Here is a 65,688-nt window from a genome sequence, read left to right on the forward strand (position 1 = left end):
TGTGGGAGCAGAGTGGGATTCCCTCACATGCCAGAATGGGATTTGTACAGGCTATTTGAATTCTTCTGAATGTTGTCTAAGCAGTAGAAAAAAAAATAAAAATCTAATTTTGAAGCAAGTGAGAACAGTTCCTCTCTTTGAAACCTGAACAACTGGATGTCAAACATGCACACACACGGGTGGCTTATATTTGGGGTTTCTGCAGACAAAGCAGGAAGGAAATTGGTTGGTGTGGGCTAACAAGACATCCTGATTCATCACTTTTTGTCACACTTAGGAATGAGAATAGAAGGTATGAAATATGAGACTAGGTGAAATGGCAAACAGATCCTTCCCTCCCTTTAACAAAAAAAAAAAAAAAAAAAGGCAAAATACTGCAGGGAATGGGGTTTAGTCAATACAATTTTTTAATTGATCAGCTCTTACTCTCAGAGTAAGACAATTTATGAACGATTATTATTTTGATAGCCTTAGTGAACTGAGTTGCAGCTTATTCATTCAGCACACTGAATATTATTGGTGAAAAAAAGTTTAAACCCTCTTGCATACAGAAAGGACAAAGATCTTACAGAGGCAGAAAATGACTTACATTTTGGCTGGTAGAAAATGATCCTACAGATGTTTGAAATATTTAAAGGGTATTGTAGAAGAAAGCTTGCATGAGTGGGAGGCAAAGGACTTCAGTCTTCAGGACTGGAAACCCATTTTTTTTCATCAGCACTAATGTCACCTTATACGAAGATAAAAATTAAAACACACTCCCTTCTTCAGTATGGCATTTAATGAGCTTTTTGGCACAGCAGCGGTGTCAAACTCTCACTAGGGCCCTCTGCTGCTCACAGAGTGAAAAACTCCAAACTTGTTTGGGACTCCTAGAAAAGGCTTAGAATGCTTAAAACAAGCAAAACGCCAATAATCTTGCAAGGGACGTAAAACTTAAGTCCTCAAGGATCAGGACTACATTAGTCTTTACCGATGTGAGCTAAGAATAGGCTTTTTAATGAGCAGGTATTTTCAAACTCCTTGCTGCAGGATATCTTGCATTCATGCTGGCTGCTGGCAGGGGCACAGTATGCAAGGCTGCAGCTTATCTGGGTTGATAGTTGTTAATTAAAAACTTCTGATATTCAAGGGACTTTTCTGAGAGAGAAAACATATTTATTTCATTAATTTTTCTCCTCTTATTATTGCTAAAAATATTTTTTATCAGGGATATAATTTTCCTCTGGTATTATCCACATAGTGTCTGATTTTGTAAGATCACTTGGCTGCTGTGGCACTCAGTACCTTACCAGCAGCAAAAGGAATTTTAGGAAGAAAACAAACTCCAAAAGCAGAATGAATATGAGAAACCAAAAGTTCCTATTTTTCACAAATACATCTCTGAGAACAGAAGAGAAAAAGGACAGTAAGAAAGCAGCCCAACTGGGCATATAGTGACACGATCTCCATTATGATATTGTTATTTTCCTTTTGCAGAATCCCAGAACCTGAACATTTTTAGGCATGTGACACAATTTCATGGCTAGGAGATGCTCAGCTTTCTGGATGGACCAATACAGCTTTAGTATGTACCCCAATATGCCTCTAAATGTGCTACAGCAAGTGATTTTTATGATACAATAGGCATCACAGAAACATGGTGGGATGGCTCCTATGACTGGAGTGTTGGAATGGAAGGTTACAGGCTCTTTAGAAAAGACAGGCCAGGAGGACGGGGAGGGGGAGTTGTTGTTTATTTTAGTGATTGGCTGGAGAAGTATGGTGTGAACTCGGTGTGCTGGGGACAGGTGAGCAGTTAATAGAGAGTTTGTGGGTCGGGGTTAAAGGGAGAACAGCGATGGGAGACATTACTGTTGGGATCTGTTACAGAGTGCCTGATCAAGAGGAATCGGAGGATGAAGCACTCTACAGACAGATAGGAAAAGCCTCATGCTCACAGGCCCTTGTTCTCATGGGGGACTTCAGCCACCCTGTTATCTGTTGGAGGGATGGTACTGCCCGGCACAAGCAATCCAGAAGGTTCCTTGATTGTGTGGAAGACAACTTCCTTCTGCAAGTATAGAGGAGCCGACAAGGAGAGGTGCCATGCTTGACCTCGTGCTCACCAACAGGGAAGGGGTCGTCGGAAATGTGGCACTCCAGGGCAGCCTTGGATGCAGCGATCATGAGATGGTCAAATTCGAGATCCTCAGGATAGTGAGAAGAGCGTGCAGCAAGCTCACTGCCCTGGACTTCAAGAGAGCAGACTTTGGCCTCTTCAGGAACCTGCTTAGTAAGGTTCCATGGGATATAGCCCTAGAGGGCAGGGGGGGCCAAGACTGCAGTGCCCCGGGCAGCAGCAGCATCAGCGGTGCCCCGGGCAGCAGCAGCAGCATCAGCGGTGCCCCGGGCAGCAGCAGCAGCATCAGCGGTGCCCCGGGCAGCAGCAGCAGCATCAGCGGTGCCCCGGGCAGCAGCAGCAGCAGCAGGAGCGGTGCCCCGGGCAGCAGCAGCAGCAGCAGCAGCAGCGGTGCCCCGGGCAGCAGCAGCAGCAGCAGCAGCGGTGCCCCGGGCAGCAGCAGCAGCAGCAGCATCAGCGGTGCCCCGGGCAGCAGCAGCAGCATCAGCGGTGCCCCGGGCAGCAGCAGCAGCATCAGCGGTGGCCCGGGCTGGCAGCACAGCAGCAGCAGCAGCGGTGCCCCGGGCAGCAGCAGCAGCAGCAGCATCAGCGGTGCCCCGGGCAGCAGCAGCAGCAGCATCAGCGGTGCCCCGGGCAGCAGCAGCAGCAGCATCAGCGGTGCCCCGGGCAGCAGCAGCAGCATCAGCGGTGCCCCGGGCAGCAGCAGCAGCAGCAGCAGCAGCGGTGCCCCGGGCAGCAGCAGCAGCAGCAGCATCAGCGGTGCCCCGGGCAGCAGCAGCAGCATCAGCATCAGCGGTGCCCCGGGCAGCAGCAGCAGCACCGGTGGGAGCGGTGCCCCGGGCAGCAGCAGCAGCAGCAGCAGCGGTGGGAGCGGTGCCCCGGGCAGCAGCATCAGCATCAGCGGTGCCCCGGGCAGCAGCATCAGCATCAGCGGTGCCCCGGGCAGCAGCAGCAGCATCAGCGGTGCCCCGGGCAGCAGCAGCAGCAGCAGCGGTGCCCCGGGCAGCAGCAGCAGCATCAGCGGTGCCCCGGGCAGCAGCAGCAGCAGCAGCAGCGGTGCCCCGGGCAGCAGCAGCAGCAGCAGCAGCGGTGCCCCGGGCAGCAGCAGCAGCAGCAGCAGCAGCAGCGGTGCCCGGGCAGCAGCAGCAGCAGCAGCAGCAGCGGTGCCCCGGGCAGCAGCAGCAGCAGCAGCAGCGGTGCCCCGGGCAGCAGCAGCAGCAGCAGCATCAGCGGTGCCCCGGGCAGCAGCAGCAGCAGCATCAGCGGTGCCCCAGGCAGCAGCAGCAGCAGCATCAGCGGTGCCCCGGGCAGCAGCAGCAGCATCAGCGGTGCCCCGGGCAGCAGCAGCAGCATCAGCGGTGCCCCGGGCAGCGCAGCAGCAGCGGTGCCCGGGGCAGCAGCAGCAGCAGCAGCGGTGCCCCGGGCAGCAGCAGCAGCAGCAGCATCAGCGGTGCCCCGGGCAGCAGCAGCAGCAGCAGCGGTGCCCCGGGCAGCAGCAGCAGCAGCAGCGGTGCCCCGGGCAGCAGCAGCAGCAGCAGCAGCATCAGCGGTGCCCCGGGCAGCAGCAGCAGCAGCAGCAGCGGTGCCCCGGGCAGCAGCAGCAGCAGCAGCAGCAGCAGCGGGAGCGGTGCCCCGGGCAGCAGCAGCGGGAGCGGTGCCCCAGGCAGCAGCAGCAGCAGCAGCAGCATCAGCGGTGCCCCGGGCAGCAGCAGCAGCATCAGCAGCAGCTGTGCCCCTTGCAGCAGCAGCAGCAGCAGCAGCGGTGCCCCGGGCAGCAGCAGCAGCAGCAGCAGCGGTGCCCCGGGCAGCAGCAGCAGCAGCAGGAGCGGTGCCCCGGGCAGCAGCAGCAGCAGCAGCAGCGGTGCCCCGGGCAGCAGCAGCAGCAGCATCAGCGGTGCCCCGGGCAGCAGCAGCAGCGGGAGCGGTGCCCCGGGCAGCAGCAGCATCAGCAGTGCCCCGGGCAGCAGCAGCAGCATCAGCGGTGCCCCGGGCAGCAGCAGCAGCGGGAGCGGTGCCCCGGGCAGCAGCATCAGCATCAGCGGTGCCCCGGGCAGCAGCAGCAGCATCAGCGGTGCCCCAGGCAGCAGCAGCAGCAGCGGGAGCGGTGCCCCGGGCAGCAGCAGCAGCAGCAGCAGCAGCGGTGCCCCGGGCAGCAGCAGCAGCAGCAGCAGCGGTGCCCCGGGCAGCAGCAGCAGCAGCATCAGCAGTGCCCCAGGCAGCAGCAGCAGCAGCATCAGCGGTGCCCCGGGCAGCAGCAGCAGCAGCAGCAGCAGCGGTGCCCCGGGCGGCAGCAGCAGCAGCAGCGGGAGCGGTGCCCCGGGCGCGCACTGGCAGAGGCAGGGACGGGCAGGGGAGCTCCTGCTCCGTGCCCTGGAGGACCTCTCCCAGCCGGACTTCAAGCGGTTCCGGGATGCGCTGGCGCACGCGGGGCTGCGCGGCTGCAGCCCCGTTCCCTGGGGCCGGCTGCAGGGCGCCGACTGCGTGGACACCAAGAACCTCATGGTGGAGTCCTACGGCGCGGAGGCCGCCCTGGACGTGGCCATAACGGTCCTGGAGCACATCCAGCGCCGCAACGGTGCTGCCCTGCTGCGGGAGAGCAGGGAGAGAGGTGGGAATGCTGAGAGCTCCACTGCAGGGGTTGTGTGTGTGGGTGCAGGAGCCCTGCGGGGGGACAGGAGGCTGCTATGGGTGCGGGTCCCTGCAGCCGGGCACGGGCAAGCGGAGGGGTTTGGGGTGCTGGAGCTCAGTGATGGTTCCTACTAACACCCCTTTTCCCCAGACCTGGGGCCTGCTCCTCTGCTGGGGTCAGCACCATCAGGTAGGTGCCAATGGGGGAAAGCGCGGGGCCTCCTGTGCTGCTGCCCCTGCTCTGCTGCTGCCCGAGGGGGTCTCCTTCCAGACCACCGCAGCGGGTACAAGAGGGCCGTGCGCCAGGCCTTCGGCCGCATGAAGGACCCGAACGCGCGGGTGGGCGACAGCGCGAGCCTCAGCGCTCGGTACGCGCGGCTGGTGATGGTCACCGAGCACCGCGACGAGCGGCAGCGGCAGCGCGAGATCGCGGCCGTGGGGCGCGGGCACACGGAGCTCATGAAGGAGCGCGCCGGCTCCGCCATCGCCGTCGCCGACCTCTTCAAGCCCGACGAGGAGGGCTGGAGCCCCAAGGAGGTGGTGCTGCTGGGCGCCGCGGGCATGGGCAAGACCATGACGGCCAGGAAGATCATGCTGGACTGGGCGAGCGGCCGCGTGTTCGAGGAGTTTGACTTCGTGTTCTACATCCACTGCCGCGAGGGGAGCCTCCTGGCCGGGGAGGCCAGCATGGGCGACCTCCTGGCGCGGTGCTGCCCCGGCAGCGCCCTGCCGCTGGACGCGGTGCTGCAGCAGCCGCACAAGCTCCTGTTCGTCATCGACGGCTTCGACGAGCTCCGCTTCTCGGTGGAGCGGCCGTGGGCGGAGCTGTGCGCGGAGCCCGGCGAGCGGCGCCCGGTGGACGTCGTCCTGGGCAGCCTGCTCCGCAGGAGGCTCCTGCCCCACAGCTCCCTGCTCATCACCACCCGGCCCGCGGCGCTGCAGAGCCTGCGGCGGCTCCTGCAGCACGAGCGCTGCGCCGAGATCCTGGGCTTCTCGGAGCCGGCCCGCAGGGATTACTTCCAGCGCTTCTTCGGCAGCGCGGAGCAGGCGGCGGCCGCCTTCCGCTTGGTGCGCGGCCACGAGCTGCTCTTCACCATGTGCCTGGTGCCCGTGGTCTGCTGGATCGTCTGCACCGTGCTGAGGCAGCAGCTGGGCCGCGCCGGGGGCCTGGCCCGTGGCCCCCGCACCACCACCGGCATCTACGTGCTCTACCTGTCGGCGCTGCTGCGCTCCCTGCAGGGGCGGCAGCGGCAGGACGTGCCCGCCGTGCTCCGGCGGCTCTGCTGCCTGGCGGCCGGGGGCGTCCGCGGGCAGAGGGTGCTCTTCGAGGAGAAGGAGGTGCAGGGGCTGGCGCTGGGCGCGCAGGAAGCCCTCCCGCTGCTCCTCAACGAGCACCTCTTCCAGCAGGACATTTCCTGCGTCAGCTCCTACAGCTTCACCCACCTCAGCTTCCAGGAGTTCTTCGCGGCGCTCTTCTACCTGCTGGAGGAGGACGGGGAGGCGCAGGCGCCCCCCGCGGGTCCCAGCAGGGACGTGAGGGAGCTGCTGCGGAGCTACGGCAGCTCCAGGAACTACTTCATCCTGACCGTGCGGTTCCTCTTCGGACTCTTAAACGAGGACCGCAGGAGGGAGCTGGAGCAGGAGACGGGCTGCAGAATCTCTGCCAGGATTACACAGGATTTGCTGGAGTGGCTTCAGGACAGGCAGAAAACAGCCCTGGCTCTGGTGCTGGGGGAGACGGGGCTGGTCCGCGACCTGGAGCTCTGCCACTGCCTCTACGAGCTGCAGGACGAGCGGCTGGTGGCGGCCGCCCTGCGCCCCTTCACGGGGCTGCGCCTCCATGGGCTCAACCTCAACCGCTTCGACCAGGTCGTCCTCGCCTTCAGCCTGAGCAGGTTCCCTGGGCTGCAGGTGCTGGAGCTGGGGCACTGCTGCTTCCTGTGGGATGAGCCCGAGGACACCGCAGAGCCACAGCCGGGCAAGAAGCCGCATCTGTGAGTGGGGTCCTGGGGGCCTGGGGATGGAGCCGTGTGGTGATGGGGTCCCGGGGGCTTGGTGATGGAGCCGTGTGGTGATGGGGTCCTGGAGGCTTGGTGATGGAGCCGTGTGGTGATGGGGTCCTGGAGGCTTGGTGATGGAGCCGTGTGGTGATGGGGTCCTGGGGGCTTGGTGATGGAGCCGTGTGGTGATGGGGTCCTGGGGCTTGGTGATGGAGCCGTGTGGTGATGGGGTCCTGGGGGCTTGGTGATGGAGCCGTGTGGTGATGGGGTCCTGGGGGCTTGGTGATGGAGCCGTGTGGTGATGGGGTCCCTGGGGCTTGGTGATGGAGCCGTGTGGTGATGGGGTCCTGGGGGCTTGGTGATGGAGCCGTGTGGTGATGGGGTCCTGGGGGCTTGGTGATGGAGCCGTGTGGTGATGGGGTCCTGGGGCTTGGTGATGGAGCCGTGTGGTGATGGGGTCCCGGGGGCTTGGTGATGGAGCCGTGTGGTGATGGGGTCCTGGGGGCTTGGTGATGGAGCCGTGTGGTGATGGGGTCCTGGGGGCTTGGTGATGGAGCCGTGTGGAGATGGGGTCCTGGGGGCTTGGTGATGGGCTCTGCATGGGCAGAGCTGTGACCTTGAGTCACAGCCGGTGGGCAGGGAGCAGTGCTGGGAGAGGGAGAGAAGGAGGAACAGGAACAGGAACGGATAGGTTAGGATAGCATAGGATAGGATAGGATAGGATAGGATAGGATAGGATAGGATAGGATAGGGTAGAGTAGGATAGGATATGACAGGCTACAATAGGATACAATAGGGCATGATATGGGTAGGGTTAGGGATAGGGGTGGGATAAGAATAGGACTAGGAAAGCAATAAGACAGAAATAGTATAGGAACAGGATACAAATGGGAATAGGATAGGAATGGGAATAGGAGTGGAACAGGAATAGACTGGGATATGACAGAATCCCAGACTGGTCTGGGCTGGATGGGACAGCCTGTGCTGGGATAGCGTGCTGCTGCTGCTGCACTGGCCAGGGCCAGGGACCCTCCTCCTCAGGCAGGCTCATGGCTGTGAATCCAACAGCCCCAGCCCTGTGCTCTCAGCAGGAGCCCCAGAGCGAGCCCTCGGCTCTTCTTTGTGCTTGTGCGGGGGGAAACTGGACAGGGATGAGCTCGGGCACAGCTTCCTCACTGAGCTTTTGGGGCAGCTGCAGCTCCTCTGGGCAGGCTCTGCCAGTGACTCAACCCTTGCCGTTTAAAGCCATTTCCCCTCATCCCGGCCCTCGGGCAAGGGCCCTCTCCACTCATGTGATGAGCATCATCTCATTGCAGGGAAGCCCAGGAGGAGGAGGGGACGCTCTCACCCATCCCCATGCTCTGTCAAGCCCTGGAGGCATCGGGCTGTAGGCTGAGGACGCTGAGGTACGCGGCTGCTGAGGCAGGGGCCGTGGCGCAGAGCCCCAGCGGGGCACCGGGGGCAGCACCGGCGGTGACCGCGTCCTGTGCGGTGGGACCGGGACCGGCCCCGTGTGAGGCCATCACCAGCGCGGCCCCGGCCCCTCTGCACCCCTCTGCAGGCTGGAGCGGTGCGAGCTCAGCAGCGCCTGCGGCGCGGCCCTGGGCTCCGTCCTCGGCACCAGCCCGGCCCTGACCGAGCTGGGTCTGGCTGGGAACAAGGATCTGGGGGACGAAGGCGTGAGGCTGCTGTGCGAGGGGCTGCGGCGAGGAGCTGGGTCCCTGCGGGAGCTGCGGTGAGGGACGGGGACACTGACACCGACACCGGGGGGTGACACGGACACTGTGAGGGGCAGCGGGGAGGGATGGGGACACTGACACCGGGGGGTGACACGGACACTGTGAGGGACAGCTGGGAGGGAGGCGGGGACACTGACACCGGGGGGTGACACGGACACTGTGAGGGACAGCGGGGAGGGATGGGGACACGGACACTGTGAGGGACAGCGGGGAGGGACGGGGACACTGACACCGGGGGGTGACACGGACACTGTGAGGGGCAGCGGGGAGGGATGGGGACACTGACACCGGGGGATGACACGGACACTGTGAGGGACAGAGGGGAGGGATGGGGACACTGACACCGGGGGGTGACACGGACACTGTGAGGGACAGCGGGGAGGGATGGGGACACTGACACCGGGGGGTGACACGGACACTGTGAGGGACAGCGGAGAGGGATGGGGACACTGACACCGACACCGGGGGGTGACACGGACACTGTGAGGGACAGCAGGGAGGGATGGGGACACTGACACCGGGGGTGACACGGACACTGTGAGGGGCAGCGGGGAGGGACGGGGACACTGACACTGGGGGGTGACACGGACACTGTGCGAGGGACAGCGGGGAGGGACGGGGACACTGACACGGGGGAGAGACACGGACATTGGCACTGTGTGAGGGAAACCAGGAAGGGGTACTGGGGGGTACATGGGCACTGTGTGGGGGACACTGCTGGCACTGCAGTGGGAGATGCTGTGTGGGGGCACTGGCTCTGCAGTGGGAGATGCTGTGTGGGGGCACTGGCACTGCAGTGGGAGATGCTGTGGGGGGGCACTGGCTCTGCAGTGGGAGATGCTGTGTGGGGGCACTGGCTCTGCAGTGGGAGATGCTGTGTGGGGGCACTGGCACTGCAGTGGGAGATGCTGTGGGGGGGCACTGGCACTGCAGTGGGAGATGCTGTGGCACTGGCTCTGCAGTGGGAGAGTGCTGCAGTGGCTGGGGGCACTGGCACTGCAGTGGGAGATGCTGTGTGGGGGCACTGGCTCTGCAGTGGGAGATGCTGTGTGTGGGCACTGGCACTGCAGTGGGAGATGCTGTGTGGGGGCACTGGCACTGCAGTGGGAGATGCTGGGGGGGGCACTGGCTCTGCAGTGGGAGATGCTGTGTGGGGGGCACTGGCTCTGCAGTGGGATCCCGGCAGGTTAAAGCCGTGACCACGGTGTCCGCAGCGCTGCTGCAGGAGCCACCTCCAAAGCTGGGTGTAGTCGGGGGACCCCGGCACGGCCGCCTCACTCTGCCCCCCGCAGGTTGGGCGGCTGCAGCCTCACGGCCGCGGGCTGCAGGGCCCTGGCACCGGTGCTGGCGGCCGCGCCCGGGCTGGCGCTGCTGGACCTCAGCGACAACGCGGTGGGGGACGGCGGCGTGCGGGAGCTGTGCGCGGCGCTGCGCGGACCCGGCCGCGGGCTTCGGAAGCTCGAGTACGGCCCCGTCCCGCTCTGAGCCGGGGGCGCTGCCGGGGGGGACTGGGGCGGGTGCGCAGGATGCGGTCACGGCGCTGCCCGGGGATGCGCTGAAGCAGCCCGGTCACAGCCCGGGGCTCAGGGGCGCTGTTATAGAACCCCAGCCTGGTTCGGGTTGGAGGGACCCTAAAGCTCCTCCAGCTCCAACCCTGCCAGGGCAGGGACCCCTTCCACTGGAGCAGCTTGCTCCAAGCCCCTGTGTCCAACCTGGCCTTGAGCACTGCAGGGATGGGGCAGGAAGCAGCGGGTGGCCGGGGCTCGGTGCGTCCTGGCTCAGGCTCCTCTCCCCGCAGGCTGTGGCAGTGCGGGCTCACGGAGCTGGGCTGTGAGGCCCTGGCCGCGGTGCTCCCCGACAGCCCCAGCCTGGCCGAGCTGCACCTGGGGGGCAACGCTGTGGGGGACGGCGGCGTGAGGCGGCTGAGCCCGGGGCTGCGGGACCCCCGCTGCCGGCTGCGCAGCCTCAGGTGGGTGACACGGGGTGGGGCTGAGCGGGGGCTCCGGGAGCTGCTGCGCGGCAGGAACAGGGATCTCAGTGCTCCAGGGCCAGTGGCAGGGCACTGGCGGCCCCCCCAGTCCCCCAGGGCTCCACCACGGCCACCGCTGGTGAGCCAGAGCTGGCTTCTCCATCTGCTTCTAAAGAAGCTTTCCACCCGCTCTTCCCCTGGTGCTACCAGCGAGCCCATCCCAGTGAGCCGGGAGCAGGAAGCCAGGCAGGACTCGGCTGCAGAGGGGCTGTGGGACAGGAGTGGGGAAACAGCATCAGTCACATCTGTGAGGGCAACAGGGCTGGGCTGGTGGAGGCACAGAGCAGGGCAGGTACCGGGGTGAGAAGTCACAGAGCCATGGGATCAGCCGGGTTGGAAAAGCCCTTCAAGCTCATCCAGTCCAACCATTGCCCAGCACTGCCCAGGCCACCACTGACCCATGGCACTGAGGCCTCGTCTATAGGGTTTGTGAGCACTCGCAGGGCCGGTGCCTGCAGCCCTGCCCTGGGCAGCCTGTTCCAATGCCTGAGCACCCTCTGGGGCAGGAATTGTTCCTCAGCTCCATCTAACCCTGCCCTGGTGCAGCTTGAGGCCGGTTCCTCTTGTCCCATCCCTTGTTCCTTGGGAGCAGAGCCCAGCCCCTCCTGGCTCCATCCTCCTGTCAGGCAGTTGGAGGCAGCCATCAGGTCCCCCCTGAGCCTTCTCCACACGGAACCCCCCAGGTCCCTCGGGGCACCTTTGCTTTGCAGGGATGGAGAGGGGGATGCGCTGGGCCTGTCCCGCAGCGGTTGGGAGGGCTCCGTGGTGATGCTGAGCCGAGGGCAGGGCCGCAGTGCCCCTGGGGACAGAGGTGACTCTGCTGGGGGGTGGTGGCCTGGAGGACGGGAGAGCCCCGTGGCCAGGCCCCGCTCCCCGCTCCCTGCTCCCCGCAGGCTGTGGCAGTGCGGGCTCACGGAGCGGGGCTGTGAGGCCCTGGCCGCGGTGCTCCCCGACAGCCCCAGCCTGGCCGAGCTGCACCTGGGGGGCAACGCTGTGGGGGACGGCGGCGTGAGGCGGCTGAGCCCGGGGCTGCGGGACCCCCGCTGCCGGCTGCGCAGCCTCAGGTGGGTGACACGGGGTGGGGCTGAGCGGGGGGTCCGGGTGCGGGAGCCCCCCCTGGGTGCCTCGGGGCCACCGGAGCCGCAGGGGCCCGCAGCTGGAAATGGGAAGTGATTGGGTCACAGTGGGTTAATGGTTCATGAGCACCCACATGAGCTGACTTAAAGCGGCGTTCAGAGCTCTCCCAGGCGGAGCCGCAGCGCGCTCCCTGCCCCAGCTGCAGGCATTGCACCCCCCGCACGTTCCAGGTGCATGGGCACAGATTTTGCTCCATAAGGATCACCCCAACCCTATTTTGCCCCACAAAGACCAAATCCTATTCTGGGGTTGCAAGAAGTGACTGGGGTAATCCGGTCAAGAGGAAGCCCGGTCCTGCCTGTGCCCATCCGAAGGGATGCTCCCCATCCAGCACCAGGACCTCACAAGCAAGGCTCTGGAGCAAGCCCTCCCTGGAAGCTGTTTCCAGGCGCGCAGAGGCCAGGCTGGGGTCCCGGCTGTGCATGGGGTGTCCCCACGGGTCCCCTCCCCGTCCCCGCAGCCTGTGGCAGTGCGGCCTCTCGGGAGCCTGCTCTGAGGACGTGTGCTCCGTGCTCCGCGCTGGGTGCGCCCTGGAGACCCTGGACCTGAGCGAGAACAGCCTGGACACAGGGAGCGTGCGGGCGCTGTGCGGGGCGCTGGGGCAGCACCCGGGATCCCTGCAGAGGCTGTGGTAAGGGACAGGGGTCCTGGCGTCACCGGGGTGCCTGCAGGAGCTGTGATAAGGGACAAGTGCAAGGTCCCGCACCTGGGTCGGAGCAATCCCAGGCACAGCTCCAGGCTGGGCAGAGAAGAGATTCAGAGCAGCCCAAGGAGAAGGACTTGGGGGTGCTGGTCCATGAGAAAATGAACATGAGCCGGCTTCAGTGTGCGCTTGAGCCCAGAAACCAACCGTATCCTGGGCTGCATCCAAAGGAGCGTGACCAGCAGGTCCAAGGAGCTGATCCTGCCCCTCTGCTCTGCTCTCGTGAGACCTCCCCTGGAGCATTGTGTGCAGTTCTGGTGTCCTCAGCATAAAAAGGACATGGAACTGTTGGAACAAGTCCAGAGGAGGCCACGAGGATGCTCAGGGGCTGGAGCAGCTCCTGTATGGAGATAGGCTGAGAAAGTTGGGGCTGTTCAGCCTGGAGAAGAGAAGCTGCGTGGAGACCTCAGAGCAGCTTCCAGTGTCTGAAGGGGGCCTATAGGGATGCTGGGGAGGGACTCTTCATTAGGGACTGCAGTGACAGGACAAGGGGTAATGGGTTCAAACTGAAACAGGGGAAGTTTAGATTGGATCTAAGGAGGAAATTCTTTCCTGTGAGGGTGCTGAGGCACTGGAATGGGTGCCCAGGGAGGTTGTGAATGCTCCATCCCTGGCAGTGTTCAAGGCCAGGTTGGACAGAGCCTTGGGTGCCATGGGTTAGTGTGAGGTGTCCCTGCCCATGGCAGGGGGTTGGAACTGGATGATCTTAAGCTCCTTTCCAACCCTGACTGTTCTATGATTCTATGATTCTAAGGGGTCCCAACCTCCATCTAAACTTCCCCTGATGCAGCTTGAGGCCGTTTCCTCTTATCCCATCCCTTGTCCCTTGGGGGCAGAGCCTGACCCCTTTCGCTGCATCCTCCTGCCCGGCAGCTGCAGAGAGCAATAGGCTGTATAGCAGCAGGAAGCCCACAGAGGCAGGGTCCCCCTGGCATCAGGACCCCCCCCGGCCCCCTCTGCCCTCTCTGGCTGCAGTGCCATGGTCCGCGGGCAGCTCGGGGGGGCATTGACCTCTTCCTCCTCCTCCCCAAAGGCTGCCGAGCTCGGGGCTGGATGAGGAGACCCTGCAGGAGGCGGCGGCGCTTGTCCAAGTCAGACTGGTGTGAGGGCTGGACCGGCGGCGCGAGGGGCTGGGACCGGGCCTGCCCGTGGGCCATGGATGGGGCCGGGGAGGTTTCCTCTTGAGGCGTCCTTTCAGTCCCGCTGGGCTCTGCTGAGCCCCTGCAGCTGAGACCTGTCTGAGCATCGCGGGTCCAATGGGACCTGCCCCGGGGTCCTGGGAGGGTGGGAGGCTGAAGGGAGTGGGGATGAGGCACTGGGGGGTCTGAACTGTTCCTGTTTGATTCCTGGTGCTGGCGGTGCCCAGACACAGCAGAGCTGCATAGACCCCTATTCACTCCCTGGGGATGTTCACTGTGGTTCCAATGGGGTCTGTGTAGTCCCCAGGGAGGGCTCCCTCTGCTCCTGGCCATGGATTTACTGTGAGGAACACTCGTGTTGCAGCCTTGTGCAATAAAGCTCCTCGCAGAAACCTCTCCACGCTGCAGTGGTTCCCATCAGCAACCATGCCCTTGAACGCTGTGCAGCTCCATGGGCCGCTCCTCTCCCACTGCCAGGAGCACTGGAACACAGCTGAGCAGAGCTGGGCACTGGGCTGGAGCTCAGGACCTGGCCCATCCAGGCAGGGCTCTGCAGCTTCTCATCCCAACCAGTTCCAGGTTCTGAGCGCAGCCAATCCCACATCCTCCAGAACGGCTCCGTGCCATTTCCTGCTCCCTGTCCTGACTGGAGGTGCTGTGATTGCAGCAGGGGCCCTCCTGGGAGCTTCAGGCTCATGGTAAGGGCACCAAACACCGGCCATGGTCTGATGGGTGGCGCTGGTGTGGGGCTGGAGCAAAACGCATTCACCCACAGGCACGATGGGACCCACGTCCGTGCTCCTGGCTGCAGCGAACCCTGGTCCCTGGCACGATGGGACCCACGTCCGTGCTCCTGGCTGCAGCCAACCCTGGTCCCTGGCACGATGGGACCCACATCTGTGCTCCTGGCTGCAGCGAACCCTGGTCCCCAGCACGATGGGACCCACATCTGTGCTCCTGGCTGCAGCCAACCCTGGTCCCCAGCACGATGGGACCCACATCCGTGCTCCTGGCTGCAGCGAACCCTGGTCCCTGGCACGATGGGACCCACGTCCGTGCTCCTGGCTGCAGCGAACCCTGGTCCCCAGCACGATGGGACCCACATCTGTGCTCCTGGCTGCAGCGAACCCTGGTCCCCGGCACGATGGGACCCACGTCCGTGCTCCTGGCTGCAGCCAACCCTGGTCCCCAGCACGATGGGACCGACGTCCGTGCTCCTGGCTGCAGCGAACCCTGGTCCCCGGCACGATGGGACCCACATCTGTGCTCCTGGCTGCAGCGAACCCTGGTCCCTGGCACGATGGGACCCACATCTGTGCTCCTGGCTGCAGCGAACCCTGGTCCCCAGCACGATGGGACCCACATCTGTGCTCCTGGCTGCAGCGAACCCTGGTCCCCAGCACGATGGGACCCACATCTGTGCTCCTGGCTGCAGCGAACCCTGGTCCCCAGCACGATGGGACCCACATCTGTGCTCCTGGCTGCAGCGAACCCTGGTCCCCAGCACGATGGGACCCACGTCCGTGCTCCTGGCTGCAGCGAACCCTGGTCCCCGGCACGATGGGACCCACGTCCGTGCTCCTGGCTGCAGCGAACCCTGGTCCCCAGCACGATGGGACCCACGTCTGTGCTCCTGGCTGCAGCGAACCCTGGTCCCCAGCACGATGGGACCCACATCTGTGCTCCTGGCTGCAGCGAACCCTGGTCCCCAGCACGATGGGACCCACATCTGTGCTCCTGGCTGCAGCGAACCCTGGTCCCCGGCACGATGGGACCCACGTCCGTGCTCCTGGCTGCAGCGAACCCTGGTCCCCAGCACGATGGGACCCACATCTGTGCTCCTGGCTGCAGCGAACCCTGGTCCCCAGCACGATGGGACCCACATCTGTGCTCTTGGCTAGCGAACCCTGGTCCCTGGCACGATGGGACCCACGTCCGTGCTCCTGGCTGCAGCGAACCCTGGTCCCCGGCACGATGGGACCCACGTCTGTGCTCCTGGCTGCAGCGAACCCTGGTCCCCAGCACGATGGGACCCACATCTGTGCTCCTGGCTGCAGCGAACCCTGGTCCCCAGCACGATGGGACCCACATCTGTGCTCCTGGCTGCAGCGAACCCTGGTCCCCGGCACGATGGGACCCACATCTGTGCTCCTGGCTGCAGCGAACCCTGGTCCCCAGCACGATGGGACCCACATCCGTGCTCCTGGCTGCAGCGAGCCCTGGTCCCCAGCACGATGGGACCCACGTCCGTGCTCCTGGCTGCAGCGAACCCTGGTCCCCAGCACGATGGGACCCACGTCCGTGCTCCTGGCTGCAGCCAACTCTGGTCTGAGGAGATCTTAACCCTGGTCCCCATCCTGTGCCTGCTCCTCAGGTGCCTGAGGGGGTGATGTGAGGGTCATCAAGGGAACAGGAGCTGCTGGTGAGGAGCAGTCGGAGCCTGGGAACGGGCGGCGCATCCCAGACCGGCTGCGGAGGTTCAGGAAGCTTGGAGATGCTGCAGCCCCTTGGAGGCATCTGGGAAAGGCACTGGGGAGAGGGACCAGGGCCAAAGAGCCCCGATGAGTCCAAGTGAACCCCAGAGAGCCAAAGGGAGCCCCAGAGAGAGAGCCACAAAGATCTGAGCCAGAGGATCCCAGCGCACCCGGAGCACGCAGCAGGACCCAGGAGGGAACAGAAAGGACCAAGCCCGGGTGTTGCTGTGGAGCCTGAACCCGGCGCTGCCACAGCCCGCATGGGAGGGAGCCGTGGTGCAGCCGAGCCGAGGGGAAGGCACGGGGGTGGCACCCGACAGGCTCGGCCCCTCCCCGCTGTCTCAGGTCTGTTCTGCCCTGGGATGTGCCCCTTGGGTACCAGAGCGGCTGCAGGAGCTGAAGGACCCTGAAATCCTGGAGGGACTCGGGAGCGCCCCAAGGATGCTGAGAGAACCCCAAAGGGCTCGGGGGGACCCAAGAGGGAGCAGATGGAAGAGCAGAGCACAGCAAACACCGCATCCCAGCTGCCTGCCTGAGCATGGGCAGGGAGCCCAGCATCGACTGCCAAAGCATCGTCCCAGCCCGCACACAGAGCAGAGACACAGGGGGATATTGCAACAGAACTTTATTTAATAACTTAACCTTTGTACAAAAATGGGTTAAAATTGCACAGAGGGGGCAGCGAGACCCAGCCCGAGGCTGCGGGTGAGCATCAGACCCAGCCTGAGGCTGCGGGTGAGCATCAGAGCCAGCCTGAGGCTGCGGGTGAGCATCAGACCCAGCCTGAGGCTGCGGGTGAGCATCAGACCCAGCCTGAGGCTGCGGGTGAGCATCAGACCCAGCCTGAGGCTGCGGGTGAGCATCAGAGCCAGCCTGAGGCTGCGGGTGAGCATCAGACCCAGCCTGAGGCTGAGGCTGCGGGTGAGCATCAGACCCAGCCTGAGGCTGTGGGTGAGCATCAGAGCCAGCCCTGCCCCTCTCCTCCCTTGCTGAGGCTGCAGGAGGGGCCCGAGGCGGATCGGGGCCGGGGTGGGGAATGCCAAACAGCCGAGCTCGTGCGCTTGAAGTACCGGGGCTTGCTCTTGCCAAAGATCTCCTCCAGCCTGAGGCCTGAGATGAGCCCGAAGAGCTGGTCCGTGTTCACCGGGTGGTAGTACTGGTGCATGATGCCCTGCGTGAGCCGAGGGCCTGCGGAAACGGCCACATGGAGGCGGTCAGGATACACATCAGAGCAGGCTGAGAGAGATCCAGTGCCTAAGGGGCTACAAGAAACCTGGAGAGGGGCTTTGGACAAGGGCCCCGAGCACTGTTCTCATCCTCGGGTCCCACCACACACAGGGAAGGCTCTGCTTTAGCTCCCAGAGCACCGGCAGGAGCACGGCTCCAGCCCCACATGGAGCCAGCAGCTCCCAGCACTGGGTCAGGTCCCACACAGGGCTCTGGGGAAGCTGGGATAGTACAGAGTCACCTGGAGAACTCCAGCTTCCAGCTGAGGGGAGAAAGGAACCAACCCCAGCACCTACCGTCAGCCCAGGCGGGGACCGGCTTCCGAGGGTCGTTCTCATCGTCTGTGGCATCGTCGCTGTTCTGGTCCATGCCGTAGTTGTCCTCGCTCACCTCTGGGTGCCTGCTCGGCTCCGGGCCCTGCAGGGGCTTCAAGTGCGGTGCGGAGATGGATTTCTGAAACCAGAGGCAGCAGCGGCTGGAGCAGGAGGTGGCCAAGGGGGGCCCTGCCCTGCACCCCCAGCACCGGATCACACCCCAGCAGCACAGGACCCAGCACCAGAGGGACCTGGAGCTGCTGGAGCGAGGCCAGAGGAGGCCATGGAGCTGCTGCGAGGGCTGGAGCAGCTCTGCTCTGGAGCCAGGCTGAGAGAGCTGGGCTGGGGCAGCCTGGAGAAGAGAAGGCTCCTGAAGGGGAGACCTGAGAGCAGCTCCAGTGCCTAAAGGGGCTGCAGGGAACCTGGAGAGGGGCTTGGGACAAGGGCCTGTAGGGCCAGGCCAAGGGGAATGGCTTGAACCTGCCCGAGGGGAGACTGAGCTGAGCTCTTAGGCAGAAGCTCTTCCCTGTGAGGGTGCTGAGGCGCTGGCACAGGGTGCCCAGAGAAGCTGTGGCTGCCCCATCCCTGGCAGTGCTCAAGGCCAGGTTGGACACAGGGGCTTGGAGCAAGCTGCTCCAGTGGAAGGGGTCCCTGCCCGCGGCAGGGGTTGGAGCTGGAGGAGCTTCAAGGTCCCTTCCAACACAAAGAGCTCCATGATCCCATGACCTGTACTGGCACAGGGGCTGCAGACTGCAGTGAAACAGCCCCTTCCCACCCTGCAGCTCCAGAGCTGCCAAGAGGAACCTGCTGGTGCCTGGACAGGGAGAAGCCAGGGCCCCATTTCCCACTGAAGCTGCAGATCAGAACAGCACAAGGCAAAGCCTGGATACAGCTCCTGGCTTTGTGGAGAGGAAGGGGATGAGCGGGACACCCGGCAGTCCCATGCAGCACAGGAGCGCTTGGAGATGCCAACTGGAGAACGAACTGGGAGGGCTCTGTACTGCAGGAGCACAGCAGCATCCACCCCTCTGCTCAGCCACTCGGGAGCAGCTTTCAGCCCCTTTCCCTCCTGGTGCCACCTCCAGCACCCTTCATCCATCCGGTGCCACCTCCGGCACCCTTCATCCATCCGGTGCCACCTCCGGCACCCTTCATCCATCCGGTGCCACCTCCGGCACCCTTCATCCATCCGGTGCCACCTCCGGCACCCTTCATCCATCCGGTGCCACCTCCGGCACCCTTCATCCATCCGGTGCCACCTCCGGCACCCTTCATCCATCCGGTGCCACCTCCGGCACCCTTCATCCATCCGGTGCCACCTCCGGCACCCTTCATCCATCCGGTGCCACCTCCGGCACCCTTCATCCATCCGGTGCCCACCTCCAGCACCGGCTCCATCCCGGCTCCAACCCCGCTCCAACCCCGCTCCAACCCCGCTCCAACCCGGCCCCATCCCTGCTCCATCCCGGCCCCATCCCTGCCCCATCCCTGCTCCATCCCCGCTCCATCCCGGCTCCATCCCCGGCTCCATCCCAGCTCCATCCCGGCTCCATCCCGGCTCCACCCCGGCTCCATCCCTGCCCCCGGGCTGGCTCCCAGCCACGGGGCCGCCCGGACACCAGAGCCTCCCTGTGCCCGAGGGCTCCGCTGCAGCCAGGACTCACCTTGAGCGTTTTGCTCAGCCCTGCACCAGCGGCAGCGCTCGGTGCCTCTGCCTGCCTGAGCTGCCTCTCCCCCGGGCGCTGCGGACCAGGCTCCTCCTGCTAGGACAGAGAGTGGAGTCATTCCTCATTCATGCGCACCCAAGCAAAGCAGCCAGGCTGGCTCCGGAACTGAGCCATCCTCGGGCCCTGCAAGAGAATCCTCAGCTCCTCTGTGCCTTTTCTGCAGGAAAAAACCCAAACCCCCAGAACAACCAAACCCAACCCAACCCAACCCAACCCAGCACTCGGAGATAACGTAACCCCACGTCTTTGCTCAGGTCCACATCAGCAAGCTCTCTAGAGCCCACACTCCCCTTTACTGCTTTCAGCCAGGCTTTGAAGCCACAGCCATGGGTTCTGGTTGCCTGGCTCTCTTCTCCTGCCCCACCAGCTCCTCTGGGCTCTCTTCTCCTGCCCCACCGGCTCCTCTGGGCTCTCTTCTCCTGCCCCACCAGCTCCATTGGGCTCTCTTCTCCTGCCCCACCAGCTCCATTGGGCTCTCTTCTCCTGCCCCACCAGCTCCTCTGGGCTCTCTTCTCCTGCCCCACCAGCTCCTCTGGGCTCTCTTCTCCTGCCCCACCAGCTCCTCTGGGCTCTCTTCTCCTGCCCCACCAGCTCCTCTGGGCTCTCTTCTCCTGCCCCACCAGCTCCTCTGGGCTCTCTTCTCCTGCCCCACCAGCTCCTCTGGTCTCTCTCCTGCCCCACCAGCTCCTCTGGGCCTCCTGCCCCACCAGCTCCTCTGGGCTCTCTTCTGCCCCACCAGCTCCTCTGGGCTCTCTTCTCCTGCCCCACCAGCTCCTCTGGGCTCTCTTCTCTGCCCCACCAGCTCCTCTGGGCTCTCTCCTGCCCCACCAGCTCCTCTGGGCTCTCTTCTCCTGCCCCACCAGCTCCTCTGGGCTCTCTTCTCCTGCCCCACCAGCTCCTCTGGGCTCTCTTCTGCCCCACCAGCTCCTCTGGGCTCTCTCCTGCCCCACCAGCTCCTCTGGGCTCTCTCCTGCCCCACCAGCTCCTCTGGGCTCTCTTCTCCTGCCCCACCAGCTCCTCTGGGCTCTCTTCTCCTGCCCCACCAGCTCCTCTGGGCTCTCTTCTCCTGCCCCACCAGCTCCTCTGGGCTCTCTTCTCCTGCCCCACCAGCTCCTCTGGGCTCTCTTCTCCTGCCCCACCAGCTCCTCTGGGCTCTCTTCTCCTGCCCCACCAGCCCCTCTGGGCTCTCTTCCCCCTCCTAAAGGGGAAAAGTTTCCCCTGCTTGAGCTCCTTTCCAAGCCAGACCCAAAGCACCCCCCAGGAGTTCCTTGTCCCCCATTCCTCAGCAGGGAAGGGCAAGGTGAGGGCACGAGCTGCAGGCACCTGCAATTAGAGTCAGCTCCCTCTCATCTGGAGGGGCTCTGCTTAGAGCTTCATTAATATTCTATAGCATCACCAGTTTGAATGCCACGGGCCCAGTGAGAGCAAGCAGAGATGGAGGAACTCATCCTTAAGGGTAGCAGCATGGGGGGCTTTGATTCTTTGCTAATGAAGGCAGAAGAGCAGAGCCATGTCGAGAGGGTGAAGAAAACGCTGTGATGCTTTGAGGAAACCAGCCTTGGCTTTAAGCCACAACATTCCCTGTGGAAGGGCAGAGGAAGCCACAGGAAGCCATCCGGTACCTGTGTTATGGGATCACATCCTCCAAAAGCAGGGAGGGAATGGGGTACTACCCCCCTGCCCTTACCGGTTTCCATATCCATTGAAGCATCAGTGAATGGCACTGGGGGTGTCCTTCGAAGGGATGTGCTGTGGCTGTCACCAGCTCGTGGTGGGGATGGGGAGCTCACCTGGTAGCAAGGCAACGCCAGCTGCACCCCCAGAGCTGGCTGCTCCTGCCCCAGCCCCAGCTCCCTGCAGGGACACGCTGGCCCTGTCACCAGTTTGACCGTGTTTGCCTCTCAATAAGGCAACAGAGAGCACGGAAGCCCTGGACAGGAACACAGCGCTCACAGCACCTCTGTGCCTCCCATGCTCCCAGCACAGGAGCTGTTCCAGGACCACTTCAACTCCCACCTTCCTGTGCTTCGCAGGGAGCGCCGCTGCCGCTGCCCCCGGCTGTGGATGGGGAGGCTTCTCCTTCCCTGCGTGCCTGCGGTCCCTGGGGAGAAACCTGCGCTGTAGGAACAGGGCAGAGCTTGGCTGTGCCCCCAGCAGCCCCACAGCCTCCTGCTCCCACACCCGGGGCCAGCCCGAGCCCTCGGCAGGCTCCCACCTTCAGCGAGGCTGCTCCTGTTCCCTGCCGCACCCTGCCCGTTGCCCAGTGCCCCGAGGGCAGAGCCAAGGCAATACCTCTCCCTCCCGTGTTCCGCCTGCTGCTGCTCCAGAAGGCGCCTCAGTTCCCAGACTTTCTTTCCTTTCCCCTTCGCTTCATCCTCCCTCCTCGTGTGCAGCGGCTCCGCCTGCTCCAGTTCATCCTCCTGAGGAAAGAAGCAGCCCCTGTAACCACCCAGCTCAAGGTGGGAAAGGTGGGAGGACATCAAGCGCATGCTTTGAGACAACCCAGCCCGTGCTCTCCTTTCCTCCATGGCAGGCCTGCCCCTTGGGTCCCCACGGGTACCCCTGTGCTCCAGAGGCAGGAGCCTCCCCTCCCCATCCCACCAGCCAGAGCAGGGCACAGGTCCCCAGGGCTCCTCCTCTACCCGCAGGAGGGAGCCAGAGCTGCTCTTACCCCCTTCAGTGCTCTCTGCTTCCGTGCCTCAGCATCCCCAGGCTTCTTGGACAGCTTCTTCCTGCCCCGCTCCTCCGCCTTCTCCTCCCTGTCCCGCACCTGGGAGAGCCGCACCTGGGGGAAGCCGCACGCTCTGCTCCAGCACCCCCCAGTGACACCCCCAGTGTGTGCCCAGGGCGCTGCTGCTGGGGTCCGAGGGGGTCCGGGTCCCACTGAGAGCCCAGCGCCCAGTGCGTGCGCACTGGATCTACACCGGCCCTGTGCAGCGCGGCCATGGGATGAGGCACCCATGGCTTGGGGCACAGGCACCCCAGGACACGTCCCCACCTTGACAGTGGCTCCCTGCAGGATGAGGGGGTCAGCACCTGGGTTCTGCCTTGCCTCCAGTGCTGCCATCACCCACTGGGGGTGTGAGAGCCGGCCCCGGGGCCCTCACCCAAGCTGTGTCCCAGTGAAGCACTGACACTGCAGGAGCACACCAGGGCTGGGGGTGCTTTGGGCCGCTCAGGTTTTGGGGCAGCAGAAAGCAGCACAATTGCTCTGTTTTCAGAGGTTGCCCCTTCCCAGAGGCACTTCAGGCCATGCCCCAGGATGAGCAGCTCTCCTCCCCAAGGCTGCGGCTGCGAGGGCTTGGGTCACTCAGGAACAGCCTCCCTCAGCCCCACACAACCTGTACAGAAACAGCAACACCAACACCCTGCACCAGCCACCAGCAGCCCACTCCTCATCCCCTTGTCCTCAGCTGAGGGCCAGGCAAGGCGGTAGAAACCAAGCATGATGCAAATACACAGCGAGCCGAGTCTGAGCCAGGAGCATCCCTCGTGTGCTCAGTGCTCTTCCCCACAGCATCTCTGCACCCCCACAAGCACTGAGGCTTTGCTGCCTGTAATGCAGTGTGTGAAGAGCTCCCTGGTGGTGCAGGGAGCTGAGCAAAGCTGGCTCATTGCAGGGCCCGTTCCCAGGACAGCCAAGGGATGCTCCCACACTCCTCGGATCCGGAGCACCGCAACCGCTGCGGGTCAGAACAGGAACGGTTGGAGCCACTGCAGAGGTTGGAGAACAAAAGCCTGTGCTTGTCAGACCGAGGATTCCAGGGTGCCTGCTGCAGCCTTCCCCACCACCCCATTAGTCACTGCCAGCAGCAGCCCTTGCTCGCACGCATCCTGCCAGGGCCTGTTCGCAGCCTCCTGCTCTCAGCTCGCTCACACAGTGGCACCGGGTGGTCCCCAGCTCCAGCAGCGTCCCCACCTTCTCATCGCTCTGCAGGATCCTCTGCTCCATCCGCTTCTTCTTCTCCTCCTCTGCCCGCTCCCGAGCCTGCAGCGCCTTCCTCAGGCGCTCTTCCCTCTTCCTGGGCAGTGCAAGAGGCTGTTAGCATGGACTGGGCTGGCATAGGGTGATGGGGAATAGCTCAGTCCCTGCTGGTACAGGGGTGATGGGGAATAGCTCGGTCTGTGCTGGCATAGGGTGATGGGGAATAGCTTGGTCTGTGCTGGCATAGGGTGATGGGGAATAGCTTGGTCTGTGCTGGCATAGGGTGATGGGGAATAGCTCAGTCCCTGCTGGTACAGGGGTGATGGGGAATAGCTCGGTCTGTGCTGGTACAGGGGTGATGGGGAATAGCTCGGTCTGTGCTGGCATAGGGTGATGGGGAATAGCTCGGTCTGTGCTGGCATAGGGTGATGGGGAATAGCTTGGTCTGTGCTGGCATAGGGTGATGGGGAATAGCTCAGTCCCTGCTGGCACAGGGGTGATGGGGAATAGCTCGGTCTGTGCTGGCATAGGGTGATGGGGAATAGCTCGGTCTGTGCTAGCATAGGGTGATGGGGAATAGCTCGGTCTGTGCTGGCACAGGGGTGATGGGGAATAGCTCGGTCTGTGCTGGCACAGGGGTGATGGGGAATAGCTTGGTCTGTGCTGGCACAGGGGTGATGGGGAATAGCTTGGTCTGTGCTGGCACAGGGGTGATGGGGAATAGCTTGGTCTGTGCTAGCACAGGGGTGATGGGGAACAGGGACTTGTTGCTGTCACTGGGGAGAAGTTACCTTACTTGTCTCACTTGGGCTGAGCCCGGCCTCAGCGGGCTCCTGGGCTAAGCTCAGACAGGAGCAGGCTCTTTGCATGCTGTGGCTCTTGCTGCCATGAGCAGCACGGCTCTGGGGCCAGGCAGCTTCACTCACAGAACCCAATGGGGAGGCACCAGGCAGGGTACAGCAGAGCTGCCTGGGGGGCAGGAGGGGCCTCCAGGGAAGGCGCAGGAGGCAAAGGGACCAACTCACTGCTTCATCTCTGCCTGCCGCTGCCTCTTCTCCTCCTCCAGTTTCTTCTTCCTCTGGTCCTCAGCTTCCTGCTTCCTCCTGAGGCTTTCCAGTCTCTGCCGCTCCTTCTCCTGGAGGGAGATGAGTTCAGACTGTCCCAACCGCTGGGCCTGTTCCTACCCCCAGGCTGCTCGAGCACAGGCAGCTGGAGGCTAAACAAAGGAGTCCCTGGCAGTCCCGGTCACCCACACACCGGGATGGAAGTGAACAGCAGGGGAGACCCAAGGCAGGTTTGGCAACAGGGCTGACTCAGCTAATGAGAGCAGGAGCGTGCGGGCACGGGAGGGAAGCTCCTCAGCCCTGCAGCTGCAGAGAGCAGCTTCAGCTCCTGCTGTAAGGGAGCCAACGCTTCTTGCCTGGCCCGTGTCACCTGCACCAGCGGCTGGAGAAGGAGCACGATGGAGTCTTGCTTAGAGGCAGAGGGCTCCTCACCGATCCCAGCCCAGAACACACCTGAAGGAGCTCCTGCACCTCACCACTGGTGTGGCCGCAGCTGCACGATGCCAGTGAGAGGGGAAGGAGCTGTCAGTGCCCGCAGGCCCATAGAACCCTCCAGTGCCTGCAGTGTCGTTACTTACAACAAAGTCTCCCTGCAGAGATGAGATAAAACCATGGTTAAGGGTTTGGGAGGAACACTGGAACCCCTCCCAGCGCGCACCCCTGTTCTCAGCTGCGGCTCCTTACCAGGACAGAGAACCCCTTGCCTGACCCCACACTGGCTCCAGCCCTAAAGCAGCCCCCTAAGACACCGGGCACGCTCCCTCTGCAAAGGTTCCCAGCTTCCCGAGGCTCCGATGCTCTCCCGACAGAGCAGACGAGATTCCCCGCAGGGGGGGAGGGTTTGGGGGTACCAGAGACCCCCGTCCGTGACGCCCTTGGCACGGACCCTGCGGGGATGGAGGTGAAGCAGGAGCGGGGCTGTGCCTGTGTCAGGATCCCCCCCTCGCCGCCAGCCCAGGAGCCTGCACCCGCCCGGGGCTCGGACGCACCTTGGGGCTGGGCCGGGTCTCGGCGCTGCGCTGGAGGAGGCGGGGGGAGCCCGGGTACCGCTGCACGGCCCGGAGGAGGCTCCGCAGCACCTGCGGGGAGAGGCGGGAGGTGAGGAGCGGAGCGGAGCGGGGCAGGGGCAGGGGCAGGGGCCGGGGCCGGGGCAGGGCAGGGTCCGGGGCCGGGTCCGGGGCACCCCCTCACCTTGCTGCCTGTGCCGGGGCTCCCGCGCTGCTCTCCCGAAGGGAACGGGGACTGAGCCCCCGGCTGCTGCCGCTTCCACCCAGCGCCCATCGCCTGCTGCCGGCTCCTTGTCCTGGTGGCATCAGAGGCGGCGCGTTAGGGGACCCCCGCATCCCACCCTGCCGGCAGCGCTCGCTCGCTGGCACACACTGCCCTCTGCCTGCTCACTGCCAGCACAGGCCATGGAGCCCGGTCAGCCCCTGTGCCGGGCACACCGCCCATCGGGAAGGACGATGGGAAAGGCACAGGATAACCCGGCACGGGAGCTGCAGGGCAGGGATGCACAACATCACCCTCGCCCTCCACTCAGACCCGCTCCAGCTGGTGGTAACAGCACAAGCAGACAGCACAAGCTCACCCCGCTGGCTCCTTGTCCCTTAGGAAGCCTTTGGACACTCACACACATTCACCAGTGTCAGAAATGCCCCACTCGCATCCCTTCATCCCAGAGGGGTTTCACTGCACAGCGAGGAACCCATCCCACAGCAGCAGCCCTGAGGGAAGCTGCACATCCTGAGCCCATCCACATGGGACCGGAGGTCACTGCTGCTCCCCTTCCCATTGTCTACCCCATGCAGTTCCCTCCAGCCAAACCAGGGCAGGGGCACAGCTAAGAGCAGCTGCAATCTCACTGGTCAGCACTGGTGAGAGGGAGCAGGCCAGCTCTTCCAGGCACTTGCACGGGATATAAAACAGGGCAGTGCCCCACTCGCATTCCTTCTGGAGCTGCTCCCAGAGCACCCTCAGGAGCCACCCATGGGCACAGCCAAGCTGCTCCTGCGCTGTCTCAGTCACCTCCTGTGCCTGCTTCCCCAGCCAGACCTGCCCAGGCCAAACACGGCTCCAGGAGGAGCTCCTGGCCAAGGAGGGGTCAGAACTGGGGCCAAACACCCCAAGCTTTATGGATCCCATCACTTAAGCCCAGGTCTGAGCCCCGCAGACACCGGCTCCTGCCTCTTCCTCCCATGGGTCTCGTACCAGATGCATGGGAGATCCTCCTGGGGCCTGGCACAGGGCGATCGCTCCTGCTCCTTGTTCTGGGATTCCCTGTTGGGATTCATCAGGGCTCCTGTGGAGGAGCCTGCAGTCAGCAGCACTGCAGGGCACCCGCAGGGCTCCGCACTGGCCTCAGAGCCCCAGGGCACAGGAACCAGGCTGGGAAAGCAGGAGCCTGGGACACCCGGGGTGGACATGAGCGTGCTGCAGGCACATCGGGTACAGACCCCTCTGAATGGGCACAACCTGTCCCACACCACGGCCTCCAGCTTCTTCCCTCCGCTCTGGCTACAGCTGCTCATGGGGTCCCACTGCCCACCGTGGAGAACCAGAGAGCCCTTCCCTCCCTCCCCTTGCGTGGAGGCACAGGGAGAAGCCTGTAACTCCTCACATGAAGGCAGAGGAGAGGGATGTCAGGGTGCTTTACCAGGACATTACACTAGGTAAAAGATTCCAGGTCTAAGAGCAACGCCCTCCCAAAGGGTCCCCATGTGCTCATGGCACGGACTGAAGCTGGACAGGACAGGACAGCGCAGTCCCCAGCCTCGGACACATGCACAAGGTGTGGGATGCGCACTGGGATGAGCCGGGGCCTCTCCGGGGGGGCACGGTTTACCTGAAGAGGGGGGGTTCTGCCACCACGTCCCACATTGCCCACCCCCCCCCGTGCTGATCCCTGCTCCGTGTCCCTGGGCCCCCACAGAGCAAAGCAGGAGCAGCTCAGCGTTACCTCCATCGCTCCCTGCCTGCTGCTTGGGAGCAGCCGAGCCCTGCGCGGTGTCCTCAGGGAGCGCGTCCTCGGGAGCCTGCAGGAACAGGGACACTGTGAGTGCTGCTGCTCCAAAGGACAAGGCTACAGGAGCCGCTGCCCCGACAGCACCAGTCCCTTCCAGCTTCTCCCTCCTGCATGGATGCTGCGCAGCTCCCGAAACACCAGGCTCTGCAGGGAGCTCAGTGACCAGCGCTTCCCAACCAGAGCAGGAGCTTGCCTGGAGCCTGACCCCAAAGCCGGAGCGCCCTGGGACCAACAGGCAGCATCTGCACGCCTCGGAGACCCCAACTCCCAAACGACACCCTCCATCCCCGGGGGACAGAGCAGGGTTTCGGGTGGGATCACCAGCACCTGGGTACCACTGGGATGCAGCACAGCATCCCTGCATACAGACCGTGCCCTCCCATCCCTGCTGGGCCACCACCCCAGGGCTCCGGCTGGCTGCGCTCCGAGGCGCTGCCCAGCTCATGGAGTGACCCTGGCTCAGCGAAGGGGCAGCTCAGTCTCGAGGTTGCTCCTTGGAACTCACCCCTTCCCTTGGGGGGTCCGGGTCCGGGTCCAGCCCAGGCCTGAAAGAGAAAAGCTGGTTTAATGATCGCAGCTCTCTGAAGCGGGACGTGGAGGTGATGAGCAAACTGTGACAGAGGCAGCGGGTGGGACCCCAGGGGAAGCGCAGCTAAATCTGAATGCATGCATACACATATCCCATCTATTCCAGGCCCATCTGGAGGCACAGCCCTGCTGCAGCCAGGCCCCAGGGCTGGAGCTGTGCCTTGCTGTGGTGCACCCAGCCATTGTGGTGTGGACCAGCACTGATGAGCTCTGAGCCCTCCTGCAGAGCCCACAGGCAGAAGGGAAGCTCTGGGAGCCCTGGGCTGGGTCTTGGGCATCCACCTTTGAGGTGAGACTGCGGGTGCCTGACCTCCAACACCAGCAGGCACTGGGAGCCTGGTTACAGCCTCCAGCGCAGCCACAGGAGCTGCTCAGAGCAGCACAGGAGACACCATCACCTAAAGAGTGTCACAGAGCTGGAGCACAGGGTGACACCAGCACAGGGTCACAGAGTGCAGGGTGACACCAGCACAGGGTCACAGAGTTTGAGCACAGGGTGACACCAGCACAGGGTGACACCAGCACAGTGGCACAGAGCACAGGGTGACACCAGCACAGGGTGACACCAGCACAGGGTGACACCAGCACAGTGGCACAGAGCACAGAGTGACACCAGCACAGGGTGACACCAGCACAGGGTGACACCCCTGCAGTGCCACAGACCCAGCCCTAACCTGGAGCACCGCAGTGCCCTGCACAGCTCCCTCATGGGGCTCCCTGTGCCCGCCCTCCCCGCAGCCTCACCTCGTCCCGGCCACGTCCTCTTCCCCGAACACTTCCAGGGAGCTCTGACCTGGAGGAGGAGAACGGAGGAGGTTGGGGGGGGGGGGGTTGGTGCTCCCCGTGTGCGTGGGGCAGCTCCGGGCGCTGCCGCTTCCCTCCCTCCCTCCCCTCCGCTTGCTCATCCCCGCTTCCACCCCAGCGCCGCCACCGCCCTCGGGTGGCGCTGGCACCCGGCTGTGGGCTGGGAGGAGGAACCGCGGAGCAGGTCCCTGCCTGCAGCCGGCTCCAGCTGCACGGGCTCTGCGGGTGTCAGCGCCAGCAGCTCCCATCACCCAGCCCCAGCTCCTGCACAGAGCTGGTGCATTTGGGCTGGTTTCACCCCCCCAGCAGCACCTCGCTCAAGGGTGCTAACAAACGCCTGAGACAGACAGCGTGACTCAAAGCTGGCAGCGAAACACCGAGGCTCCGGGCTCTGCTGAAGCCACCGACTTCAGCAGCAACGCTTTTAGAGAGCCCAGACAGCAAAACCTTGCCGGGAGCCATGGGAACAGGACAAGAGGAATGGCCTGGATCCTGAGGCCAGGCTGAGCAACACGGTCTGGTGTGAAGTGGGGCTGGAACTGGATGAGCTTAAGGCCCTTTCCAGCCCAAACCAGGCTGGGATTCCATGTGAGCCCCATTTCCTCTGCTTCTCTTCTACCTACACCCAAACCCTTTACATCCTCTGCCTGTTTCAGGCAGATTTCAGGGGTGGGGACGTTCAGCACCTACAGATTCCCTGCGAGTTGTGAAGCCCATCCCCAGGGACCAGCCAAACCCCACCACGGCTGGAACCAGCCAGGCCCCATCTTCCCTTTCCCCCTTGGCTGTTACCCACGCACAACCTCTATAGCCCATCCTGCAGCCCCTGCGCCCAGCAGCCACCTCCTGATGCAGTTGAACACAACCCAGGGCTCGCTCCGGCAGCAGGCGAGGCCCCGAAGAGCGCTCCCCGGTGGGCAGAAGCCACAAGAGCCGTGAAGAGCAGCGGCTCCAGAGCCGCTCACCCCCAAGGCAGGCAGCGGCAGCAACAGCAGCAGCAGGACACTTACAGCTCACTCTGCTGGAGGCCGAGGACGACTCCCGCGCCGCCGCCGCCTTCCTGGCCACGGCCCTGCGGCTCCTGCTCGCCCTGCGGCCGGCAGCGGAGCGGGCACTCAGCGAGCTCCGGCGGCCGGAGCAGCGCCGCGCTCCGGGTCCCAGCGCAGCCTTGGGGGTGGAGGTGCTCGTTCTTCTGCCGGGGGCTCCCTGCGCCCCCCTCGCTGCGGGGCCAGCACCGAGCCCGCGGGCAGGGGCCTCATCCTGCCCCTCGCTGGCTGCATCCGCCCGCGGTGACTGCTCCCACGCAGGGAGCGCACAGGCACCGGCCTGGGCTCTGCTGGGACCCGGTGCTTCTGCTGCCCAGTCCCCAGGCAGTGCACAGGCCTGGGCACCCTCCCCACCACAGCCAGGGTCCAGGGGCTGCTCCTTGCTCTGGCGCCTTTGGGAGCCTGGCTTGAAAGACACGAGCTTGATGCTGCTTCTCCTCCTGGACAACCTGGAAAGAAACCAACATTCAATAAAGGGATGGAGCCTCCAGCTCCCAAAGGGGCTGTAGAGAAGAAAAGCAGGAAGCAAATTGTCAGGTGAGCCTGTGCCTTCTTCCCTCCACCATTCCCCCCACATCCCACCTCGTGTCACTGGTGAAATGCAGGAGCTGAGCCTTGGGAGCTCACAGATGTGCTCACATACAGGTACAACCAACTTTGCCTTGAGCAAACTACAGGCATCCACACGGGGAGGGAGTGGGGACCCAAGATACCACAGTTTTCCATGATCAGCTCCATGTGGCAGCCTCCCCATAGGGATCTACAGGATCCCAGCTGGAAACAGAAGGCTCTGCTACTGTCAGACTGCTCAGGATAAAACACCTCACAAGCACCGAGGAAGGAAGGAACCCATGTGCTGAGAAATCATCCATGGCTCTAAACACAGTCTGTGAACAGGCTGGGGAACAGCAGTGCTGCCACATACAGCCCTGAGGGAACAACAGAGACATCCCTGTACAGCTGGGACTCGGGGATTCCACAGGGACATCCCCGTGCAGCCGGGACTCGGGGGTTCCACAGGGACATCCCTGTGCAGCCGGGACTCAGGGGTTCCACAGGGACATCCCTGTGCTGCTGGGACTCAGGGGTTCCACAGGGACATCCCTGTGCAGCTGGGACTCAGGGGTTCCACAGGGACATCCCTGTGCAGCCGGGACTCAGGGGTTCCACAGGGACATCCCTGTGCAGCCGGGACTCAGGGGTTCCACAGGGACATCCCTGTGCAGCCGGGACTCGGGGGTTCCACAGGGACATCCCTGTGCAGCTGGGTGGGGGTTGGGTGTGGCGGGTGGGTTGGTTGGGGGGGACTCAGGGGTTCCACAGGGACATCCCTGTACAGCTGGGACTCGGGGGTTCCACAGGGACATCCCTGTGCAGCTGGGACTCAGGGGTTCCACAGGGACATCCCTGTACAGCTGGGACTCAGGGGTTCCACAGGGACATCCCTGTACAGCTGGGACTCAGGGGTTCCACAGGGACATCCCAGTGCAGCCGGGACTCGGGGGTTCCACAGGGACATCCCTGTGCAGCCGGGACTCGGGGGTTCCACAGGGACATCCCTGTGCAGCCGGGACTCAGGGATTCCATAGGGACATCCCTGTGCAGCCGGGACTCAGGGATTCCATAGGGACATCCCTGTGCTGCTGGGACTCAGGGATTCTCTCAGCTACAGTTATCCAAGCAAAACATCACCAGGTACCGCAGTGTCTCTGTTGCTTCTGTTAAACCTGGCCAACGGCACCGACCTGGGGGGCTTCAGCAGTGAAACCCTCTTTGCTGCACTAGCAACTTGCCACAAGAGGATGGAGCCATGCACTTGGTCAGCAAGCCAAAGAGAGCCAGGTGCTACAGCCCTTGGTGCACAACCACAGCAAGCAGGGACTGGTCCCTCACCAATCCCCTCCTTCCAGCCTTGTTCTCTTCATTTCTACTCCAGCCTCTAGCAAGAAGAGGGACTTTGCCTTGAATTAGCAAAAGAGACCGAGTGGGAAATGTCCATTGACAAACACATGAAGAATGGGCTTTAAACACACAATGAGAAGAACAGAGCAAGGAGACAGCAATGGGGCTGGAATGCAATGCGTTGAACCGCAGCTTGAGCTTCCTGTTGGCAAAGGACCTCCCGGAGCCTGCGGCCTCAGAGCTTACCCAAGGGAAGCACATCCCAGAGTTGCCTCCTTCAGGGCAGCACCCAGCTGAGCACCACCGGCACTGCCCATTCAGCTCCGCAGTGCTCCCATCTCCTGCCCTCCCGCACACCTGAACTCCCCTCACTCCCTCCCTGCTCTTGTGCTCTCCCCATCCTGTGGCTGGCTCTGACGGTCTTCAAGCTCCGACTCCTCCTGTCCAGCTCCTGGGGGTTCCCACCATGGGTATCAAACCCAAGTGCCCTCATGCACAAAGAGCTCACCACTGCGTGCCCTGGGACAGCAGCAGCAGCTGCCCACCCTCAGTGCCCATGAGCAGCTCCATGTTCCCACCATGGGTATCAAACCCAAGCGCCCTCATGCACAAAGAGCTCACCACTGCGTGCCCTGGGACAGCAGCAGCTGCCCACCCTCAGTGCCCATGAGCAGCTCCATGTGGGATCTTCAGGATCCCAGCTGGAAACAGAAGGCTCTGCTGCTCCCTATCAGGCTGCTCAGGACAAAACACCTCAAACACTGGGCAAGCAGGGATCTGTGTGCTTGGAAACCATCCACAGCTGTGCACGGGCAACTTCCACTTCAGCTTCACACTATCCCCTTCGAGCCTTCCCTCCTGCCAGCTCCAACACCCACCCTGGACACGCACAGCACTGCAGCAGGCTCCATCCTCGGGCTCTCTCAGGCAGGAGCACACAAAGGTTTAGGGAGCGAACACCAACCTCAGGCCAGAAACTGCTGGAACAAAACTCAGCCAAGCAAGCCCCAAATCAAGGCAGCTGAGAACATACAATATTTATTATTCTTTGCTTCTGAGCAGAAAAAGAGGAAAACAGCAAAGCGGAGGAAACCCACACCCCTGTGCCAGACTCCGCGGGAATCAAACCGCGGGTCGGTCTTGACGGGCCCTTTCAAGTGTGTTTGTAACTCGGGGAATAAAGGGCTGGTTATGTCCTTGTGTACATGGGAACGGTCACTGCTTGGCTCCACGGTTAAACACGGCTCCCGGGGCGGAGCCGGAGCCACCCGAGGCACTTACCTCCTCCTGCTGGGCTCCTTGCTGTAGTCCTTCAGGGAGAGGGACTGCCTCTTCCTGGAGCGTCTCCTCTGGGAGGGCGTTCTGGCCATCGGCCCGGGCTCAGCCCCCAGGTTGCTGTAGGCAAAGGAGAAAGAACACCGTGAGAGCCCCCCGCTCGCTGGGGACAAAGGCGAGGGTCAGGGCACGGAAGAGCCGCCTCGCACCGGGAGCACACGGAGCCTTGCACGGAGAGCAGCTGGGGCGCTGCGGGCCCGGCCAGCCCCCGGGGCCGCCCCTACCTCTCCAGCATCCTCATGCCCTGCTCCTCCACCTCCCGCAGCCACGCCAGGCGCTTGTGCTCGGCATCGCGGAGGAACCGGGAGAGCCGCTGCCCGCACACCTCCAGCAGCCGCGTGGGGCCGGCGGCTTCCACCATGGCCACACCTGAAACACAGGAGAGAGGAGGCTCGCACCGGCCGCTCCTGCCCCAGAGCCCCCTCCCCGGGACCGGACCGGACCGGACCTTCCTCTGGCCGGACTCGACTCGCACCGCTCGCCTCTCCCCAGCAAACACGGCTCCCAGCTGCAGCCGCAAGATCAAGCGGGCCTCCGCCAATCACAGTGCACGGCTCCCCACGGCCTGGCTTCTCATTGGCTACTGCTCACGCCCATCACTATCCCGGAGTTAAAATCCCGCAGCCTATTGGCTTCTCCTCCTAGCCCCGCCTTCCAGGCCGTGTGCCCCGCGGCAGTAAGGACTGTTGAGCAGAGGTAGTTTTGAGCGCGCCTGTGTCGATGCAGCCAATAGGGAGGCCGGGCAGAGGAGTGGGCGCGGCGGTGATAGGCTGTCGCTGCCGTGACGCTGCGGAGAGGGGGCGGGGCTTAGTTTGAATTCCAGGCGGGCTACGGGGCCGTTGTGGCGGCTGAGGGACGATGGCGGCGGGGGCGGTGATGGCGGCTGCGGCCGAGCGGATGATGGTGGCGGCGACGGGCACGGCCCTGCTGCCCACCATGTGCAACCAGCGGCTGGCCGAGCTCCTGCGCCAGGTGGACGAAGTGGACCTGGTGTGGCTGGCGGAGATCCGCGAGGAGGCCGCGAGGATGTTCCAAAGGTACCGGGGTCCCTGCCCGGCCGGGCCGCTCCCCCCCGCGCCCCGCGCTCATCCCGGCCCTGCTCTCCCCTTGCAGCCACTACAGCGACAAGCCCGAGCTGATGCCCAAGACGCCGTCGCAGAAGAGCCGGCAGCGGAGGAAGCGCCTGACGGCCCTGCAGGAGAACCAGGAGCCGAGCAGGAAGAGGTGCGGGGGGGATCGGCACTCGGAGACCCCCGTTGGGGCGCGGGTCCGGTTCCGCGGCTTCCGGGAGGGGGGGAAGCGGCGGCAGGAGGCGGCTCGGAGGCGATGTCCTGCCCGCCGCGCTCTGCCTGTTAAAGACCCGGCCCAGCGGCCTCAGAGCGGTTGAACATCGGCCGCGAGGGGCCAGCGGCTCCCATCTCTCTCTTTGTGTCTCCTCTTCCTCTCGTTATCTCATGGAATCCCAGCCTGGGTTGGGTTGAAGGGACCTTAAAGCTCCTCCAGCCCCAACCCCTGCCAGGGCAGGGACCCCTTCCACTGGAGCAGCTTGCTCCAAGCCCCTGTGTCCAACCTGGCCTTGAGCACTGCCAGGGATGGGGCAGCCCCAGCTTCTCTGGGCACCCTGTGCCAGCGCCTCAGCACCCTCACAGGGAAGAGCTTCTGCCTAAGAGCTCAGCTCAGTCTCCCCTCGGGCAGGTTCAAGCCATTCCCCTTGGCCTGTCCCTACAGGCCCTTGTCCCAAGCCCCTCTCTGGGTTTCCTGCAGCCCCTTTAGGCACTGGAGCTGCTCTAAGGTCTCTCTTTAAGGAGCTTTCTCTTCTCCAGGCTGCCCCAGCCCAGCTCTCTCAGTTAGAGAGAGCATCCCCGTGGCTTTCTGTAGCCTCATAGGAAGCTCTACTTCCCTCTGGTGTTGTTGGGCTTTCAGGGGTTCTCATCCTGGATGCTTTAGCTTTGTTTCTTTGCATGTTTCCTAAAGTGCATGGAAGGGCTTTGTTCTGTCCCTGACTCCAGTTCCAGTAACACGGTGTTTCTGGTGTTAGATTGTCCAGGCGGAAGAACAGCAGTCTCAAACTGGTGGCCTCGGCACGACGTTCCCAACGGATCCAAAATAAAGAGAACCTGGAACTCGTCATGGCTGAGGCCAGAGACGCGTCCCCACCTCGACGTGTGACGAGATCCCAGGCGGCACAGGCTAAAAGCTTCCAGGTCCTTCCCGAGACCCCTCCTGTCCGGCACGCACCCAGGAAGGCTCCCTCGGTGGAAGCTGATGCCAGCGATCCCATCAGTGCTGCGACACCGCTCCGGGAGAGTGCTCCCAAAGCAGCAGAGCAGCTCCCCTCTCCCATCGTCCTGAGCTCTGAGGATGGCTCTCCCAAGGAAAGCAGCGCAGTCAAATCCCCCTCTGAGCCGGTGCCTGCAGCCTTTGAGCAGCTGCTCCCTGGTACCCCCGAGGCAAGCGGGGCTGCCCCCGAGCCCAGGGCAGCCGAGGCAGCCGATGCTGCGGTCGCTGTCAGTGAGCAGACCCGGCTGGAGGAGGCCGAGGACTCTGCTGGGGCCCAGCAGGGCCCTGAGAAGGCGTCCCCCCCGCTTGTGAGGGACCCCCCCAGCACCCCGACGGGCTCCAGGCTGAGCCGTCGCTCCGTGCGCAGGAGCCTCATGGGCAAAGCCTCCCTGATCCGCAGAACCTCCCTGGCAGAGAAGTACTCCCTGGCCAGCAGGAGGGAGAGCGCCCGCAGGAGCTCGGCCATCAAGAGGAGGGCGGCTCGGGCGTCATCCGTGATCTCCAGCTCCATCGATGGTGAGTGTGACCATCACCACTGAGTGTGCTTTGCGCCCTCCCTGCTCTCTTTGTTCACCTCCTGCTTTCCACTGCCAAAGGAAAGCGATGTCATGGGCTAGGTCTTCGCTTTGGGTGTGCAGGTGATCTTCCTGGGATGAGGCATGGATGTTCTCTGGCTTCCAGAGACCGATGTGAATAGGGAACCCAGTAACCTCATGCACTCAGTTCAGCCTTGTAAATCATCTGGGAGAGCGGCTTTAAGGCTTCTTGGCTTCCTGTGGTGGTGGCAGCTCCCAAAGCGGAGGAGGAAGCTGCTGAAAGGGCTTTGTGGCTGCTGTGGGCTCTCCTGGGGGCATGAGGTGGCTGTTAGAGGTTCGCTGCCTTTGGGTAGAGTCTGGCTGTAACTGCCAGAGCTGCCCTGAGGAGGGAACGCTGGGGCTGAACTTGGTACATCCATTAGCAGTCTTCCAGGCTCACAGTGTGCAGTGGAGGCACCTCGGGAGGGTGTCAGTGAGCACAGACTGATCTCAGTGCTCTCCTGTGGAGGTGGAATGTTGGGTTGGGTTTGGTGCTGGAGAGAAAGGGGCTGGGTAGAGGCTCTGGCTTTCCACGCTGCGGGAAACAAGTAGCTGGTAAATGTTGGCCTAGTGAATGGCTCCGGACATGCAGGGGATGCAGAAGAGCCTCTTCACCCAATTCAGTGTTGGGGGCGGCTCTTTTGTGCAGCTGCTGTGAAAGGAGAACACTGAGAGCTGAGGTGATGCTGGGTAAGGTGTTGGTGTGCAGCTCAGTGGGGTTTGTGCCTCTCCTGAAGGGGTATCCTGCTTCGCTGGGGAAGAGGTGCCCTGCTTAGCAGGGAAGGGTTTCCCACCCCAGTGCAGCTGCTCTGGGTGAGTGCTCCTCCAGCACTAGAGCCCTGCAGTGTCCTGGGGGGGGGGTTCCTGGGAGCAGGGCAGCCTGGAGCTCTGTGGTGTCTCAGTGCAGTGCAGTGCAGTGCAGTGCAGTGCTGAAGCACCTGTGCAGTGAAGGCAGGTCCATGTGTCCAGATCTGGGGTACCAGGGGGGTCAGGGGTTTATTTCTCCCCCTGTGCTGCTTGACACAACTCTGCCTGCTCAGAACATCTGGTACCAGGGACAGGAGCTGGGATGCTCCGGGCAGCTCTGGGTGAGGTTCTTAATGCCCGACAGCCCAGAGCACTCTGATGGATGGCAGAGAGTGGCTGTGTGTGTGAGGGGGGGTTCTATGTGTGTCTGGGGGCTGTGCATACTGTGTGTGTGCATCTCATGTGCGTGTGATGATGCCCATGCGTGCGTGTGGCGTGTGCATGCACCCCACGTGTGTTTGTGCTTCCTTTGGTCCCAGGTGCAGGGGAAGTGTGAGGGCTGTGCAAAGGCTGCACCTTTGTGATGTGATGGAAATAGAGGAATAACTTAAAATAAAATAGATAAAGTAACAAAACTATAGCAAAGGTAATAAAAAGCACCTGAAGCAGCCTTTTCTGGCTGTGCTGGCACTTGGAGCTGCCCTTGAGCCAGCGGATGCTCCATGCAGGAAGCAGCACTCACCCTAACTAACACTGGGTGCAACCACTGCTCTGAGCCCAACCCCAGCCCTTCTCAATGCAAGTGCTTAATGAGTGCTTTGAACTCCTCTGCCATTGAAACCATCTCCTCTCCTGCATTCCAATTGCTGCATGTTCTCTCTTGCTCTTGGGTGCAGTGTATGCCCAGCCCATGGGTGATAACCTCAGCCCCCAGGGCTCCTGACAGCCTTGGCCTGTGCCTGTTACAGCCCCCGTGTTTGTTTTCTTTCTCTGCAGTCTCCAGCTCTGGAGAGATGCCAGAGGAAGAGGAAACGGTTCTCAAACCCGGGTGAGAATCCTTTATGTTCTTTCTTTACCCTTGCTATCCCTCCTGGGGGACTTACGCTGTCATTTACTGCTTGCAGGTACCAAGGGGCTTCCCCTTCCTCTCTTGGTATTAAATGCACCTGCCTTTTTTCTCTGTGTTTTCCCATAGGCCTTCTCCTGGACCTTGCACCCCCCCCAAGCTGGTAAGATCTGAGCAGAGAAGTGTTTCTGTCTGGGTGTGTTCCCGAGAGGAACGTGTTGAACCCACCTGTATGTGTTACTGGGGCCTCGTACCTGCACCATGAGTGCCAAGGCTTGTTCTGGGCACCAGCAGAGGCGTTTGGGGTAGGGTGCTACCAGCTCGGCTGCTTCCAAAGCTCTGACTGCAGAGCAGCTTTGCCTCTGTCACCTTGCATAGGGGTTGGGGCCTACCGGTGCTGATGACCAGCCCTGGGACTGCCGGCGATCCGAGGTGGGTCCTGCTTTCTGGCTCTTGCTGCTTCCATTTGGAATCTCTGCACATGAAGCACCTCCTCACAGTCCAGGCAGCTGTTTCCAGGGGCAGATAGTGCACTGTTCTGTTCCTGTATTTGTAAAGGTGCTTTTGACCTTTCTGCCAGAGCTGCAGTGATTCACAGCCCTCGCTTTGGCTTAAGGCAACCACAGAAAGTTGTAAATCTCCTTCAGGTCAAAACATTTCTCCATGACTCCCTCCTCTTCCTCCTGAGGAGGAAATCCCAGGCTCACGGCAGGGTTTTGTCCAGAATCACCTCCAGTAAGCAAAGGCTGAATGAATGGAGCAGAGCTCTATGGCCTTCAGCACTTGTATGAACAGGGACAGGCTTGCACGTGCCTTGTGGCTGTGCTTGTCAGTGCAGCTGCAGCAGTTCCAATAAACCCTGGGGTTCCAGTGGCCCTGGATCTCTGGCTTGCCTGAGTTCCAGCTGTGGAACAGCTTAAAGTGCAAGCATGGGGAAGGGAAGGAAAAACAGAACCCACGCCCAAGTGCACTGCAGGGCTGCAGATAGAGGACTCGGCCTTTGTGTTTCTGTACCCCGACAAGTTCAGTCCAGTCCATGGAGAGTATCAAGGTCTGTCCTTGATCCTCACCTTTTGTTTCTACAGCCCTGCTGCTGGCAGCTTGCATCTGTCCCAGCCTCAGCCCCTGTCACTGCTTACCTGGCCCCATCCATCCATCTGTCAGCATTTCCTTGGCAGAGCAGATGGGGTTTGGTTTCGGTCAGACTTCCTCTGGGAGCCGTGAGGATGTGGTGACTTGGAGCCTTCTCCAGCCAGGCAGTGTCTTTGTCCATAGGAACAGCTAAAAACAGAACCAGGATGTTGCCACTTAAAGGGTAGATCCTCCTCAGGCCTGATCTTGCATTAATGAGTTCTAATGTCAGGCTGTGAGATGCTTCCTGCACGGGGTAAGACCCTCCAGAAGCCTGTGGGGAGGATGAAGGTTCCTCTCATCCCAGCTCCTTGGTGTCTGCCACGCTGCAGGCTGGCCAGTGTGGGGCTTAATGCTTGTGCTGCTGGCAAAGCAGATGGCAGAAGTCATTCCCTGCTGCTGCAGGCACATAACCCATCAGTGCAGCACTTGTGTAAGCCTGAGAGCAGTCAATAGCAACCAGATAAACCCAGGACACGAGCAGTTTGTCTCTGCTGTCTCCTGTCTGTCCGTTCACCACGAGCACTGGGGCTCTGCCAGGATGCTGCAGGCTGCTGGCTGTGCAGTGTCTCAGCTTGTTCAGTTTAGGGGGTGCTTCCCCTGTTGCAGACACTGGGGTCTGTCGGTCTCTGGGCTCCCAGTGGTGACACAACACCCGAGATGCTGTCCCCAGGTGTTCTTACAGCTGGAGCTCAGGGCCTTGCCCGGGTGCCAGGGCCAACCCTGCATCCTCTGCAGGCAGTGACAGCGGGGCTTGAAGCAGGAACTGCCTGTGCCTGGGTGAGTTGTGCTCAATCCCCTCTGCTCTTCCTGCAGGATCAGCGGAGCTTCCGGATGTCGCTGCGCTCTCAGTCTGCCAACAGGAGCAAGCAGCTGCAGGAGGGCACCAGCAGTAACGGTACCCGCAGGAGGGCTGGGGCAGAGGCCTGGGCAGTCTCAACACTTGGCTGCCCAGCCTGGGAGCCTGAGCTGACCTTTGATGAGTGAGGGTTTGCTTCAGGGGAGGAGCAGTTCGGGAGTTCTGTGCTGCTTGAGTTGTTTCCACCCTGGGAAGTGCATGGAGGCAGGTGTAGAGAGGGAGGAGGGGGGTGTGCTTCTGGGTAGGGGAGGCCTGGCTGAACCATGTTTCTGAAGCAAGTGGTTGCTCTGTATCTGCAGCTGCTGGAGCAAGGCCAGAGGAGGCCATGGAGATGCTGCGAGGGCTGGAGCAGCTCTGCTCTGGAGCCAGGCTGAGAGAGCTGGGCTGGGGCAGCCTGGAGAAGAGAAGGCTCCTGAAGGGGAGACCTGAGAGCAGCTCCAGTGCCTAAAGGGGCTGCAGGAAACCTGGAGAGGGGCTTGGGACAAGGGCCTGTAGGGACAGGCCAAGGGGAATGGCTTGAACCTGCCCGAGGGGAGACTGAGCTGAGCTCTTAGGCAGAAGCTCTTCCCTGTGAGGGTGCTGAGGCGCTGGCACAGGGTGCCCAGAGAAGCTGTGGCTGCCCCATCCCTGGCAGTGCTCAAGGCCAGGTTGGACACAGGGGCTTGGAGCAAGCTGCTCCAGTGGAAGGGGTCCCTGCCCTGGCAGGGGTTGGAGCTGGAGGAGCTTTAAGGTCCCTTTAACCCAGACCAGGCTGGGATTCTATGATCTGTGCAGTTTGTGCAAGCTGTAACATGGGTTACTCTATGTGTCGGGATGTGTCTAGGTTTGAAGGGTGCTGTGTGCTGCTTGCTGAAGCAGGGAAGCTGGTGCTGTGCAGGACTTGTAGCAGGCTGCTTTGCTGTTCAGTAGCTGCTGAATCCCATCTGCTTTCAGTGCTCTGTGGAAGGGATGTTTTAAAGCTGGAACTAACAGTGTAATGATGTTTTCTTTCAGAAAGCAACTTAAATAAGAGCGGGGAGGCCCTGCAACCGCCCCAGAGTGCCAGGTATGCTTGCATCATTCCAGTCGGGACGTGCCTTGGGGGATCCATAGCCCAGTTCAGAGCAGATTCAACACTGAAATGTTGCTCAATGGCTTCAGTGCCTTGTGGCTGCGGAGCTCTTGCCATAGGTTTTCTCTGCCTCCAGGAAAGGGGGATTTAATTTGTACCTTCTGTCATGTGAGAAATCTTCTCTTGGGTGACCCCTTGTGCATACCCAGTGGGATGGGGGCTAGGACAGTTTTATGGCCTCTTTCACACCTGGCTTTGAGTCAATGGGGGTTTGCCATGGACGATGCTGTGGTTTTCCCCCAGGAGGAAGCCGAGCTACAAGAGAGCTGTGGATGAGCGCTACGACCAGCAGCAAGCAGAAGAGGGGGGGCTCTCTCCTCTGGGAAGGAAGCCCCCGTCCCCAACCTTCCCAGCCAGCAAAGTAAGAGCACTGTTACCCTGGTGGGACTGCCCCGGGCCCTGCTGCCCTCAGCCTCCTCAGGGGCCTCCCTGCCCTTCCTCCCCAGGTTGTGCGGCCGTTCAAGACCTTCCTGCACACTGTGCAGAAGAACCAGCTGCTCATGACACCCTGCTCTGTGGGGAGGAACGGGGTGATCAAGTCCTTTATCAAGCACAACACCCCTCTGCGCTCCGATCCCAAGGTAAGGAAAGCTCTTGGAAGCGGGGATGTGATGGTCTGATGGGTGTCAGTTGATGTGGAAAGAAACTTTTGGACCCAGCTTAAAGTAACCAGAGACTGCTGTTTACACTGACATAAACTACACAAGACTCTGCTTGGTCGGCTTGCTAAAGGGTTCTAATTTGGACTCTGGGCTTCGCAGCTGTACCAGTCCCCTGTGGTATTAGCCAGTAAGCGAGGAATGAGAACAGGGACATGAAAATCAAGGGGATTTTGAATGCTGCAGTGGAGGTGTGTCTACAACTGCAGTCTCACGTCCAAAGTCTCCTTTCTAGGACTGTTCTAACGAATGATGTCTGAGCAAATGCCTCTCAGATCCAAACTGCTGGTGGTCTGAGCTGTTCCAGACCTTTGGAGCAGGAAGAAGCAGGTCTCCTGAATGGGAGACTGCTGGGTCAGAGGGACCAGTGTGCCAGTGTCCAAGTCCAGTGGCATCAACATTAATGTTGTGTGACTGTTGCAACCAGCAGAGACAAATCCACTCCTGTGCTGTTTGCAGCTGGTACCTTTGCCCTGTGCACACCACAGTGATGCTCTCAGCATCACAGAGAGAGCCCCGTGCACCAAACAGAGCTGTTTGGGTGGATGGGATCTGAGACCTGCTTCTAGATTTGCAAAGGGAGTTTACACAGGACAGTTTGGTCCTAAATCATGATGGTTTAATTACATGGGCTGGACTTACAGGAGCAATACTGCCTGCATCCATCCCCGATGGGCAGCGCTCGCTCTGCCTGACCTGCTTTTAACTGGGAAGAGAAGTCAGTGTACAAGGTACAAGGGTGCAGCTCCACAGATGCACCTAGGGCCATGTTGGGCACAGGCTGCTCATACTGCTGCTACCCAGCTGCTTGCCTGCAGAATAAGGTGGCTCTAGAGCATGTTTGCACTTGCAGGAGAGTGGGGAGGGAGAGGAGGGCATCCTGCAGGAACTGGTTTTCCTGCATCCAGATTTATCTGGCAACCTGATACCAGAACTTCTCTGTGTTGCTTAAAGCTGTCGGGGTTGTGCTGCAGCGGAGAGGAGAGGTCTGTCAGCAGGGATTAGTGCACGACTCCATCCCCAGCCTCATGGTGCTCCTGACGTTGGTGTCTGTGCTGGCAGTGGTGCTAATGGGACAGGAGGGGATCTTCTGGCCAGTTTGGCCTGGATGTTCTATTCCAGGTTCATTGCAGCGCAGGCAGCTTCCCCGCAGGACTCTTTCCATGCGGGAGCCAGATGTAACTAAATAGCACCAGAGCAGGAAGACACAGGCATTAGTTTCAAATCAGCCAGCTCAGATGCTAAGAGCACCAATCACTCACAGCGTGGAGCCCAGCACAAGGCAATTACTTGAACCTTTCACCGAGCTTATCAATGGCTTTGTGCTGAGACCAGGCCTGTTGTAATTGGGCATCTGCAGGATCAAATCTGGCAGTAAATCAGTTTATCTCAGTGTGCTTGCTGTACTGGACTGGTGGCTGCATCTTGTTCTTCTAATGAGGGTGTTCTTAGGCTGCGTTAGCTGGACTGCTTAGCAGAAGCACAGAAATGCCCTGGGTTTGCCTGCCTGAGAGATGGGGCTTGAAACGGGCTGTGAGCACTCCAAGTGGTGGTGGTTTACCACGAGAGGAAGCTCTGTGGGTCAGGGACAGCACTGGAGCTCTCACTTGAGGCAAGCAAGGGGTTTCCTAGAGCAGGCTCTGTCCCAGCACGCTGCAGGGAGTTGGCAGCACTGCCAAGCATCAGCACTGCCAAGCGTCAGCACTGCCAAGCATCAGCACTGCCAAGCATCAGCACTGCCAAGCATCAGCACTGCTTTTCTGGTAGTTACCAGCACAAGCCTCAGTGCTGGCTGCCTGCAATCCCTGGGGAAGCTGCCTGCAATCCCTGGGGAAGCTGCCTGCAATCCCTGGGGAAGCTGCCTGCAATCCCTGGGGAAGCTGCCTGCAATCCCTGGGGAAGCTGCCTGCAATCCCTGGGGAAGCTGCCTGCAATCCCTGGGGAAGCTGCCTGCAATCCCTGGGGAAGCTGCCTGCGATCCCTGGGGAAGCTGCCTGCGATCCCTGGGGAAGCTGCCTGCAATCCCTGGGGAAGCTGCCTGCGATCCCTGGGGAAGCTGCCTGCAATCCCTGGGGAAGCTGCCTGCGATCCCTGGGGAAGCTGCCTGCAATCCCTGGGGAAGCTGCCTGCAATCCCCTTGGAAGCTGCTTGGCCTTCAGGAGCTGATGCTTCTTTTTCAGCTTCCCATCTTCTCTGACATTAACACCACAGCCTTGTTTTCCATTGCATCTGTTCCCAAGCACCCATGACCACATCGCTGGGTACCTGGGCTCTGTTCCGGGGTTGCTGGCAGCATCCTTGGGCTCTGGCTGCAGTTCCTTGGTGTTATCTCCAGGCCCTTGCTTAACCTGAGCAAGATGAGGTAGGAAGCAGCTCTGCACAGGAGAATAATCTCGTTTCACTCCACCTCAGGAAAAGGAGAGGCAGAAGCTGGAGACTCTGAGGAAGAAGCAGCAAGCTGAGCAGATGAGGAAACAGAAGCTGGAGGAGGAGAAGAAGCGGCGACTGGAAGAGGCCAAGCTGTGAGTGTTTGCCCTGCCCTGGCCGGGCTGCTCCCTGCGCCTGCAGGCCCCCAGGGCCAGGTCTCTCATCCTGCACAGACCATGCAGGCAGCAGGAGTTGCCTTGCTCTCCCTCCACAGAGTGTTTGCTCTTTTCTCCATTGAGAGGGCTATGGCCAAGTGAATCTGTCCTGGCCGCTGCTTCACAGTATCCCAGTATCCCAGTATGTTAGAGATTGGAAGGGACCTCAGAAGCTCATCCAGTCCAATCCCCCTGCAGAGCAGGAACACCCAGATAAGGTTACACAGGAACGTGTCCAGGCGGGTTTTGAATGTCTCCAGAGAAGGAGACTCCACAACCTCCCTGGGCAGCCTGGTCCAGTGTTCTGTCACCTCACTGAGAAGAAGTTTAAGTGGAACCTCTTGTGTTCCAGTTTGTACCCATTGCCCCTTGTCCTATCATTGTTTGCCACTGAGAAGAGCCTGGCTCCATCCTCGGGACACTCCCCCTTTATATATTTATATACACTAATAAGGTCACCCCTCAGTCTCCTCTTCTCCAAACTATAGAGACCCAGCTCCCTCAGTCTTTCCTCATAAGGGAGATGCTCCACTCCCTTCATCATCTCAGTTGCCCTTCTTGTCTCAGGTCCTTGGTCCTGGGGCTTAAAGGTACCGCTGCTATTTAATGCTGCCGTACTTGGCTCCCTGCAGTCCCTGCTGCCCCAGAGCCGTGGCTGTGGCTCCTGTGCATGAGGAGCTCCGGTGGCTGGGCTGCAGGGCTGAGCCCGGGCTGTCCCCTGCAGGAAGCGGGAGGAGCGCCTGCGGAAGGTGCTGCAAGCCCGGGAGCGGGCAGAGCAGATGGAGGAGGAGAGGAAGAGGCGGATCGAGCAGAAGATAGCCCTGTTTGATGAGAAGACAGAGAAGGTAAGGCCCAGCGCACTGCAGAGCTTCCTGGGGAGCAGAGGTGCTCTCCTGAGTGAGGTGATGCCACACAAATGTGCCTGTGGAGAAGGGAGCTGAGGCTGCTCGAGATCCAGAGAAGGAGCTGGAGAACAGTGGGGTAAAGAACGTTCCAGAAGCTGGGTGGTTGAGTGCCTGCCTTGTCTTGGATACATCAAATGGCAGCTGAAACCCTGGTTTTCCAGAACTGTCATTCTCTAAATGGGTTTCATTAAGGCTCCCTTAGATGAGAGGACTTCCAGTAGCTAAAGGCAGACTAATGGCCCTGAGGCTTGGTCTGGAAGCTGTTCTCCCATCTGACTAATAGAGGAAGAGGTGAAAACAAACCACTTCCTCCAGAGCCTCTCTCGTGTCTGAGGCTTGGAGGCAATTTGCACATGCAAGCAGAGCAGCCCTTTGTCTGCTTCAATTATCTCCATCTGCTTTTCCTATTCACGGTTGTGATGGCTTTTGTGGTATTAGGTGTATAAGGCAATACCCCAGCTCTTCCTGTGGCCATGGAAAAGGTCACTGCCCCAAGTGTTACCCTTTCAAACCAAGAGCAGGTCCCATTGGCTCCTGGTGGCAAAGGAAGAAGCTTTGGCCTCCTGAGGGGGTGGGAGCTCTGCATCCTGGGGTGCTCCCCAGGGGCAGGGCAGTCTCACCCAAGGCCTGGTGCTCAGCTGGCTCCATGGGTCTGTGTCTGTGTGTGTGTCTGTGTCTGTGTTTCTGTGTCTGTCTCTGTCTCTGTGTCTGTATCTGTGTGTGTTTGTGCTGTAGGTGCGGGAGGAAAGGCTGGCAGAGGAGAAGATCAAAAAGAAAGCAGCTGCCAGGAAGATGGAGGAGGCAGAGGCCCGGCGCAGGCAGGAGGAGGAGGCCAGGAGACAGAGAGCCCTGCAGCAGGTCTGTGCTGGAGCCCCTCGTCCTGGTGCACGTGGAATGGCCACAGCCCCTGCAAGCAGGAGGGCTAAGGCAGAGCCAGCTGAGTGCACAGGGAGGTGCAGAGCCTCTGTCCTGGGAGCCCTCCACAGTGCTGTGCTTCCCACCTCTCCTGCAGGGTGCTGTGAGCATCAGCAGGTGGTGACCCAGGTTCCTGCTCCAGTTCTGGAAAGATTCTCACTAAAGACCTTAATGTGGGATTGACAGGATGGAGATCTCTGCACTAGAAACCTGTCTCCCAGAGATGGGGCTGTGGTGGCCACCAGGCCCTTTGGGGTCCACTGTGGGCAGGGAAATAGCCCCTCCCTCAGAAGCATTGGGATTTCAGCCCCAAGTTGTTTCCCCACTGTGCAGCAATAGGAATTGGAGGCTCTGGGTTGAATGAGGTGTTCCTGCTCCTCTGTGCTGGAGCCAGTTCCTGCACACTGTGAGTAACTGCCTTGTTGGGCTCACCAGGAGGAGGAGGAACGTCGGCACAAAGAGCTACTGCAGAAGAGGAAGGAAGAGGAGCAGGAACGTGCCAGGAAGATTGCTGAGCAGAGGCAGGCAGAACAGGAGAGGGAAAAGCAGTTGGCTGCAGAGAGAGAGCTGGAGAGGAAGAAGGAACAGGAGAGGATCCAGGCAGAAAAGTAAGGCAACATCCACTCACACTGAATTCTGTGCTGGGGCTCTGAGCAGCAGCAGGGGCAGAGGCAGACTCGGGCAGTGAAGAGCTGCTTTGTGCTCTCAGCACCGTGTCCTGGTACTGGGCTGCCAGGAGACATTCTGGGCTCAGTAATGCAGGAGCTCTGGGGGGGGTGCCCTGGAAGCTGTGAGGAAGCAAGGGGTTGGTGCAGGCTCGGGATGAGCGTGGTTGGGAGGGTAATGCTCTGCTTTGGCCCTCAGGCTCCGGGAGCAGGAGAAGGCTGCTAGCCTGAAGAAGGAGGTGCTGGCTGCTAAAGTGAGACTCCAGAAGGAGCTGGAGAAGAAAGAAGTAAGTGCTGCCTTGTGGATGGGCAGAGCCACGTGGATGTGCCTGCAGGAGCTGGTCCTGCTGGGGGCAGCTCAGCTGTGCAGCTATTGAGAACCCTGAGGGGTGCTGCGGCCCTCCTGACGTTGAGCTGGGCAAAGGCGTCCCCTCTGTCCCTCCTGGGAGGCAGGCTTGCTCTCTTCCCATGGCAGCCCTGCTGAGGAGGGGACAGGTAACACACTGGAACTGAAGGGAGGCTCTCAGCTTCTCTGTGCTGGCTGCATCTGTGCCTCTCTTGATAGCCATCAGTCACTGATGCCAGGCTCTCCAGAAGCACCCCCCCACTTTCGTGTTTGTGCCACCCTCAGCAGAGCACAGGAGCAGCCCCTGCCAGCTCCTCTGCAGCCAAGGGGCCAGCACTCAGTAATGGAGCAGGAGGTTTTGCCTGGGGTGGTGAAGGGGCAGTGCTGGTGCCTTGGCAGCCCCTGCTGCTGAGATCCCAGCTCAGTCTCCCCTCGGGCAGGTTCAAGCCATTCCCCTTGGCCTGTCCCCACAGGCCCTTGGCCCAAGCCCCTCTCCAGGTTTCCTGTGGCCCCTTTAGGTATTGAAAACCTGCTCTAAGGTCTCCCCTATAGCACAGACGTTTCCCCCTGCAGATGGCAGCTGCCTCCAGTGCTGATATCCTGAAGACACAGTCAGTAAGAAGCTCCTCAAAGCATGAGGCTGCTGTTAGAGGAAGGCAGCTCCTGCTCTGAAGTGGGAATGTTGCTCTGTTTGTGCCACTGGCTGGGGGGGGAAAGCTCAAACCCTGGTGTGGTTTGTTTGCTGTCTGCTCCGTGCTCAGCGTGCTCCTCAGCATCACCAGGGCAGAGACCTGCAGTGAGGTGCTTGGGTGTTCATTTGGGTATCAGAGATAATGCCCCCCTGGATGGAGAGCACGGCTGGCTTGGTGCCTGGCTGCTTGGTTGACTTGTGTGTTGGCTCCCCAGCAGGAAGAGCAGAGGCTGGCGGAGATGAAGAGGCAGGAGCAAGAGCAGAAGAAGCTGGCAGAGAAGCAGCAGGCTGGCAAGGCAGCCCTAACACAGCAGCAGGTAACACTGCTCCCCAGGGAGATTCCCTATGGGATGACAGCAGGGAATGAGTCCAGCACTGATGCACTGCCCCAGGCACTTGGAGCCTCTGCTTTCCCTGTTCCCTTTCGGTAGCACAGGGATTCTGTGAGCTCCTTTCCTGCTCACCTGAGGTGGGCTCCTGGTGGTCTTGAGCATTTAAGTGGCTTCTGGGGAGTGAAAGGAGGGGAGGGAAGCAGCAGGAAGTGGTCCCCAGGGCTTCGCTGTGGGGCTGCGGCAGCGGCTGTTGCAGTTCGCTGCTGCTCCTGACACTGAGCGAGCTGCACGGGCAGAAGGGGGCGGCTGGGACCGGGTTTGCTGCTGAGGGTCGAGGTTGAAAGCAGCCACGGGGTGGCAGCAGAGGCTGGGGAATAGCCTTGGGCTGGGCCCCTGCGGGTGGACCAGGAGCCAGACCTGCAGGGGAGCGAGGATTCCCCACTGAAACCAACCCCATGGTGTTTATCTGCCTGCAAAGCCCCGCGTTGTGACCCTGAATGCAAACCCAGGCAATGCGAGTTAATGTTAATGGATAGAGCATCATAAGGGGGGGGGGGAGGGAAGCTCAATCCAGCTCCAGAGCCGTGTCTCATGGGTGGTGAACCTGCATCACCTGCACTCCTCAGTACTGCTCTCCCCATAGAAACGACAGCTCTGTGTCCCCAGCTCCGCAGGCGGGTTCTCTATGGTGATAACCACTGTCATGGCATTAACCAAGCCCCGAAGCTGCAGAGCACTGGAAGCCCGTGGCTCAGCTCCAGCTTTGAGGATGTAACAGCTCCCTTCAAGCCTTGCTTGACCGGAACGGAGCTCGTGTCTATTGGAGGCATCAGTGGCCGGTGCGGTCACGTCGCACAGGGCTGCTGGAGCAGCCTGCTCCCAGGGAGCAGCAGTGCCTCCTCCTCACTGCAGCAGGGCCTGGGGACGTGGCTGAAGCTCATGGTCAGAGCTCTGGCACTGCCAGCCCCCAGGACTCACAAAGCCAGGGAGCACTGCGGGGTTTGCAGCCCCTGGGGCCTTGTGGTGCTGCTGCCTCTGACACCGGGGCTCGCCTTGGTCCTGCAGAACTCGCCTGCCTGCGCCTCGTACCAGATGACCCCACAGGGCCCCAAGTGTCCCAAGCCCCCCGTGGTAGCCTCAACCAACTACGGCATGGATGTGAACAGCGATGACTCCACTGATGATGAAAGCCAGCCTCGCAAGCCCATCCCTGCCTGGGCCTCAAGTAAGTGTTGGGACCGGTCCCAGACCCTCCAAGCTTTGCTCCAGTAAGATCTGGACCAGGTCTGCCTGATGCATGCACTGGGTAAATGCAGTGGTCTCCAGCAGCGGGACTGGAGTGCAGAGCCAGGGGCTCCTCAGCCCCATGGGGATGCTCTTACAACAGTGTTGGGGAGCAAATGCTGTTTAAGGCTGCCTTAAGGAAGCTGCTGACTGCAAGCTGCTGCTCTGGCCTTGAGCCTGCTTTGACACTGATTTGGCTTTAAAGAGCAAAGTTCTGCCGGATGGCAGGGACCAGGATCCAGACTGGGGTTGCTCTGGTTCTAAAATGCTCAGTTGCATGGTTTAATGTCACCTACCCCAGCGTAGCTGAGAACCTGCAATGGTTTTGGGTGGGAAGGGACCTTGAAGCTCCTCCAGCTCCAACCCCAACCCCTTCCACTGGAGCAGCTTGCTCCAAGCCCCTGTGTCCAACCTGGCCTTGAGCACTGCCAGGGATGGGGCAGCCACAGCTTCTCTGGGCACCCTGTGCCAGCGCCTCAGCACCCTCACAGGGAAGAGCTTCTGCCTAAGAGCTCAGCTCAGTCTCCCCTGTTCCAGTCTGAACCCGTAGTGGGGACAGCACCAGTATGTGCATGGGGGAGGGCTGCAGAGCCTCGTCTCTTGAAATCACTACACTCAATGCTCGCCCTCCAAGTGAGCTGTGGTGACTCTGATGGCTTGAAACAGGGGCTTCAGTGTCAGATATGGCAGGATTTGGTGGTGGTGAGGCCCTGGCACAGGCTGCCCAAAGCAGAAAGTGCTCCATGCCTGCAGTGCTCAAGGCCAGGCTGCACAGGGGCTGGGGTGATGCAGGCTGCTGTGAGGCCTCCCTGCCCATGGCACGGGTTGGAGCTGGGTGCTTGAGGCTCCTTCCGACCCCAGCCTGGCTGGGATTCTGGGGCTCCTGCTGGGTGCAGTGAGGGGGGTGCGCAGGGCCCCGAGGCTGCAGCTCCCGCTGTGCCCGCTGCAGGGAGCCAGCTGAACCAGGCCGTGCTGCAGCTCTACTACAACCCGCCCAGCGTGGACGCCGTGTTCGGGACCATGCCGAGCCTGCAGCTCCAGGACATCTTCTACAAGAGCAAGCCCCGGTACCTGCGGCGCACCAGCTCCGCCGTCTGGAGCTCCCCCCCCTTCCCGCGGGCCAAGCCTGCGCTGGGGCTGCCCCACAGCATCAAGAAGTACTGAGGGTGCCAGGGACGTGCTGCCGGCCCGGAGGGGAGCGGGCTTCCTCCCCAGGCTCTTCATGGTTAGGTGTTAGCGTTGAATAAACGTCAGCTCTTACTGGGCCTCCTGCATTTCCTCTCTTGGGCAAAGCTGGAAGCTTTGGGGAGACGCAGCCTTGGGAGGATGCATGCCCCCCCCCTGTACCTTTCACTTTGAGCTGGCAAAGGTTCACACCTTTAGGCCATGCGAGCATCGCTTACAGCTCCATGTGATGCTCCCCCTTCAGCCAAGCAGACCGGGCAGGAGCTGCAGCAGCAGACAGGTTCTGTGTCTGTCCTGTGGCTGAAGGCAGGGTCCTTGTGCAGCTCAGAGCCCCTGCCCCCATCTGGGGTGAAGCCAGGGCCCTGCTGGTGTTCCCCAGGAGGCACCGGGGTTCCCCATCTCCAGGGGTACCACCAATGTGGCCTCCTCCATCCCTGCAAATTGCAAAGCCCCGGTGTGGTTTCATCTCCCAGCTTCACACCAGCCCCAAGAGCCACCACGCACATGAGCTGCACTGGTGCTGGTGGTGCTGAGGCTTGTATTGACCCCTCTGTAGGTGCTGGGACAGGCGGGACCCCAGTGTGCTCACGTCACTGGGTTCCAGTACCGGGCTCAGTTCGAAACTGTACAAAGGTTCTGATTGTTCCTCTCCCTGAAACCCCCCCTCTGTGCCCAGGGTTTGGTGTCAGGGATGCTTTTAACCCGAGTCCCTCTCTCCCTTCCCACCCCTTGGCTCTTCCCTTGTTCAGCATCAAGGCTGGGTTTATTCCTCGGCCTTTTCTCCCCAGTGCAGAGCCAAAGGGGCTGCTCCAGAGCAGTTTCCTGCCAGCAGCAGCACCGCAGCCCCGAGAGCCCTCGGGGTTTCAGCCCCCCTTGTACCCATGGCACAGACACGAGCTCCCGCAGGGGGTTAGGGCAGCACCCACTGCCCGGGCAGCTGCAGGGCATCGCTGCCTGCTGTGGAGCTCTGCAGCCTCCGTGCCTCTGCCCCCGCTCCCTTCCTCTTGCCTCTTCATTCGTTCCATGGCTGCAGCCCCAGGGCCAGGCCCCTGTGTGTGCGCACCCCTTGGGTTGGATGGGGGGGAGCGCTCTGTGTGTGCAGACTGGCAGCTCATGGGGGGGGGTTTGTACCTGGGGGTGCTCCCCCCTCTCCGTGCACCCCGGTTTGTCCCTCTCCGTGAGCATGACCTGTCTGTAAGAAAGCTCCTGTGTCAATGTTGTTGCCATGTCTGACCCTGATAAAAGTGACTTGAAGCATCTCCTGTGTGGCCTCCTCGTAGCTCTGCGTTAGGAGGCACCCGCAGGGGCTGGGATCTGGCCTTTCGGGCTGCTTTGTGCCCTGTTACCTTCAGAGGGGTGAGTTCTGCCCATGGAGAGCCTCGGAGCCCCTGGCACAGAGGGGAACGCTCTGCTTTGGCAGCCCTGTGGAGGCGGGAGAGGGGCGGTTGGGCTGATGGTGCACCCCAGGGCTCCGTGCTGAGGGGTGGGAGCCCAGAGCTCCTCTGGAGCTGACCCTGCAATGCCGGAGGGGCGGTTGGGCTGATGGTGCACCCCAGGGGCTCTGTGCTGAGGGATGGGAGCCTGGAGCCCCTGGCACAGAGGGGAACGCTCTGCTTTGGCAGCCCTGTGGAGGCGGGAGAGGGGTGGTTGGGCTGATGGTGACCCCAGGGCTCCGTGCTGAGGGATGGGAGCCCGGGGCTCCTGGCACAGAGGGGAACGCTCTGCTTTGGCAGCCCTGTGGAGGTGGGAGAGGGGCGGTTGGGCTGATGGTGCACCCCAGGGCTCCGTGCTGAGGGATGGGAGCCCAGAGCCCCTGGCACAGAGGGGAACGCTCTGCTTTGGCAGCCCTGTGGAGGCGGGAGAGGGGTGGTTGGGCTGATGGTGACCCCAGGGCTCCGTGCTGAGGGATGGGAGCCCGGGGCTCCTGGCACAGAGGGGAACGCTCTGCTTTGGCAGCCCTGTGGAGGTGGGAGAGGGGCGGTTGGGCTGATGGTGCACCCCAGGGCTCCGTGCTGAGGGGTGGGAGCCCGGGACTCCTCTGGAGCTGACCCTGCAACACCAGAAGCTCCCAGGGCTCCTGGCAGCAGAGGAGGGAAGAGCTCCGGTCATGGCAAGGGGCTGGAGCGCTGCTGCGGGTGCTGGGGGAAGCACCGGGAGCCGCAAGCAGGGATTTAAGGGAGCTTTTCCCACTCCTGGTTCCGGGCATTTCCCTCCCTTCTCACTGCTGCTTGTCCCGGGGCTCTCGGTGCGAGTCCATCCCGGCACAGGGGGATGCTGGGAGCCGGGTCCTGGAGGTGTGGGGCTGCTGCGGCCCTGCCCCGGGCTGGGCTCAGCACGGACCTGAGCTCACTTGGACCCGGGGCAGGCTCCTGGGTGCAGGCACGGAGCCCTCGCTGCCCCTGCCCTGCCCCTGCCCTGCCCCTGCCCTGCCCCTGCTCTGCCCCTGCCCTGCCCCTGCTCTGCCCCTGCTCGGTCCCTGCTCTGCCCCTGCTCAGTCCCTGCTCTGCCCCTGCTCTGCCCCTGCTCCATCCCTGCCCTGCCCCTGCCCTGCCCCTGCCCTGCCCCTGCCCTGCCCCTGCTCTGCCCCTGCTCCATCCCTGCCCTGCCCCTGCTCTGCCCCTGCCCAGCCCCTGCCCTGCCCCTGCCCAGCCCCTGCCCTGCCCCTGCCCTGCCCCTGCCCTGCCCCTGCTCCATCCCTGCCCTGCCCCTGCCCTGCCCCTGCCCTGCCCCTGCCCTGCCCCTGCCCTGCCCCTGCTCCATGTGCCCTGCTCTGCCCCTGCTCTGCCCCTGCCGCCCTGCTCTGCCCCTGCCCAGCCCCTGCCCTGCCCCTGCCCTGCCCCTGCCCTGCCCCTGCTCTGCCCCTGCTCCATCCCTGCCCTGCCCCTGCTCACCCCCTGCTCTCCCGTTCTGCTGCCGTTCTGCTCCTCTCTAAGAGCTGTCAATGGCAAGCTCCTCCTGCCCCATTGCTACAGCTCCTGCCCAGCGGACACCTGGAGTCCTGGAATGGTTTGGGTTGGAAAGGACCTTAAGATCATCCAGTTCCAACCCCTGCCACGGGCGGGGATGCTCCCCCTGGTCCATGTCACCCAATGCTCTGTCCAGCCTGGCCTGGGCAATGCAGCAGGACAAGCACGAAGCAGCGTTTGCCAGGTGTGAGTGTGTCCATCAGCCGTTGACAGTCCTCACTGGGGGTAGAGCACAGCCTGCTCTGGGTTGTCCCTTCCAGACCAGCAGAGTTTCCCTGGAGCCAGATGCTCCCAACAAGAGCAATGGGATTGTTCCTGCCTGGTGAATCTGTGATCCCGGAGCTGGTGCCCTGGGAGGGTGCTGAGGCGCTGGCACAGGGTGCCCAGAGGAGCTGTGGCTGCCCCATCCCTGGCAGTGCTCAAGGCCAGGTTGGACACAGGGGCTTGGAGCACCGTGCTCGGAGCACACCGGGGTCTGTGCCATGGTTTAGTCCCAGTTTTATCCTTTGATCACCCAGGGATTAACATGAAACATTATCATAATGAAAGTGCCTCCTCGTGCCCAGAGGCTTCCAGGCAGCTCCCCCAGTCCCTGAGCAGCTTACGGTGAAAATCGGGATTAGAGTTCCCTGCCAAGGGGCTCGGATTTCCCAGCGGTTCCCTCCCCGGGGCTGTGCAGGGACCCGGGACGCTCGTCTGCATCAGGAGCATCTCTCAGGGGGGCTCTGCTTGCTTGGGCAGTGGGGACCGGAGCCGCTGCCCTGCTGCAGCCTCCCCCCGGGGCCCAGCCGGGGGCTCCATGCCGGGCTGTGTGGCCATGGCAGGGTGCGCTCCCTCCCAGCCCAGGCCCTGCTCAGCTGCTGGCACTGCCCGGGGCCGGTGTGAAACCCTCGCTCGATGCCCTGTGCTTCCCATCAGAACACGGCCACAGCTCCCTCCAGTGGGAGCAGCTCCAGGGACGCGGGCATCGGGATGAGCCCCTGCCAGGGCAGCTGCTGCTGAAACCTGCCCGGAGCCCCCAGGCTGGATCCCTGGGACTCAGCTTGGGATCCGAGCAGGGAACAGGGGAAACAGGGACCAGTAAAAACCAGCAGGAAACAGGGACCAGGAAGGAGCAGGGACCAGCAGGAAACAGGGAGCAGGGCATGAGGGAAACTGAACGGGATCAATGGGATGGCAGGAAAACGTTTCTGCTGGATGCAGGCAGCAGCAGGGAACAGCATCACCCCTGAGCCCAGCAGGGAACAGCATCACCCCTGAGCCCAGCAGGGAACAGCATCACCCCTGAGCCCAGCAGCAGGGAACAGCATCACCCCTGAGCCCAGCAGCAGGGAACAGCATCACCCCTGAGCCCAGCAGCAGGGAACAGCATCACCCCTGAGCCCAGCAGGGAACAGCATCACCCCTGAGCCCAGCAGCAGGGAACAGCATCACCCCTGAGCCCAGCAGCAGGGAACAGCATCACCCCTGAGCCCAGCAGGGAACAGCATCACCCCTGAGCCCAGCAGGGAACAGCATCACCCCTGAGCCCAGCAGCAGGGAACAGCATCACCCCTGAGCCCAGCAGCAGGGAACAGCATCACCCCTGAGCCCAGCAGCAGGGAACAGCATCACCCCTGAGCCCAGCAGGGAACAGCATCACCCCTGAGCCCAGCAGGGAACAGCATCACCCCTGAGCCCTGCAGCAGCATCCCCAGGGGCTGCCCCGCTGTGGGTCCTGCAGAGCAGAGCCCATCCATGCAGGAAGCACCTCCTGGCATTGCCGGGCTCTGCCCCTTTACCCTGCTCTCGTGAGACCTCCCCTGGAGCATTGTGTGCAGTTCTGGTGTCCTCAGCATAAAAAGGACATGGAACTGTTGGAACAAGTCCAGAGGAGGCCACGAGGATGCTCAGGGGCTGGAGCAGCTCCTGTATGGAGATAGGCTGAGAAAGTTGGGGCTGTTCAGCCTGGAGAAGAGAAGCTGCGTGGAGACCTCAGAGCAGCTTCCAGTGTCTGAAGGGGGCCTATAGGGATGCTGGGGAGGGACTCTTCATTAGGGACTGCAGTGACAGGACAAGGGGTAATGGGTTCAAACTGAAACAGGGGAAGTTTAGATTGGATCTAAGGAGGAAATTCTTTCCTGTGAGGGTGCTGAGGCACTGGAATGGGTGCCCAGGGAGGTTGTGAATGCTCCATCCCTGGCAGTGTTCAAGGCCAGGATGGACAGAGCCTTGGGTGCCATGGTTTAGTGTGAGGTGTCCCTGCCCATGGCAGGGGTTGGAACTGGATGATCTCGAGGTCCTTTCCAGCCCTGACTGTTCTATGGTTCTATGAAGGTGCCCCAAGGGATGAGGCGGCGGCGCCTTCGGGCCCAGGCGTGGGGCAGGAGCTCCTCCAGCACCGAGGAGCTCAGGATCCATCGATTCCCTGTGGGAGGGAGGGAGGATGCAGGGCACGGCCCCCCCTGCACTGCTGTTATCGGGTCAGCCCCGTTGCCCATCCCCACCTCCACCCCAGTTCGCTCCTGCAGCGTCCAGGGCTGGCACTGGTGTGACCCCAGGGATCACCAGCATCGGATCCAGCTGCAGGTGCTGGTTTTGGAGCCAGGTTCTCCGTGTGCCGCTGGGCTGAGAGCAGGGGGAGCAGCTACTGGAGATGTTCCTCCCTAATGGGTGCTTGCTGCCACCCGTGCAGCAGCCTCCCCTTTGCACACAGATGTATTTGTATCAGAGCATGGGGCTCGGGAACACATGGGAGGTCCTGAAGGATGGGAAGTGCAGGAGAGGAGCAGGGAAACAATAGGGAGCTGCTGTGCAAGAGCTGGCAGCGGCTCTGCAGGAACGCCCCTTGGAAGCCTGGAAGGGATGGGGTGAATGGGAAGGGAAGGGAACAGAACAGGGGGTGGAGCTGGATGAGCTTTGAGGTCCCTTCACCCACCCCAGGCTGGGGTCCTGGGGTCAGGCTGAGCTCTGCCCATCGCTCCCTTCCTGCTCAGCCCATTCCATGGACCTTTGCCCATTGGTTTTGGGGGGGCTGGGGTGGTTTTTCCCACGTCCCCTGATCCTGTCGGTTCCCCTCGAGCTCAGCATCACTTCCACTGCAGCACCTCCCATAACCGCAGCCACCCAGGGCTGGGTGAGCCCCACGCAGGGGTGGAAGAGCCCTGCGGTGGGGATGAGCTGGGCTCAGCTGGGGTGCATCCGTGTGAGGAGCTGGGCTCACTTCACTTGGGTTCTCCATGCCCGTGCTTGTGGAACCCTTCATCCTGGCTGGGGTCTCCCCATCACAGCTCGGTGCTCTCGGTGCTCTCAGTGCTCTCAGTGCCGGGCGCTGCTCTCCCATCACTTGGGTTCTCCATGCCCGTGCTTGTGGAACCCTTCATCCTGGCTGGGGTCTCCTCATTGCAGCTCGGTGCTCTCGGTGCTCTCAGTGCTGGGCGCTGCTCTCACATCACTTGGTTCTCCATGCCCCTGCTTGTGGAACCCTTCATCCTGGCTGGGGTCTCCTCATCACAGCTTGGTGCTCTCGGTGCTCTTGGTGCTCTCAGTGCCAGGCGCTGCTCTCACATCACTTGGGTTCTCCATGCCCGTGGAACCCTTCATCCTGGCTGGGGTCAGCATCCGCATCCCGGCTCTCAGTGGCCTCGCTGCAGGCCGAGGGCCGTGGAGGAGCAGGAGCTGCAGCCCTGCACTGCCCAGCAGGGGCGTCCCCTGGGTGCTCCTCGGGCCTTGTTTGTGCAAGGGTTGGGCAGAGGGAGAGGAAGGGAGCTCGTACAAGAGGTCACCTCTGCCCACTCCCCGCTGCCCCATGGGGACGAGGCATGGAGGGAAGCCCCCTCCACCCCCGCAGCCCCAGGCAGAGGCAGAGGACACAAAGCACAGCTCACACTTTAATTACTGAACCCACGGTGACAAAGGGGCTGCAGCCGGCGCGCTCCCAGGCACAAGGGGACGTCAGCACATGTGGAGTGTCACTGGGGTGAGGGCACAGCGGGGGTGTTACCAGGGCTGGGGCTGTCTCTGACATGGGGAGACCCTGTGTGGGGACAGGGGGTATCCGTGCATGCTGCCAGGGGTGGGTGTAGAGGGTGTCCTCATGTGCTGCTGTGCGGGGGAAGACACAAAGAGCACCCCAGTACACGTGGGGAGTCACAGGGTGCGGGCCTGTCCCTAGCTATGTAGCAGGACCCAAGATGTGTCCCCTCACAGAGACATCCCCATGGTCACACAGATGTCCCGCATTGCTGGGTGCTGCCATGTCCTGCACATAACCCCCCCTGTGCTGCCATGTCCTGCACGTCACCCCCCATGTCCTGCTCATCACCCCCCCATGTCCTGCACATCACCCCCCATGTGCTGCTCATCACCCCCCCACGTCACCCCCCATGTCCTGCTCATCACCCCCCCATGTCCCCCATGTCCTGCTCATCACCCCCATGTCCTGCTCATCACCCCCCATGTCCCCCATGTCCTGCTCATCACCCCCCCATGTGCTCCCATGTCCTGCTCATGACCCCCCGTGCTGCCGTGCCCCCGGGCCCTACCCGCGCTCGCAGATGAGCTCCACCACGCTGTGCTCCATGGGCACGGGGTCGAGGCACCGGTGCGCGGCGCTGGCGGCCACCTCGTCCAGCAGCCCCTGCACCACGCGCTCGTCGGCGGCGAAGCGCCACAGGTAGAGCTGCAGGTAGTGCCCGTCCACCTGCACCTGCTGCAGCCCGAAGCGGCCCAGCGTGCGCAGCCGCACGCACTCCAGCAGCGTCTTCAGGCTGATCTTGATGATCCCCGTCAGCACCGACACCTGCAGGGGGGACAGCGGGGACCGTGCCTCGGTGCTGGCCACAGGGCACGAACCCCCCGGCCTCGGCGGCACAGGGGATGTGACCCCCTCTCCAGACCATGGGCTCACAGGAAGCTCTCATCCGGGTCACCGGTGCCATGGGGTACACAGCAGGCAGGTGGGCAGGATAGGGCCCATGGGGGCATCGGGACCAGAGGGGACCTTGGGGACAAGGGGACGTTCCCGCAGCCTCACCTTGTTGAACTCGACAGGGCTGAAGATGTCAATGCGCTCCGAGAAGAGCTTCTGGATGTTGCTGAGCAGGTGGGTGTCCATGGGGGCACTGGGGATGGTGACACCGGGACGGTCAGGGCACGGGGACAGCCGAGTGCTTGAGAAGGGCGGGGGTGTGGGGACAGGGACACAGCGGTGTCAGGGGACAGGGGAGCAGGCAGAGGTGGTCGGAGGAAGAAGGGATGCTTGGGGACCACGAGGATGGGCGGCGGATGTGGAGGCAACTGGGGAACGTGGGGATGGCCACAGGACACGGGGAGAGGAGGCGATTGTGGGGCACACGGCAGTGATCTCTGGGGGATACTGGGACAGGCGGGGGAGCACGGGGACACACGGGAAGCACCCAGGAGCACAGGGACAGTTTGGGGATGCAAAGGGAAGGGCCTGGGGGCCCAGCACTGACCTGGGGGTGTAGCTGGGGGCGTAGCGGCCGGGGGCCCGCGAGCTGCTGTACACGGAGAAGGCTCTTCGGCTGGAGTCACTGCTCTGCGCCCGCCGCACGCCCTCCTCAAAGAGCTGCCCCACCTGCAGCAGCGCAGCCTCAGCGCTGCCGGCCCCGACCACCCACAGCACCCCCGGTGCTCCCCAACCCGGCCAGGATCCCCCAGACCCTCCGACACCCTCCCAAGGCTCCTCAATGGGACCCTGGGCATCGCCATTGACCCTCCAGGGTATCAGCCTCCTGGATGCCCTGGTGCTCCCAGCTGCCCCCGGACCCTCTGGGAACCACAGAACAGTTTGGGATGAAGGGAGCTGAAAGCTCCAGCTCCAACCACGGGCAGGGACCCCTTCCACTGGAGCAGCTTGCTCCAAGCCCCTGTGTCCAACCTGGCCTTGAGCACTGCCAGGGATGGGGCAGCCACAGCTTCTCTGGGCACCCTGTGCCAGCGCCTCAGCACCCTCACAGGGAAGAGCTCATCCCAGTCTCCCCTCCTTGGTAACTGCAAGGGTTCCATGGAGCCCTGTGCAGATGCTCCAAGCCCTTCCTGAAGCCTCAAGGACCTCACAGGGACCCCCCCATGGGACTCCCCGGCGGCGGGGCTGCGGCGCGGGCCCAACCTGGACGTCGATGGCGGTGATGTCCTCGACCACGCGCTTCATGACGGCGCGCACGTTGCGCGGCTCCACGGTGCTGAGCCAGTCCCGCGTCTCCACGCTCTTGCGCAGCATCTGCGCCACGGCGGCGCCCTGCGCCTGCACGTAGTGATCCAGCAGCCGCTGCGCCGCGCCCCGCGCCTCCGCGCACAGCACCGGCCCCGGCGTCACCGCGCGCGCCCCGTCCTGCGGGGACAGAGGATGAGTGGGGACGGGCAGGGGCAGCCCGCACCGCCCCGCTGTGCCCATCGGCACCACTGGGGTACGAGGGCCAAGGGGATATCCAGCACACGGACACCAGGGACCCATGGGGTGCAACCCAGGCCACCCCATAGGCACCAGCATCGCTGCCATCCCTGCATCTTCAGGGCATCTGGGGGGCTTTGGGACACGCAGAATCCCCATGGGGACATCTGGGGGACACTGGCCCCGGTAAGCACCTTTCATGTGTGCTGGAACCCATGGTCATACCCCGGATGGACGTGGGGTAACAGCAGGGCACAGGGAGAGACTTAAGAACATTCTGGGGTCCACCAGTGATGCTCGTAAGCACACAAAGGCAGAAGGAAGACTCCAATAACTTCCACACACACCATGGTCCCCAGCACCACCCCCTGGGTGGACACAAGGCCACAGAGAAGCCTGTGGGTATTTGAGGGCCTGTAGGGTAATCTGGGGGAGAATCAGGACTTTTTGTGTCCACTTGAAGAGATGTTTTCAGGACAGAGATGGAAGGAAGGCCCCATGCACCACATGGTAACCACTGTGTCCTGAATGGATGATGTGATGTGGCAACGCGGAGCCCTTGTGGGGCATCCGGGGGACAGTCGGGGTCCCCTTAAGGCCACTGTGGGGCAGTTCTGGGGGCTCACCTGGGGGGGGAACTGCTCGTCGGTCAGGGTCAGGATGTAGCTGATGGTGGTGGCCTCGTAGTCCAGGCAGAGGCGGGCGAGGAGCAGGAGCAGGGCCGGGGGTGCCGCGGGGGCCCCTCGCTCAGCCGGGCCATCAGCGAAGCCGCGGGCGGTGCGGCAGAGCCAGCGCACGAAGGCCACCACCAGCCCTTCCCGCACGGTCTCCACGCAGAACTCCCCCTGCAACAAGGCCCAGTGACACCCCTAAGATACCCCCACGCCCAGGCCCCATAAAGTGCCCCTGTAGCCCCCCATGAGGGCGTCAAGTGCTCAAGGCCAGGTTGGACACAGGGGGTTGGAGCGAGCTGCTCCAGTGGAAGGGGTCCCATGGCAGGGGTTGGAACTGGATGAGCTTTAAGCTCTCTCCAACCCAAACCAGTCTGGGATTGTAACAAACTGCCTTGAGCAGCCCCCCCCGCAGCCCCCCCGATTCTGCCTCATGCAAGCCCCATCGTGCCCCGTGCCAACCCCACATTGCTGCCGGCCCCCCCGAGCTCACCTTGAAGTAGGGCAGGCTGGCGAAGGCGACGTCCTTGGCGGTGAAGAGCTGCACGTAGGCCAGCACGGCCTTGAGCTGGCCGAGCACGGAGGCGGCCAGCGTGGCCAGGAGGTCGGGCAGGCCGGGGCCCTCCTTGCCGGGGGGCCGGGGGGCGGCCAGCGCCTGGCGCACGTCCCCGAGGCAGCCCATGAAGAAGGTCTGCAGCGCCCGCAGGTACCGCTCCACGCGCTCCCGCGCCGCCCGTGCCACCAGCGCGGCGCCCGCCTCGGCGCCGGCAGCGGGGAGCAGCTCCAGCAGCGCCCGGAGCCGGCGGTGGAAGCGGTCGAGCGCCCGCACCAGCAGGGACGTGTCCCCCAGGCCCCGCTCCAGCGCCAGGCGCCGCTCCAGCAGCTCGAAGTAGCGCGCGGTGAGGGCGGCGGCGAAGGCCTCCAGGCGGCCCTGCCCGGCGCCCGCCCGGCCCTCGAAGAGGCTGCGGTAGGAGCCCGCCAGCAGGACCAGGCTGCCCACGAAGGCCGAGCTGCCCCGGTCCACAAAGTCCAGGATGTCGGAGGCGGGCGGCGGCGGCGTGGCCGCGGTGCCGGCGGGGGCCGGGGCTGGGAGCTCGGCCTCCAGCGCCATCAGCTCGGCCTCCAGGCGGGCACCAGCGTGGCTCAGGAACTCCTCCGAGAGCTCCTCGGGAGGCTCCTCCAGCTGCAGCAGCATCTCCACGCACTCAGTGAGCTCCTTGGGGTCCAGGGTCTCATCCCTGGGCAGGGGCGAGATGAGGGGTGATGGGGGGGGAGGCTCCGGGGTTAGGGGCACAGCAATGGAAGCCGTCAGTAGGCTTCAGAGTAAAGAGCAATGAATGAGGAATCAAACCATGGGATACTAATGCTCCAGAGGCAGCAGTGGGTGTAGTAATGGACTCAGAGCAGGTTTCAGAGCTTACAGTAGTGACAAAACCCCTCAGAAGGGTCCAGAATTATCCCTTGGCCATGAACCCATGAGAACACCCCAGCAGTGGTCAGAATGAGCCTCTAACTCTATGAATGCTCTGCATGGGGGATCATAGGACCACAGAGTAGAGCCACAGTCTAAGTCCAACCCCTGCACTGAGCAGGGACATCCTCAGTGAGATCACATTAGAACCACGTCCAGCCTGGCCTGGAATGTCTCCAGGGCTGGTTCCTCAGGCTAACAGCATGCTCCAGGGTTCCCTTCTCTAGGACGTTTCCTGGGGGCTGCTGTCATTAGGACTCAGATTTAACATCCCCATCCCTCATTAAGCTCTCTGCTGGGACCGTTATCAGCAGGTTTCAGGGTTAATGCACCACGAGCATCACCGCCACCCAAGGGGGCTGCTCCTGGAACGGCTCTCATTGGTCTCCAGAGTGAACCCTACCCAAGGGCTGCTCCCTGGCACTGTCACCAGCAGGCTCTGCAGTGACCCCCCCCATGCTCTGCAGTGCCCCCCCATGCTCTGCAGTGACCCCCACCCGGGCTGTTCCCCCCATGCTCTGCAGTGCCCCCCCCTGCTCACCGGAGGCGCGCGCGCAGGCGCTGGGCCAGCTCGGCCATGATGGCTCGGCTCTCGTCCTCGATGGCGCGGAAGGAGGGCAGGTGCCGGTAGTGGCGGAGCACGGCGCGGGCGCGCGCGTGGCAGCGCAGGGCACGGGCGGGCTCAGCCCCCGGTGCTGCCCAGAGCCGCAGCCGCCCCGGCACCTCCAGCAGGGACTGCAGCTTCCGCAGCAGCACCTGCACCCCTGCGGCCAGAGGGACCGGGCCGTAGGCAGGGCCTGGAGCCGGACCTGCCCCGCCACGGCCCAGCCAGCCCCAGATGTGCTCCTCAGCACCCCCACGTTATCTGCCCCCCACCCCCTGGAGCTGAGCCCTCCAGGGCTGCCCAACGCCCTCTGATCTGCCCCAACCCCCTCAGATCTGCCCCAGTCCCCTCAGATCTGCCCCAGTCCCCTCAGATCTGCCCCAACCCCCTCAGATCTGCCCCAACCCCCTCTGATCTGCCCCAGCCCCCTCAGATCTGCCCCAGTCCCCTCAGATCTGCCCCAGTCCCCTCACATCTGCCCTCCAGGGTCTCCCAACACGCTGTTATCTGCCCCAACCCTCCCAAATCTGTACCATAACCGCCAGACCTGTGCCCCTTACACCCCTGCACAGGCTCCTCAGCCCCCAACTCCCATTATCTATCCTCCACCTCTGCCCCATAACCCCCAGACCTGTGCCCCTTACACCCCTGCACAGGCTCCTCAGCCCCCAACTCCCATTATCTATCCTCCACCTCTGCCCCATAACCCCCAGACCTGTGCCCCGTACACCCCTGCACAGGCTCCTCAGCCCCCAGCTCCCATTATCTATCCTCCACCTCTGCCCCATAACCCCCAGACCTGTGCCCCTTACACCCCTGCACAGGCTCCTCAGCCCCCAACTCCCATTATCTATCCTCCATCTCTGCCCCATAACCCCCAGACCTGTGCCCCTTACACCCCTGCACAGGCTCCTCAGCCCCCAGCTCCCATTATCTATCCTCCACCTCTGCCCCATAACCCCCAGACCTGTGCCCCGTACACCCCTGCACAGGCTCCTCAGCCCCCAACTCCCATTATCTATCCTCCACCTCTGCCCCATAACCCCCAGATCTGTGCCCCGTACACCCCTGCACAGGCTCCTCAGCCCCCAACTCCCATTATCTATCCTCCACCTCTGCCCCATAACCCCCAGACCTGTGCCCCTTACACCCCTGCACAGGCTCCTCAGCCCCCAACTCCCATTATCTATCCTCCATCTCTGCCCCATAACCCCCAGATCTGTGCCCCGTACACCCCTGCACAGGCTCCTCAGCCCCCAACTCCCATTATCTATCCTCCACCTCTGCCCCATAACCCCCAGACCTGTGCCCCGTACACCCCTGCACAGGCTCCTCAGCCCCCAACTCCCATTATCTATCCTCCATCTCTGCCCCATAACCCCCAGACCTGTGCCCCGTACACCCCTGCACAGGCTCCTCAGCCCCCAACTCCCATTATCTATCCTCCACCTCTGCCCCATAACCCCCAGATCTTTACCCCAAGGCTTCCCCAACCCCTTCAGTCCACCCTTACCTGGGGCCCCGCTCCCGGGTCCCCTCCGCCCCAAGATGCCCCCACAAGCCCAGTCCTGCCCCCCCCCCCCCCCCCCCCCGCCGTACCTGCCAGCTGAGCGCCGCGGCGGTGCCGGTCCTGCAGCGCGGCGCTGACGCGGGCGCTGGAGGTGCTGATGGCGGCCATGTTGGCGGCCAGGTCGTCCATCTCGGCCTCCATGTGCCGGAAATCCACCTTCATCTTGCGGATGGTGTCTGGGGAGCAGGGGCCGCACGTGGGGTCCCCCGGCTGCCCGGGACCCCCCCGGCTGCCCGTGCCCCCCCGGTGCCCGCGTGCCCCCGCCGGTGCTCACCGGTGGCAGAGATGAACTTGTTGTAGTTCTCATAGAGCAGGGTCTGCATGTCACTGTCCAGGGCACGGATCTCCCGGCCCAGCTCGGCCTCGCGCGCCAGCAGCTGCGCCAGGGGACACTCGCTGCGGATCTGGGAGGGGGACAGGGGCATCAGCACCCCAACCCCACTGCCCCCAATGCACTGACCCCAACCACACTGCTCCCAATGCACTGCCCCCAACCGCACTGCCCCCAATGCACTGCCCCCAATGCACTGCCCCCAATGCACTGCCCCCAATGCACTGACCCCAACCACACTGCCCCCAATGCACTGCCCCCAATGCACTGCCCCCAGCCCCACTGCTCCCAACCACACTGCCCCCAATGCACTGCCCCCAATGCACTGACCCCAACCGCACTGCCCCCAATGCACTGCCCCCAATGCACTGCCCCCAATGCACTGCCCCCAACCCACTGCCTCCAGCCCCATTGCCTCCAACCCTGCTCCCCCGTAAGTCACTGCCCCCAATCCACTGCCCCCAACCACACTGCCCCCAATTCCACTGCTCCCAACCCACTGCCTCCAGCCCCACTGCCCCTAAGTGATTGCCCCCAATCCACTGCCTCCGGCCCCACTGCCCCCAATCCACTGCCCCCATTCCACTGCCACCAGCCCCATTGCCCCCAATCCCGCTCCCTGTCACTGCCCCCAGCCCCACTGCTCCCAATCCCACTGCTCCCACCCCCCCTGCCCCCAGCCCCACTGCTCCCAACCCCACTGCTCCCAGCCCCACTGCCCCCCAGTCAACTTCCCCTTCCAGGACCCTGATTTACCCCATGAAGCCTATGATTGCCCCTCTGGGGCCCTACCTGCCCCTCGGGTCCCCCCCCAGGATGACCAGCTGCCCCCTCAGAGCCCTGACTACCGCCTAGGGAGTGCTGTCACGACCCCCAGGTCCCCAGATGTCCCCCTGGGATGCTCATCTGCCCCCCAGGAGCTCCAACTGCCCCCAGTGAGTGCTCATTGCCCCTGCCCCCCCCAGCTGCCCCATAGGACCCCGATATTGCCCCCATGGAGCCACCCGTGCTCTAGTGGAGGCGATCCACAGGGTCCCTCCCGCAGGGCCCCGCCTGCGCCCGCCGCGGGTGTCCCCCAGCCCCCGCCGGGGGGAGCCGGTGCGTGCGGTGTCCCCGGGGCTGTCACGGAGGGCTCCAAGGTCACCTTAGTGAGGAAAGCCTCGGGGTCGAAGTGGGGCCCGTTGATGTCGGTGGGGTCCGGCTCCGGGTCCGCCTCGGCCGCCTCAGCCGCGGAGGGGCCATAGTACCGCTGGAGGGGCCCATGGGGCCGCCGCCACCCGCCGGTACTGCCGCCGGTACCGGTACCGGAACCGCTGCCGGCCTCGGGACTGTCCCCACCGCCGCTCCCCGCCGCCTCCGGCTCCGGCTCCGGCTCCTCCTTCAATCGCGTTTCGGTTCCGGTTATGATTGCTAAACGACCCCA

At 62.5% G+C, this 65,688-nt stretch overlaps 4 protein-coding genes across 4 annotated transcripts; 2 read left to right on the plus strand and 2 right to left on the minus strand.

Annotated features, from left to right (window-relative positions):
• Nucleotides 1-4,456: 4,456 nt before the first annotated feature.
• On the plus strand, nucleotides 4,457-13,490 carry LOC133220090 (NACHT, LRR and PYD domains-containing protein 12-like; the record flags this gene model as incomplete). The annotated part of the gene is made up of 9 exons (XM_061367924.1): nucleotides 4,457-4,730; nucleotides 4,902-6,744; nucleotides 8,067-8,156; nucleotides 8,312-8,485; nucleotides 9,782-9,952; nucleotides 10,288-10,458; nucleotides 11,412-11,582; nucleotides 12,116-12,286; nucleotides 13,392-13,490. Coding segments are annotated over 9 exons (3,138 nt in total), but the record flags the coding sequence as incomplete, so codon positions are not given.
• Nucleotides 13,491-16,929: 3,439 nt separating this feature from the next.
• LOC133220087 (uncharacterized) lies at nucleotides 16,930-33,310 on the minus strand. The gene is made up of 19 exons (XM_061367922.1): nucleotides 33,150-33,310; nucleotides 32,872-32,985; nucleotides 29,653-30,137; nucleotides 28,583-28,631; nucleotides 27,756-27,861; nucleotides 27,185-27,260; nucleotides 26,374-26,806; nucleotides 25,420-25,531; nucleotides 25,218-25,307; nucleotides 24,705-24,818; nucleotides 24,190-24,344; nucleotides 23,159-23,261; nucleotides 21,911-22,024; nucleotides 21,532-21,656; nucleotides 21,256-21,340; nucleotides 19,177-19,272; nucleotides 18,403-18,512; nucleotides 17,495-17,706; nucleotides 16,930-17,159 (listed from the first exon to the last, which is right to left on the minus strand). Exons 1-19 carry the CDS (start codon nucleotides 33,284-33,286, stop codon nucleotides 16,930-16,932), a joined length of 2,946 nt encoding a protein of 981 aa, XP_061223906.1. The 5' UTR covers nucleotides 33,287-33,310.
• A 399-nt stretch (nucleotides 33,311-33,709) lies between these two features.
• INCENP (inner centromere protein) lies at nucleotides 33,710-50,333 on the plus strand. Its single transcript, XM_061367925.1, has 18 exons — nucleotides 33,710-33,962; nucleotides 34,039-34,149; nucleotides 34,964-35,721; nucleotides 37,524-37,575; nucleotides 37,723-37,756; nucleotides 39,541-39,622; nucleotides 40,577-40,628; nucleotides 40,938-41,055; nucleotides 41,141-41,275; nucleotides 43,766-43,875; nucleotides 44,660-44,780; nucleotides 45,576-45,698; nucleotides 46,191-46,363; nucleotides 46,620-46,707; nucleotides 47,673-47,774; nucleotides 47,977-47,988; nucleotides 48,855-49,014; nucleotides 50,023-50,333. The coding sequence occupies exons 1-18, from the start codon at nucleotides 33,784-33,786 to the stop codon at nucleotides 50,235-50,237; spliced, it is 2,625 nt and encodes an 874-aa protein (XP_061223909.1). The 5' UTR covers nucleotides 33,710-33,783; the 3' UTR covers nucleotides 50,238-50,333.
• A 7,366-nt stretch (nucleotides 50,334-57,699) lies between these two features.
• Nucleotides 57,700-65,643, minus strand: VPS51 (VPS51 subunit of GARP complex; the record flags this gene model as incomplete). Its single annotated transcript, XM_061367923.1, has 10 exons — nucleotides 57,700-58,004; nucleotides 58,239-58,326; nucleotides 58,681-58,802; nucleotides 59,337-59,558; nucleotides 60,245-60,463; nucleotides 60,783-61,527; nucleotides 62,302-62,524; nucleotides 63,964-64,110; nucleotides 64,209-64,338; nucleotides 65,410-65,643. Coding segments are annotated over 10 exons (2,391 nt in total), but the record flags the coding sequence as incomplete, so codon positions are not given.
• Between the last annotated feature and the right edge of the window lie 45 nt (nucleotides 65,644-65,688).

The sequence above is a fragment of the Neopsephotus bourkii genome, unplaced genomic scaffold (genome assembly GCF_033783945.1).
Source record: "Neopsephotus bourkii isolate Nb327-2 ecotype Australia unplaced genomic scaffold, CSIRO-AGI_Nbou_v1 NB_1411, whole genome shotgun sequence".
NCBI classification, from domain to species: Eukaryota; Metazoa; Chordata; class Aves; order Psittaciformes; family Psittacidae; genus Neopsephotus; species Neopsephotus bourkii.

Bases quoted from the DNA above. Each gene is read 5' to 3' on its own strand.
- LOC133220087 (XM_061367922.1), bottom strand. From the start codon at position 33,286: ATGGTGGAAGCCGCCGGCCCCACGCGGCTGCTGGAGGTGTGCGGGCAG. The intron at 32,986-33,149 runs GTAGGGGCGGCC...CTTTGCCTACAG, and splicing joins GGCATGAGGATGCTGGAGAG to CAACCTGGGGGCTGAGCCCG. The intron at 21,341-21,531 runs GTATTGCCTTGG...GTTTCTCCCCAG, and splicing joins GCGGAACACGGGAGGGAGAG to GGACCGCAGGCACGCAGGGA.
- INCENP (XM_061367925.1), top strand. From the start codon at position 33,784: ATGGCGGCGGGGGCGGTGATGGCGGCTGCGGCCGAGCGGATGATGGTG. The intron at 41,276-43,765 runs GTAAGGAAAGCT...ACTCCACCTCAG, and splicing joins CTCTGCGCTCCGATCCCAAG to GAAAAGGAGAGGCAGAAGCT. The intron at 49,015-50,022 runs GTAAGTGTTGGG...TGCCCGCTGCAG, and splicing joins CATCCCTGCCTGGGCCTCAA to GGAGCCAGCTGAACCAGGCC.